The sequence below is a fragment of the Lacerta agilis genome, chromosome 7, assembly GCF_009819535.1.
Source record: "Lacerta agilis isolate rLacAgi1 chromosome 7, rLacAgi1.pri, whole genome shotgun sequence".
In the NCBI taxonomy this organism is placed as follows: Eukaryota; Metazoa; Chordata; class Lepidosauria; order Squamata; family Lacertidae; genus Lacerta; species Lacerta agilis.
In genome coordinates, this window is record NC_046318.1 from 2772810 (window position 1) to 2827576 (window position 54767).

Genomic DNA, 54767 nt, shown 5'->3' on the forward strand with positions numbered 1-54767 from the left:
AGGTGTTTCACATTGCCTAACTGTAGGGCTAGCCTTGCCCCTGTACCAGGTTTTTAAAGTTCCTACATTTAGGGGAATCTTTTCATATTGATTTGTCAGCCAACAGGTTCTATGGAGGAATCCAGGGCCCATTCTAAACAACAGAGTTTGTATGGGGTGCCAGTCAGCCAGACCTACAGGACCTAACACTCCCTAATTGTATATTTCAGGGGAAGACTGGTAGCTGTAGAAAAAATAGTTGTCAGCTGCTTTCCTTGCTATTACTAAACTTTTCAAGGAAGCCCAGAATTCATTGGAGCATAGTCAGAACACCCCTCCCCTTCAAAAAGGGAAAGCAAGCAAGTACAGATTGCTATTGGCTTTTCTAGTGGAGATATTGTAGATGGATGTGAAGCACCATTTTAAAATAGGAGGTGTGGATTCCATTTCGGTAATGAACAGGCAACTGCATACTTGGATCACAAAACTACATATTCATATTCATATGCATATGCATATTCATCTTCTTGTTTGTGTTCTGTCCTGCATTACATATTTGACCCAAAATATAGCAAGAAAAGCTCAATGGCATTTTTTTCTTCTATCCTGTGAAAACAGACCAATAGCAAAGTCAGATGCTGCCTGTACATTTACTGCTATTTTTGGCACGTAATACATTCTTTATCTTCCCGTTCATACAACTAAGCTTTCTTAGCTCCCCATGGAAAACTCTGTGCCCTATTATAGTTGATTCAGATATATCATGTTGTAACTAAATACCCTGAAGACACATAAAAATGACACCTTTCAGAAAGAACTAAGCAATTTATCAGAGATTCAATAGATTTAGTATTATTACTGTGGTTCACAATAGAAAAAGGTTAAAAATATCAGGAGCTGTCACATTGTCTCAAGAAATACTCACACTGAAAGATCAAGAGAATAAGGTTGAACAGCTAAATGTTCATAATGAAACAACTCTTCCTCTTTTCTCCCTCACTAGCCAACAGCTAACATCAACAGCCTCTCAAGCCAGGGCTTCAGTAGCACCTCAGCCCACTCCACCAGTTAGAAAAGGTAAAGACTACATCCACAACTATAGAATGGCATCGGTGAATTCCCTTTGATTCTGGGGGCACAGCTCAGGGATTGTACACAGGATTCAATGCCTGACATCCTTCATGGCACGACCACAAGGCTTGAGGGCTGTTGCCAGTTCTAGTAGACAGTTTCAAACTGGATGGATTAATGATTTCTCAAGTATAAAGCAGCTCCAGGTAGCCCTTCCTTCCCCTTATAGCCCCTAATTCACTGTGCCTACTTAATTGTAGGCAATACTCTTGTGGGTAAGAGATATTTTCAAAGGTAAAGTAATAACAGGGGCTTTTCCCCAGAAGCTATTGGCCTCTTATACAGTATCCAGAGTATGTGCCCAGATTTGAAATTTACAGCTACACTAAACAGCTCATAGAAGCAGAAAAAAAATCTAATACCGATTTGGAAATGTTGGGTGTTTCTTTAGAACTTCAGTTCAGTTCCTTTTAACATGCAAATGCCAAAGTTTAACTGCATTTATGCAAACCAGGCAATTAAGAAGTTAGCTAGTTACAGCACCAAGCATCAATACCTTCCTCAGTTATTGTTATTACTATTTTTAAGTACAAGTAAAAAAGGTGAGTTATAGGAGACAACAGGTGAGATAGTTTATCATTTTGTAATAATGACATGAAGGAAAAGGTGGAATTGGCAGAACACAAACAAAAGGAATACAAATAAGTTAACTCTAAAATAAAAACTCCCTCACATCTTTGTTATATAGAATCAATAAGAAAAATCGATTGGAGAGAGGGGTAGGAATGTTATCAGTTTCTTGGCAGGTTGTAATCAGTAGCATGATTCACTTAGTTCAACGATTTTTTTGGGATTTCTTCAGCAGGTCAAAATTATGATGCACTTGAAACAGCCAGTTTCTTCAGATGATCCATGAATACCTGCAGACTAACATCATCTGTTAGGATTGGAGCACCAGATTCCTGGAAGAAGAAGTTACATTTTAACACCAAAACCAAAGCTAATGTAACCAGGGGGGCAGGGGTAGTGGTAACTGGACAGATTAAGTGCAATTAACCATAGATTACAAAACTATCTAATTTAGCTCTACTAATCTATGTTACAATTTTTATTCTAATTTCTCACAGGCCTTATACTAGACAGACTTAACTAAACTTTTCTGGAAGGTTAGCTATGTTTGCTGTTTTGCTACAACACAGACTAAATTTTGCAGCAACTTAAAATACTACATTAATTACGGCATAAGGTTTTGTTAACTAGAATCCACTGCAGATGGATTCAATGTAATTCTTTTGCAGGTATGTACACACAGATGGCAAGCAGAATGGATGGTATGAATGCACCAGGATGGATAAAAATCAATGATTTAAAAAAAAAATCTGATTTTTAAAATTTAAATTGGATTTTTTAAAAATTTAAATTGGATTTTTAAAAATAAAATGTTTTTGGAGGAAAAATCTTTCTAAAGATAGTTTTCTATTTAAGTTACATTATAGTCCAAAGGCTATTCATCAGGAAATAAGGATTTGTTTTTAATTATGTAGCATGAGGCATTACTGTATATGCAATATTTAATTTTTTTTGTAAATGAATTCCATTAATCCATTCACAATGTCATGCTCTTCCAGAGGTTTCTGTAAGATTATTTGGGGCAGTTTTTCTAACAAGAAGATATTATCACAGATGCTTGTTTTTTGCAGTTTCCTAAAGTGTGAATTTGTGTCTTCACAGGAAAAATGTTATAAAATAAACATACAGAGTTGAGGAAGAAACTTTAATCCATTGTTCCTTTTCAAATTTATATACACAGAATCAACCCCTTACCTCTTAAATGCTAAGTTCTAAGATGTTCAATGACTAGATTGCTTGGAGTGAAATAGATCTGCACAAGTAGCTACAGTGAGGGGGGGAAGTATTTGATCCCCTGCTAAATTTGCCCATTTGCCCTCTGACGAAGAAATGACCAGTCCAAATACTTTCCCCCCTCACTGTATATTGTGATATTGAAAACCAGATATCACCCAGCCCTATCCCTCAGACGCTACTCGACTCCAACCCCACTAGCCCCAATAGTATGTCCAATAGCCAATGATGTTTTAAGATGGAGTCAGTTATCATCTAGAGCAGTGTTCCCCAACCTTGGGCCTCCAGCTGTTTTTGGCCTACAACTCCCATCTTCCCTGACCTGGCCTTGCTAGCTAGGGATGATGGGAGCTGTAGTCCAAAAACAGCAGGAGGCCCAAGGTTGGGGAACACTGATCTAGAGGACCACATGTTCCTCATGACTGATGTACACCATCTTTGATTCCTGCCCCCTCAAAACACTGCAGAATATCCTAGTTCCAATTTGTGCATTTTTATGTCACACTTCTTACAGCATATTGGCTGTCCCACACCCACTGGGAGACTGGATGAAAGTGGATGAAAACCAAGCCTCCTTAATACCAAAAGCAATGCCCACATCCCTACTCCATAATTTTGATGTAGTAAATTAAACTGTGAATACATATACAGGATAAAAATATACACTTTAAACACAGGAGTAGGTATTTCATTACTTACTTGTCCCCATGCATAGAGATTATTATGAGTCTGTGAAGGATTCACTTTAGACAATAGAAACCGTGCCTATAAAAGCCAAAATGAGAAAGTAGGTTAGACATAATACAAAATGAAATCTCAAGCTTATCACTATATCCTAAATGTCCACGTGAATTTGTCAAGTGATTGTATGTATACTGCCCTTCTTAGCTCAAGATAAATAAAAAGCAGGGAACTTTCACAGAAGAGGAACTTGGAAGGAAGGAAGAATTCTGCCACTACAAAAAAGTAGTCTGCTGATTTTATAGTTCAAATAGTTACTGGCATATTTCAAAAGGATAGGCATGCCTGGTGTGCTCTGGTCCATAGGGTCACGAAGACTCAGACACAACTGAACGACTGAACAACAACAATATTTCAAATAAGTTATTAGAAAGTAGTAATACACATTTGTTTGGGGCATGACATCTCTCAAGTATGAAGTCAGAGCTAAAGTGATACAACTGTAGATGACTGTAACGTTTGGGAGTTTCTCTTAGCTCAAAAGGCAGCCGTCTGCTTACTGAAAAAGCAAGTTAATGGCTGCCTTTCAAGCTAAGAGAAACTCCCAAACATCTTGAACACATTACAAAGCAGCACACCAAGCCAGCCCAGCTGTTTACTCTGAGATTCCCTGTTGCAGTGGGCAGGATACAACTTACTGATGATACTAACCTACACTACAGGATAGCTGTGTAGAATCAGTGTTCTAAGGTTCCTGGAGGAATCTTAAAATAATCAACAGAACAGCCTGAGAGAATCAACAGATGAGCAAGAGGTACAAACTGTATCAAAACAGGTAACTCCCAGGAGTTGACATCCTAAGCAATGACCAGCACAGTAACCTTTGGCGCAAGAAAGAAACATACAATACATTTTATAGCATGGCTGTGATACACACTTATTAATATAGCTGGTAAAGATAAAACGAAACGTTTCGGACTAGGCATCAAGATCTGTTCAAAATCCACTTCTACATATATTTCTGTTAAGCTTCACCACACCTTTGCAACGCTGTGCCTTACCTGACTGCTTCCATGCTCCGTGTTAATGTAACGTGGCATTGGGAATCTTGTCTGCAGAATTTCTTGAGCATCATCCAGTGGAGCTTGCAGTAAGTGCTTGAAGTTTTCATATTCAGGCATATCTTGGTAGCCAGCTTTACGCCACTGGGCAATAGTCTGAAAGGAAAGAGAATGAGGGATTAATCAAAGTGTTTTGACTTTTATTATTAGGTACCGACAAACAAGCCTGTGTTTTTGCTTCATAATCTATGATTTGTGTTAGTGCAGAATCTTCATCTCACCTTGTTCAGACATAAAGGAGAAGCAAGATGTTTGGAATGGGGCCCTGTGCAGTTCCAGGCCCACATGATTCACATGGGAGCACGGCCCAGAAGCTGCACATCCCAGTTTTGCGATGGGACATGTTGGAGAGTATGGTGGCACCATTCACGTAACAAAAACTACCACAAAGATATCAACGTTTTCAAAAGTAGGGGGTCCATGGCTTGGCTTTTGAAAAACAGGAGGTCCACTTCCAGTGCAGCCGCCATGGCAAACAGCAGATCCCACAATAGCGGATGCCAGCCGTGCAGTTAATTAAGGATAATCTGGGAGTAATTACCCTTGCAAGCTTCCCACCAGGGTCGGGGGGGGGGGGAGAGAGCTTTCACTCGCGGATCATCCAATAACTGCCTCTTGCTCCGATGGAATGCAGGGGCAGGGATCAGTGTGCATAGCACTGCACATATTGGAGGTACTTCTGTTTCTTTTAAGATGGATCTGAATTTGGACTTAAGAAACAGACATGTTCTGGATGAAGGAGAAAGATAACCTGCTAAATGAATCAGCCACTGAGTGCAAAGGTTTTGATCTGGGGAGGACTCTCATCATAATTGGAATGCTATGTAAGTGAAGGGGAGCCTTTGTTCTCTTTTTACATTATATTTACATTATATTTGCTGTGCTATGATTCGACAAGCCTTCACTGAAGAAGAATAAATAAATTACTAATGGAATGAAATTATTAATAGATTACAACTATATATGGAATGCAAGAGGGATTCAACAAGAACTTGGAATTTTCTTTACTGAGTTCTTGAAAGAATAGACTGTGTGAAATACTGTGATGACTTGTGACATTGCCTACTAAAGGGGGCTCTAATTCTGATTTATTATGGTTTTGGTAAGACATCAGCTTGTTAGAAGGTTGGAAAGGTTCAAAGGAGACAAATGCTGGAAGTAGGCCAGGAGTCACAGCTCGACGCTGGAGTGCTTTCGGTTTTGGAGAGGCAAAATGGAGAAACTGTGGCGTAATAAGAAATAAGTCCTCAAAGGAGGGGCAATGTTGAAGAGGATTGATTACAACATGAAGGAAAAGAAGAATGTAAACAAGTATTTCACACACAGAATTACAAGATATAAATTCCCTCTGCAAGTTAATGGAAATGGATTTGTTAAATACAAACAAAAATCACCACACCAGTGGCTGCTAAAACAAAGGATTAAGATCGGAATGGTGGTATTTGGACTAATTAAGAGAAATGGAGCAGGACCAAGGAATAACATCAACTCCTGAAAGCTGGAACACGGGAAGTCATCCAAAAACATTGAATTCGGAACTGATTAATTGGTTCTTTTGATTGTATAATGATTTGTTATGATTTGGTATTGTATTAATGTGGCCTCCATTGGTCTGTTATTAATGGAAAATTAATAAAAAATATTTAAGAAGAAAACGAAAAACAGGAGGTCCACAGTACTTGGCTAATTGGGAACCACTGCTATAGAATATATTTCCTTTTCATAAAGGCTTGCTTTAACTGTGGTTTGGCATTATTCCTAAGCCAAGAACATTGGTTAAACACACACCCCACTCACCAAATTATAAAGGCACAAGGCAATAGCATCTGGGAAAACAAACAAGAATATGGATCCCAGAATAATTATCCAATAAAGTCGTACCTTAGAAATCAAACAGAATCCATTCCAGGAGTCCATTTGATTTCCAAAACATTCAGAAACCAAAGTGTGGCTTCTGATTGGCTGCAGGAAACTCCTGCAGCCAACTGGAAGCTGCAGAAGCCCTGTCGGATGTTCGACTTCCAAAAATAGTTCGCAAACCAGAACAGTCACTTCTGGGTTTGCAGCATTCAGGAGCCAAAACTTCTGAGAACTAAGCTGTTCAAAAACCAAGGTACAACTGTACATAAAAGATTATAAAATAGACAATATATTTCCAGGAGCTTGTTGCACTTTTTAGCACCTCACAGGAAGCATTCAGTTTCAACAAAAGGTTATTAGCACATTACCTCACCAAGGTAGATAACGATCTGGAAAAAAGAATCCATCAGGAGGATCCTATCGGCAAGAATGCTGCTGCTATCCAAAAGTACAGGCTAGAAGCAGCAAAAAAGGAAAAAATTAATCACATTAATCACTAGTCATAGAAGTACCGGTATCTTATTGAAAAAGTGATGTGGAATATAGCTTTTGTAAAACCTCAACTTTCAAACAACAAAACTAAACAGAAAATAGGCAGATTCTCAAACAACTCCCCTCCACCCAAAGAGCAAATCAAATACATATTTTTAACATAGCATCTTTTACTCTTCCCAAATATTAATAGCTACTTCTCCATATTATGTTGGTATCTTTGAATCAAGATATTTAACTTCAGCACACTTATCAATGGTTAGTAGGTAGCAAAACTTCTGGACCCCACTATTTGAGGGGAGCAAATTCCTCACCCTGCCTTTTAAATACTATAACACAGATTTCATTTCATTAGGGTTTTTTATTCTTCAATAACTAAGAACAGAGAACAAATATTTTAGATCTTCTAACAATTTGGGATGCACATTTTCACCAACATATACACACAGTAAGACTCTAAAAACAAACATTTTGATATTTCAAAATGTGGGGTCTTTACTCCTAGCTTAACATCTTTCCCAAAATATACAGAAATATCTACTATAACTTTGGTCTGAATGAAAGCAAATCACCTCAGGTGGTCCATAGAATGAATAAGAATAGAGTATAGGCTGGATCATGATGAGAGACTGAGTCAGATCCTGTCTGGCAAAGTTATGGCGGTAATAGGAAGATTCATCTGGGCTGTTATTGAACACTTGAAGAAACGGAGATCGCCGCAAATGGAACATGAACTACATGGGACACAGAAAATGGTAGAGATTTTCAGTAGAATACCAATCAAAACTACTACCATAACATTTCCTCCTCTTTGATTGCATTCAACTCTCTAAATTAAGTCAGTGAATGTCACACAAACACAGAACACATCATTGTTTAAATAATTTGTTTAATCATAAGAGTCTTGGAACCCCACTGTTATCTCCTATCAATTGTTCCAATTTTTTTAAAGTTCCCAAAAAAAATATCCTCTTACCTGGGGATACAAAGAGAATGAATCAGACAATCTGAAAGAAGTTGGATCATCTTTGTTGTATTGGCCAAACTTCTGACACTGTTGGAGATATATAGTAATAAAACCTTAAATGTTTTAAACAGTATAATGTAACATAACATAACATAACATAACAAGAAAAGGAACAGATCACATCATATTACCAAGAAATTTGAAAAAGCCTGTTTATTTCATCACATAATAGAATAAAATTTGTCACAGATGGATTTAATAAAGCAGTTTAGTTTAAAATTACTAATGGAGAAACTGATCCTTAGATAATCAAGTGCTTATATCACATCAACTGCATAACATCAGGAGTGGGACACCTGTGGCCCTCCAGATGTTGCTGGATTATACTTCTCATCACCCCAACCATTGACCAGGATGGCTGGGGCTGATGATAGCTGGAATCCAATAACATCTGGAGGGCCACAGGTTCCCCATCCATGCTTTTCTGCTCACTGCTGGAAACTGTCACTCATTCTGCAATAACAAAACACACAAGCTCAATTTAGACCAGTGTTTTTCAACCTTTCTTGGGCAAAGGCACACTTGTTTAATGAAAAAAATCACGAGGCACACCACCATTAGAAAATGTTAAAAAAATTAACTCTGTGCCTATATTGACTATATATAAAGTAATTTTTCAATTTTTCCCACGGCACACCAGGCAACATCTCGCGGCACAAACACTGATTTAGACATCTGAGAGCTTTACTTAGTGGCTGGGCTTTGGACTACCATCTCAGCTAGCAAGGCAAGATATGAACAAGCATTCTGCCTGTACTCAGTGCCCCTTTGCTCTTCCCTTTGTGAGAGCCACAATTAAGTCAAGAAATCTCCAGTTAATCACACTTTCTTGTTTCCTTTGAATCAGAAAACTATGGTTACTAGTTTTGCAGAAGTCATGATGTTAAACAATGGTTTGAAGCTGGTTAAGATCAGAAGTTGGGGGAACTTGGGTTAGTTTAAATTATGATTAGTTCATATAAGCCAAGACCATACCATGGTTTAAAATCCTGGCTTGTTCATTGATCAAAGTTTACTTTTTACACTTACCGATTTATCACTGAGTTCAGATGCAATAGGAAATGCTGAATAGTTTAAAGGGGAAGGCCATTTCTTTTTATCTCTTTGTGGCCATGCCAGAAGAAAAGAGGTGAAGGGAGTATGCAAGCCTGAGAGGTGTGTAGGCTTGTTCTTGTAATGTTAAACTAGAGTTCAGAATTGTTTGAACTAGCCCAATGTTTCTGATTTAGCCAATGGATTTGGAATGGATTATTCAAATTTTGTTTCATACCAGCTGGTCTTAAAAAAACCCACAATCTGAAACATTTTCACCAGAATGTAGTCCAATCAGCTTAAACAATAACTGAGTCCTAAGATTACACAGGCTTACAATTAATTATACTCACAAGTCTGATTAGCTGCCTATCCAGCCATCGTAGGACATCAGGCCCTTCCTCTGATTCAGCTCTATAGACACCGAGTCGAGCCATCAGGACAGCAGCTGCTTCTTGGTCAAATGCAGCTTCTATGTGCTGCAGCTGACTCTGCGCATCTGCCCAACTAATAACAGCAACAATTGGTAAACTTAGATTTTGATTTTTTTGCAGGGGAAAGCGCAAACGCAGTCCCCTCAAACCACCAATTATGCAGTCGAGTTTCCTGCATTTGGGGAAATCGCAGGGGTCAGCACACCCACAGTGCAATGGATGAGCCCCACCCTGGGAAAACCTCCTTCATGATCAAGGTGTCTCCCCTTCCAGGTAAGTTTTTTGAAGATTAAAGGACACACCGAACTCCCTCCCAAATTCCTGAAAAAATATGTACACTCTATATGAAGCAGCAACACAATCTAAACAGTATAGACATAAAGCCAATACACAGCGAAATATCACCAAGTTGTTCTCACTTTCTAGCAACTGTAGTCACACGAATGCGCCTCTGTGTGCTGGAATGCTGATAATGTGTAACAAATTGGACAGCCCCTCTGCCACCCTGAGGTATTGGTGCATTGTGCTGAAAACCAGACAAACAGAAGTTTCCTTTAGGATACGAGTTATATTTTAAGGGCAGGTTGAAAACATCATGCAGTTACAGAATGAAAACAAAATAAAAGCAGTATGGCATACTCAAAATCAACAGTTTGTTGGAGCCACCAAAAAATACAAACACTGTTGTGCAGTGCCAAACTAATGAGAACTAGACTGCCAGTGTAATCTTATGAATGTTTATTCAGAAGTAAAACTCACTGATCTTAATGGAACTTACTTCTGATAAGTGCTTAGGATTGCAGCTTGAATTATGAGAAATAGTTAGAACAGGGTGGCGGCAACCCCCATGCCAAGAAAATAAGGATGCAGCTTGGAATCATACTTTCTTAAGCTTGAAGCATTGCTCAAAAAAGAGCAGCTATAATCTTTGGATGGATAATTTGCTTGACTTGAGTAGCGCAGTAAAGAAATGTTTCATAATGTACGTACAACGTTCAAGGCAAATAAATATGCAGGCTCACCTGGTTTACTACTTCAAAATAAATGGCAAGAGTTGTGGTGGGGTCAAGGCTACAAATTTTCCACTGGCATGTGCCACCAATCCCAAGTTCCTATAAGAGAATCCAAAATATTCAGATCTTACATTATGGCTACAAATATGAACCATAGCTCATCTTTGTTCTTGCAGATTCATATGCCAGTTTAACCCCAATGAATTCAGCAGGGCTTGCTTATGAGTAGACAGGCATTTGCTTGGACTGCTTACCGACAAACACCCTCCCCATTATTCTCACACAGTACCCAACTTCCTATTTCAGCACAAATCTTTTCCCCTCCATTCCCCCCACTTACAGAAGGCTCCCCCCAAAGCCCCCCAGCTTGAGGGAGCCCCAATGCTTCTCTGGCATGTGTGTTTGCCTCCTTGCAAGCAAGCGGGGTGGCCAATCTCTTTCCTCCCTGTGGATCATCCAGGAGGAAAGAGACCTGCTGCCCATCCCACTTGCTTGCGTGGAGGCAAACAAGCAGCCAGCCAGCCAGATGTAAGAGGCTCCCTCTGCCTGTGCTGAGCAAGCCCCACAGCCCTCCTGTCCACACATGACCCAGAGGGACGCGGTGATTCTGTGTGCTTCTCAGCCAGTGGGCAAGCCACCCTATCTGTGCCTTGCGGAGCTGGGCTGCCTGAGGCTGTTGATGAGCGCTGGGCCCAGCAGCAGCATTAAGGGGAGACTGCACCACCGCCTAGCTGACTTCACTGGGAGGGAGGGCTCTGTCTTTCCTCCTGGGCACACAGAGCCTGCCAGGCTCCCTCTGAGAGGCTGCCCGACCTGTGCCAAGGTGGCAGCGGATGAGGCAAGCACACTCAACCACTGCTGCCCTGGCAAGGCAGCGGTGGCGTGTCTAACAGAACCCCCACCCTATCTCTGGCTTGCAATGGGGGTGAGTTGGGGGCACCTTTAAACTTCTCTATTGAGGGGCGCACACCCACACTTCTCCACAGAGAAGTCGAAAGGAGCCCCAGCCCCATCTCCACCTTGTGCAAGCCAGAGGCAAGGGGACGGGTGTCCCTTAGAATGAATGAATGAATGAATCTTTATTTGTGTCAGCCATTGGCCATAGCAATATAACAACAATACAATATACAAAGAATAGAAATAAAAAGTCAATTATATAAAATACATTTTAGGGTTTTGAATAAATAGTCAAATAGTGGATCTTATTCTAATTGCCCCAGTTAGAAACCTTGCAACCTTTGCTGTCACCTGCTCATCTTGAGAAGGACAGTGTGGCAGTGGCTGGGCGACCCGGAATGGACAATAAAAGTGGGGTGATAACATTACTCCTCAAGTCTTTATAAAGAGTGCAACCCAGGACATGCATCACCGATTTGGTACTGTCATCTCCACAGGGACATAAGTGTTTTTCGTGTGGAATCTGTTGAAATCGTCCCTCAAGTACAGCCGAGGGCAATGCATTCAATCTTGTGAGGGTAAAAGCATGTCTATGTTTTAGGATTGCTAGGTTATGCAAATAGGGTTCCAGAGAGTTGAAATGGGAAGGTGGAAAATAGTCATACCACGGGCAAAATTTCCTTATTGTGGCCAAGTTGTTCTGGCGCTCAATATCATTTAGGCGCTGACAAATTAGACTGTTTTCTTTACTGAAACTCAAAGTGTGGTGATAAACAATTTTAGTCCAGGAGCTCTTGTGACAATCTTGCAGCACTAGGGATATTAGACCAGGGGGATTTGAGTTTAGGCAAAGCAAATAGTTAAGTGTCCTATGCCAGATCCATCTTTCTACCAAGGGAAGGTTAGCCTCTAGGCGCAATGATGTGTTTGGGACACAGGGTGGTACAGAGAAAATTTGCCTTAAGAACTTTGATTGGACAGCTTCCGTAGATCCAAAGTGAGTGCCTGTCCAAATCTGAGCCCCATATAATAACTGTGCTAGGGGTTTAGCTTGGAACACTGTTGGTATATTTTTACCACCTTTGATGTAGAAAAAGTGTGTCAGAATTTTGGTGCTTTGGGTTTTCTTGTAATTCATGGCCAGCTGTTCTCTCTGGCAATATCCTGAAAATGCTCTCATCAGTCTTTGACCCTTAGACTTCTTCAGCTGCGGGGCACAGAGTCTCCTGCTCCCCAGCTGAGCAGCCAAGATCCTGCTCGTGTGTAAGCAGAAGCGGAATCAGGGCTATCTCAGCTGGGGCATGGGAGCACTTTAGCAGAGCCCACACCCTGCCACCGGCTCACAAGAGCCAGTGGTGGGCCCCATGAGGACTCTATTAGCTGCTTGGCTGAGGGGAGCAGCAACCACATGATGGGCAGACCATGATGGCGGTTTCACTCAGCGGTATATCACTGGTGAAACTGCCGCTGCTCCTGAGTTCCTCTGCTTCCCGTACCCGGCTGCAGTTTGCTTTTCCCTCAGTCCACTGGGCGCTGGTAGCAGAGAGACTCAGGACCAGCGGCAGTTTCACCAGTGATATACCACTGAGTGAAACCGCCTTCACGATCTGCCCCTCATACCAGTCCTGGGCGATACAGGTCACCCTCCAACTGGCTCACTCTATCCTCATCACCAAACCTGACAAATTGTGGCACTGCATTCAACAGTCTCCATTTCCTGCCTGACCTCCCAAAGCAGCAGTGTGAAACTGGATAAGATCAGCGGGTCCCGTCTAACAGGTAGGTGGAGCATGATGTCAGGTGACTTGCCCAGTACTTTGAAAAGGGCTTCTCAAGAACCACTGACTGTAATCAACTGACTGTAAGTGCCTGAATGTCCTCTTTTGGCTGAGACACGTGAGACAGGCCTTCTACCTGCTCCACACCTGACTTCATATATGATGTCAGATGTAGGACTGGTGGGTATGGCTTGGCTGAAATGAACTTGTGGGTCAAATGGGAAAACCTGCAGGCTGGAGGCTCTCCATCCCTGTCCTAAAGAATAAGATATATCATACTGGGTGACAAATGTAGAGTATTGGCAACAAACACACAATATAGTATTAAAATACCACATGAAGGAAAGTGCAAAAAAAAAACACTGTGATAACAAAATCAGCCAACTCTTTTCAATGAACTTGTGCAAAAAAAAAACCAGTCAAAACACCTAATTTTATAAGGGAACTCCTCAACTCTCAAATCTGAGGCAACATAAATATACTTTTTCCTTCTGGAAAAGAGGACCAACACACACACAGCGCATTCCTGGAAAAAAGCAAAATTAGGTATCACCCACATGTTTCTCCTCCTTGAAGCAAAAATCCAAGTTGTAATGTGGCAGGCTGCAGTTTGGGGGGGGGGGTCTCCCACCCCCAGAATTGGATGCCAAGAACCTGCTTAGCAGCTGAACATCCTATATCCTTTCAATGAAAGCCTTCTTCATATGGGACAAGATCAAACCTCATGGCAGACCTGATTTCAACTCTGCTACTCACAGCAATAAAAAGGCGGACACCTCCCCAGCTTTCTACATTGACTCCATCATTTTCTGTTGTACCTATAAGATAACCACTCACTAGAAACTGAGCCGTTAAACTCCACAAGACTATTTCAGCAATATTTTATTTATGATAGCATTTGTGTCATTGACATACCACCTAAATAACTTAAACAAACAGCAACCATACACATACAGTACTTACATTTTCAGAAACGCATGGCCCTTTTGCATTTAGGGATACACACGGTCCAATTGCTCCACCAATCTTCAGCTCCCTAGAGGTCTAAAGTGAAAAGAAGGTTGAAGTAATCTTAAAGTAATAACAATTGTCCACTGGGTCCCTTGAAGTCCCCTTAGCAGCCACCCTAACCAAAGCCTGATAAATCCTCCCCACAACACTCCTTGTTTTCAAATTGTGAATTCTGCAAAGTACAGAAAGAGAAAGTGGAATTTTGAGGGGGGAAATGAATAAAACAAGACAATGTCAAGTTATGGGGAACCTCTGTTGAGTAGGGCCATTACCCACTATTATGTGAAAATGTTGTACACCACCCCACTGTGAATAAGGAAGGGGTTTAGACTGAAGTTGGCAACTATATTATCAATTCCTCCAAAGTTAGGAGAGTGTAGCAGTAATACCTAACAAACTGCCCTGCAACTTCAAAATACAGCCTGTGTCTGCCACACTCACCTTCACTTCTAAAGAGGCCCCAAAAGCCATTTGGAATGCTCCACTGGGATCTTTGTTAAACACTCTCTGGAAAGTCTGCTTGAAAAGAGAGGTGTTGAAGGAGTCACCCATCGCCATATGACCCCTGAGAAAAGAATGTGTTACAGTGAAATATTGCTGCTGGGTTACAAAACATAAACCAACCATCCTTCTCACTCTCCTACTGAATTCAAACTCTTAAGTATACAGGTTTGAGGCCTTAGTTACAATTGAGTGTAACACTGTAGTATGCAAAAGAAGAGGAGCCCAGAAATTGGATTTATATACATGATAATGACTGAAGTAAATAACTGCAATTATTTCTGTTCTCCCACTCAAAAAACCCTAGACTGAAAACTTGCCCCTCCTAGTCATGGAAAGAGACTGTGGACCAATCCAGAAATTTATCCCTTCTCTACGATGTGAAAACAGAGAAAGGCACACCCTCCTGTTGAGGACTGAGAACATACCCAGTAAGATTTGCACAACATTTCATCTCCAGAAGTCCAGTCTGATCAAGAGCACAGGCATAAATATCAATGCAGTGTCCATTGGCAGCTGCGCGATTAGCCAACGTCTCATAATGCTAGGAAAACATAACAAACATTTTGAAGATATATTTTATTACCAATATGATTAAATATTATAATCCTAGAGCAACATGGTGTCCTCCAGCTGTTGTTGGACCACAACTCCCATCACCCTGACCTAGCATGGCCAACGGTCGGGGAATTTGATGTAATATGTAGTCCAACAAAAAGTTGTCCAAATTAAACAGGTAAACAATAGCATGGGCAGCTATGGGATTCAGAGTGCCAAACCCATTAAACCATGGGTGTCAAACTGAAATGTAACAACTACTGAGTTCCAAAGCTCTACATGAATATGAGCAGGCATATGTTAGTACTGTACATAGATTCATTGAGTTGGAAGGTACCCTGAGTACCACTAGTCCAACCCCTGCAATGCAGGACTATTATGGAGATCAAACCTGCAACACCACACTCTAACCAAGTGAGCTGCATGTGGCATAGCAAATGTGGAGGTCACTTATCCCTAATCACTTTTGTTTGGGCAGAACTGATTACCCCCAAATACTAAAATTTGTGAAAAAATCATTGAGGCAGGACTGAAAACTACAGTCTTAGCAGAAACAACTAGGGGGAAGAGAAAGCAGCATAAATCATGGTCTACAGAGGAGCAGCTAGTACAACAGACATATGAAAAGTTTACATCCAGGATGTTTATTAGAGATTTTAGCCACTTCAGCTTGCATTAAAAAACGATTTAGAAGATTATTCAAGAAGAAGCATGCATTTGACTTAAACTGTTTGAACCCAAGGTGAACATTTCCACTCTGTATGAAATTCAGAACAGCTCCTGAAACTATATATTTTGCTGGAAAGCCAGAATCCAGCAGAATCCTTACACAGAGAGAGTTTACAGCAGAGACAAACCCTTACCTTCATAGCTTTTTTCATAAACCGGGCATTGTCTTTCTCTATATCATGCCAGGAACGGATGGGAGTTTTCAGCTCATCTCCTACCACCATGCCTGGCCCTTGAGTTGGTGGACCTCCTGTAAACAACATTATTCTGGCCCCAGTATTTGGAAATGTTCCCTTGGAGATGGGAAGAGAAGAAAACACACATGAAATATCAGCAGGCAATGTAGTCCGCAAAGGCAGTATACATCAACCACACTGGGGATTTTAGTTATTTTATTAAGAAAAAAAGAAATCCATCGAGTCTGATGTTTTCATTAGGAAGAATAAGGACTGCTCATGCTCTTTAATCACTTTTCCAGCCTTATATTAAAATGGTGGAGAAGGTATCGCATACAGAAAGGATGCACTTTCAACACATCATTGTCAGATAGCAATCACAAGTTATTACTTTTCATATATCACTATAAGCAATTCTAAAATATCTCATTTCCAAAGCAGTATTGAAAGAACACCATACGGCGTTTTTTTTTAAAAAATTAGGCACGTTCAACAATGTAAGTTTCAGATACTGAATGCAGTAAATAATTTTCACTTCCTTCCTCCACCAGCATAACAAAGATACCTCCAGTAATCCAACAGCAATCGACAAAGCTACTCCAGTGGATCGCAGGGGTCGCTTTCCCTGAGTTACTGGCCATGGGTCCCTTTGCAGTTGCCCTAGGAGATCTGTCAGGTTCATGTCAATTTTGTGAACGGGCTGCAAAAATCTACAGAAGTTCAGAATAAAAGTACACTGTGTTTTATTTTACAGAGAACAAACTTGATGTGTAAAGTTCTCAGGTTACTTGCATTCCTATCTTACTACTGAAATATCAGTAAATACAAGCAGAAGCAAGCTGGGCACTACAGGATACAAACTGTGCCTATCAACCCAGACAGAACATACAAGATCACTTTTACACCCACACTTGCTCTAGCCTAGAAAAGCTCATGCAGCAATAAATCTGTTTGCTGGAGGACCCCAAGGGTATCAGCATGAGAACACAGCAGCATATAAAATTCCACATAATGGGGGGGGGGGAGAGACACCCAATTGCATCACAATATATGAACCAGGTATCATTTTTGAATGAATCCATATGCCCTCAAAGTGTTAAATTATTGATCCTACTTTAATAATAGCATTTCATGTGGTGATTTTCCATCTTTTCAAAATGAAGATGCAAATTGGATAAAATTGCTAAAAGCTATTTTGATCATAGCTTTGCCCATCATAGCTCAGTCAGTAAGGCTCTCAATCTCAGGGTTGTGGGTTTGAGCCCCACATTGGGCATTGCAGGGGACTGGACTAGTACCTCCCAACTCTACAATTCTAATATTCTGTAAATGCCACTTCTCTCCTAAATATATAAAAGCAGCTGCTTCAAAATAGTCAAAAATCTACAAATTTGATCCATGCAAAGGAATCTATAGAGACAAGGATCTTTAGAAGTTTCATGCAAGCCAGTCAACTACATCCTTTTAAATACAGTTTGCTTTGCAAAACTATATACCTGCTTGAAATAAGAGGTTGTTCCTGAGGCTGATGAGGTCTTCCTTGTTGAACAGGTGCTGCAGGCCTTGTAAGACCCAACATATCCTGACAATCAAAATACATATCAGAATTGGAGGAACCCAGAAGACTGCACTTTAAAATAATTTTTGGGTGGCAGACCAGGTTGGGTTAGGGGTTTTTTATATAAAAGTTAAAGCAAAGCATACCTGTATTTGTTTTGAAGTTAGATCCTTAGTGCCTCTGAAAACATAACTTTTGGAAATGCCTTCACAGCTCAGTTCATGAACCTGTACCATTCTGCCGAAAGTTATCAACCCTACAAGAGCATCAGGAGGCAGCAAACTCAGAGACATCTGTAGCGATTCCTTCAAAGCTTGCAAGTCCTCCTCTTCCAAACATGTGTCCACCACATAAAGAAAGATCAGGGGTGTCTGAGGACCACGCTTGTGTGGGAGAAAAAACATTTATTTACTACATAGAATACTCCCTTTTTTCCTTACAGAAAACCATGGTCTAAACACTTTAAGATTACTGTCAGAAAGATACTAAAATAAACACAGTGGAGTTTCAAACACAACATACAAAGGATTACCTGGACTATATATTCAATTGTGGAAAACTGTGGCATAAGCTCTGCTGGTTGATTCACTTCAGATATCCCTGCATATGCTGGAGGAAACTGGAGAAACACACCAAAGATTAGGACATCAAAATATGTCAAAGCTCACTTGTAATGCAACTTATATACAAGCAATTATATTTCAATAAAACACGAGAATTTAATTACACATTCTACTAAAAAATGACAGCTGCCCATTTGGGATGAATTTCTGATTAAACTGGAAATCAGGCTACAGGATTTGCAAACCAGCTCAAGTGGTTGGTCAAGATAACTTACAAACTCAAGTCCGACACCACACCAAATCATTATTAACACCCAACTTATGTATGGTTTAACAGGACATCTGAATGACATGATTTGGAATGTGTTTGCAAATTATGGTTTGTGCAAACTCTTGGTCTGGCATGATGTATGAATTGACTATCAGAGATCAACGCTGAGCAGCTGGAAAATGAAAGCAGTCAAGCACCTCTAAAACAGAGTTTTCCTATTGTAGGTTTAGAAGCTCAAGCTTCAGCTAAGGTTCTAAACTATGATTAGCATGAACCAGAATTTGGTGCTATGTCTGAATTGAGCCACTGTCATTTGACTAATAAAGGCAACACATAATGATGTACCCGGTTCATAAAGGCAACCAAATGCATGGCAAATACTGATGACAGTTCAATAACAATAACTAAAAAAATAACTAAAAAAAATTATGCAGCATTTTTGTCAATGTCACTGGTCAAAGTTGTACATTCGCAGTACACATTAAAAAGGTGTACTGATCTGGGCAAATGGGAGAGGGACAATACAATCACTTCAGCACCAATAAAGCTTTTTTTTAAGTTAGTGAATATGTAACCTATATTTTTGCACCCACCTGGTTTCGCTGAAAGCAGAAGTTACAAGCCCAAAGCTTGGCTCGGTAATCAACTTGACTGTGGGGGAAAAAAAGTTGTTAAAATCCTTGTGATATATCAAACTTGCGCTTTAAGGGAGTATATGTCAGGGTGCTCCATTTCTCTCTCAAATAATTGGTATTAGGTCTTTGATATACAGCCTCAAGGCAAACATATGACATTAACAAAACTAATGATATTAAGAGAAAATTCCTATTACTGGCATTGCCTCATAAAAGCCAACTTTAATTTCTTCATTTCAGTTGCTAGTAGCCGTACTTTCAATTAGTGCCAATTAGGCAAACATACATTTTTTCAGCAAGTGGCTCCTCAACAAGGAGAGCTATTTTGACTGGCAAGTATCAAGGCATCTGTGAGTCCCTTCCTGGAGTGGGACACTTTTTCAGGCTTGCTATTTGCCCTTTCATTTAACCTGTTAGCCTTTGGACAAGAGTAAGTACTGCCAGACCTGTTTCCTTACATTTGCATTGCCTTAGGAAATAAATAGTATCATTGTGACTCCAATGTCATACATACAATCAGTCATTGTTTAGGTTTTGTGTGTGTGACAGGATTGTGCTTCTTCTCTTGCCTACAATGCATGGATTCTTTCCCAATCCTCTCTAGGTAGGTTCAGTGTTACTTGTGATCAGGGTTCTTCAATTACATTTAAAGAGCATATCCAGGTTTACTTCACACATAATGCAAAAGCCAGACTTTTTGTGGGGAGGCAATTTGCAAACAAGAATAAAAGGACGACAAAAACCAGACTCAGTCCTATAATCCAATTTCGAAACCACAGCTACCTGTGTATCTGTATTAGGTTATTAAATTTATATAAAAAATACGGAGGTTCCAAGCATACTTTTCAATCTAGAGCTCTAACTACAACACAATGGCCCAAATATCTACCTAGTGCAATTGTGCTGCCCAGGATGGAATGCCTGGTTTCTAAGTTTTGACACTTCTCATGCATACTGCAGGGCTTACTTAGAATCATAGAATCATAGAGTTGGAAGAGACCACAAGGGCCATCCAGTCCAACCCCCTGCCAAGCAGGAAACACCATCAAAGCATTCCTGACGGACGGCTGTCAAGCCTCTGCTTAAAGACCTCCAAAGAAGGAGACTCCGCCACACTCCTTGGCAGCAAATTCCACTGTCAAACAGCTCTTACTGTCAGGAAGTTCTTCCTAATGTTTAGGTGGAATCTTCTTTCTTGTAGTTTGAATCCATTGTTCTGTGTCCGCTTCTCTGGAGCAGCAGAAAACAACCTTTCACCCTCCTCTATAGGACATCCTTTTATATATACTTGCTTGAATGATTAAGGTTTACATCGGAAACATAGGCACCAACTCCTAGGCACAGTGTTGTCTTCGGCCCCCTCAATATTTGTTGGCAGGGGTCTGAGCTGAGCATGGAGCAGAATAAACTGCTCAGGAGGAGCCACCAACCACTGAAGCCACAAGGCTCTGGGCTTCATGCCTGACATCCTCCTGACTGTGCACACGCACTGTGTGTGTGATATCACATGCATGCAATGTGCACCACACATGTGACTTCACAGGTACGCGACACTGGGCCCCCTCAATATTGGGAGCAATGCGGTGCCTCTGACCCAAAATAATATTCTCCTTCTCTTAATGTACTTTGGGTATGCCATCCCAGTTTTAACATGAATGGATCATGATACAATCTTAATGTATCACACAGGCTTGCCGTTAGGACATGGAAGAACCTGCTACTGTATGTTTAAATTACAAAACTCCAATTTAGGGCTTCCTTTACTCTAAGAAAAATGTGCAGTCTTGAGCTTTGCAGAATAAGGTCACAAACAAAATATGGCTCCACTGAAACAATAGACATTAAAGAAAGTCATACCAAAGTGGGTTAAGTACAGTTTTGCAAGTTGGTCTGCTGCATAATACTGGCTCATACTGGACAGGCGGCAGGTCTAATCTTTCTTTCAAAGGAGTCAGTAGACAGGCCAGTGGGACAACCATTCTTGTGGCCTCCAGTCTGCTGGAGGGCCATATGTTCCAGCTGAAACGCACCCCATCACGCTCTTCATTTTGCTGAATAAACTCCAGGTAAGTCGCCATAGAATAGAAATGTTTCTGCAAAGACAGACAACAAATTTGTTCACAACTATTTGAAGCCACAGTAGCAATTTGACGGGCACTTAAGATTGCAATCTTAACCAGACTAACCTGGAAATTGATCCCATTGAAATCAGTGAGTCTTACTTTTGAGTAATACTTGGTCTATCAGCTAGTGTCCAAACCTCTCTGAACAAGGTATCACACATCTTTTCTATGCCTGATTAACGCACGGCAAGACTCAAGTTTATCACCAGAGCAACTCCCTTCCCCATTCGTACCATAGAACCCTCTGGTCGAACACCCATTGCAGGCTTACAAGCAGAGCAAACAGTGCTCCTCACAGCGGCCTGTCCAAAGTATTTAAGATACACAGCATCTAAACACAGAAGCTCCATTGTGCCTCCCTGCCCGAGTAGCCACATCCTCCCTGAGGCATAGCTCTCGCCAAAGGAGGGCCCACCACAGGAACAGTTATGAAAGGACTCTCAAAGGAAGACCCCATTAGATGAAACATTGTTTTCACTTATATCACATAAAAATGCAGGCAGAAAGGCCCCTTATTCCACCCAATGGAACAGGAACGTTCACAGGGAAGACATGTGAATCTCTGGCATGTCTGTGCTACGCAAAAAAGATGTGCTAATTCAAGTTGTACCATGGTCATTATTAACACCTCAGGCGGAGCTTCAGTTGTTTTCCTGTTCATGTTATTGAAAATAAAAATGTATCCCCCCCCCCAAAAAAAAGGAAGAAAGAAAAAGAAAAAGCCTCATCTTGATCTGGGCTGTACTAGTAGGGCATGACATGGGAGGGGGGGTTGAAACTTAATTTTGGCAAATTTCTTCACTGGGGGGTCTTTAAAATATGCTTTTCATAGAACTGTTGAATCTTAAGAGTTGGAAGGGAACCCAAAGGTCATCTAGTCCCATCACCTGCAATGCAGGAATCTCAGCTAAAGCATCCATAACAGATGGATCCAACCTCTGCTTAAAAACCTCCAAGGCAGGAGAGTCCACCACCTCTTGTGGGAGTCTGTTCCACTGCTGAACAGTTCTTACTGTCAGAAAGTTTTCCCTGAATGTTTAGTTGGAATCTCCTTTCTTGCAACTTGAAGCCAATGGTTTGTGTCCTACCCTCCAGAGCAGAAGAAAACAAACATGCTCCCTCCTCCATATGATAGCCCTTAGGATACAGTATTTGAAGATAGCTACCATATCTCCTCTCAGTTTCCTCTTTTCCAGGCTAAACATACCCAACTCCTTCAAGGGCTCCTCATAAGGCTTAGTTTCCAGACCCTGGATCATCTTGGCTGCCCTCCTCTGCACACGTTCCAGCTTGTCAACATCCTGCTTAAATTGTGGTGCCCAGAATTGGACACAGTATTCCAAGTGTGGTCTGATCAAGGCAGAATAGAGGGGTTCTATTACTTCCCTTGATCTGGACACTAAACCTCTGTTGATGCAGCCTAGAACAGCATTTGCTTTTTTTTTTTTTTTTTTTTTTGCTGTTGCATCAGACTGTTGACTTATGTTAAGCTTGTGGTCCACCAAGACCCCTATATCCATTTCACATGTACTGCTAATAAGCCAGGCGTCCCCCATCCTATAATGTGCATCTGCTTCTTCCTACCTAAGTGCAGAACCTTACATTTGTCCCTAATGAAATTCCTTTTGTTAGCTTGCACCCTGTTCTCCAATCTGTTTGTGTCATTTTGAATTTTGATTCTGTCTTCTGCGCCATAAGCTACCCCTCCTAGTTTGGTGTCATCTGCAAATTTGATGAGCATCCCCTCAATTCCTTCATCCAAATCATTTATAAAGACGTTGAACAACAATGGGCCTAGGACAGAATTTTTGGGTGTGATGAATTCAAATCTGCTGTTATTTTTGTGACTGGACAGCATTTAACTTGGTAAGTCTATGTTTGATTAAAAAAACACATAAAGTGCTCCGAGAAAACCACAGAAATTTAATATTACTTTCTGAAAATGTCTAGAGAATGTGGAATATATAACTGCAAGTACTTCAGTGTCATTTTTAATGATTTTTATGCAATCTTACACACAGGGGTATTTTTTCAGTTGGAACTCACCGAAATTCAGTTCCGGCACCTCTCAGGTGGGTGCTGTTGCCATTCTAAGTAAACACGGGAGGCATTCACAGAGGGTTCTGGCCTCTTTTTTTCAAAAAAAATACTACTGCTTATACACATTTCGCTTACCAAGCAAAACCAAATCATATTAATTTAACCAAAATAGCTTTTGAATTCCCAAGTCCCGCTACAACTTTCTGGCACCCCTCATTTTTAGAATTTGAAAGCTGAAATATTCAACACACCCTAAACGTACTAGTTCTTTTACCTTTACTAGTTCAGAGAGCAGGTATGCGTTTTACAAGAGTAAATAATCTTTCTTCCACACGCAATCCCCTCTGCACGTAGAAAGCTAGCATGTAAAGGAGAAAACGGCAATGGCGTGCTAGTTTTCTACGAGTAGGGAGAAGGGAGCCGCGGAGGGGCATCCAGTCGCGTGGCTGCCTACCTGAAGGCTCACAGGCTGCCCGCGTCGGAGAGAAAAGGTAGGCCCCAAATGTCCGGCGCTGCTCAGTTCCTCCCCACCCCAAGAGCACAGGGACCCCGCAATTATGAACGCCCGCCGCGCCCCCCCCCACCACGCAGCCCCTGAAGGGCCACACTCTCAACACGGCGGCCAGAAAGAAATAACTCGAGCTTAGCAGCCCCACCTGACAACGCCAGCCTCGCTTCTGCCGCTTCCGCCGGTTTCAGCCCGTTTTGCGGAACCGCTCGCTGAAAGGACACCTCAGCGGCAGGCTGCCCGGAATTAAGATGGCGGAGGCGGAGGCGGCGCACACCATAGACGTTGTAAGCTCGGCGCCGACTTTTGAGAGCCATGTTTTAAGTCGCGAAAGTTAAAAAACAAACAAACAGCAACACGAACCCTACCTATAAAAGACACTGGACTTAGGTGTACATGCGAATAGGCAGAAGGATGTCTTTCTTCAGAAACAAAGCAAAGCTGAGAGTTTGTTCTAAGGTCATGCTCTTCGACTATTTCTTTAAGGATTCCTCCCCTCCTATATCTAGGGTCTCAATTCCTATGTCTATAGTCTTAATTGCCGTTTAGCCATTGGCGGATGCGTCACCCACGGCGCTCGCGTCATCCTCTCCTGCGACTCCGCCCCTGGGGAATTGCCCGTTTTCAGAATGGCAGGCGAGCCTTCCCCCTGAGTCGCTAGTTGGGCCATAGACGTCGGAGGGGTGGGGAAAGCAGAGTGACCATTCCTTCGATGTGGAATCTGCTACATCTGACTACATTTACCCGCCCCCCGCATCCTCCGCCTGCTCATAGTCGGGGAAATAGTTGCTCATAGAACGAAGAAAAAGTGAAAGCCGTGATTTTTGGCGGTGAACCGGCGGCAGATTCTCTCTCTCTCTCACACACACACACCCCGCAAACAAAATCGGACGAGGGACTTCGTGCTGAGATTCCTGCATTACAGGGGTTGGACTACATGACCCTTGGCATCCCTTCCAACTCTAGATTTCTTTGATTCTATGAATTTGAGGACAATGAGCTACATTTGCTTTCGAATGTGCATTAGCATGGTTGTTTTTTTTAAATATTCACACTAAATAAGTGCTGTTAGACGTAGCAGGAAATTTGTGTTTTGAGGAAGGTACATACCGCTGCCCAGTCACAACTCCATGGAAAGAAATTAATTTCTCCATTGATTCCTTTGGGCAGTTCTCACTTGCATCCCCGGGGACACTTAGGAATTGTTTCTCAGAGTGAAACCAGAAGTGGCATAGCCAGACAAGGTTCTTTCCCTTTATGTATCTATGTGCTATCTGTCCCGTTCCAGCCGTTCCGTTTCATCCACTGCTCACCTTCACCTTCCAGCCACATGATATCCCCTGCTGTTGCCATTTTCAAACTTCAGGGCTACCCTAAGTCTTCTGATACATACCACTCACTTGTGGCTGCGTTGTGCAGCTTGGCTACACAAGCACAAGTCCTGCGGAGTCTCAAATCAAAATCCGATGATGAGGATTCCCATGTTAGAAGTGGGATAGGGAAGTGGAGAGGGTGTGGATCACACAACAGCCCTATACCCTGATCACATACCAGAGTCTGATAGTCCCTTACTAGTTACAGGTAGGTAGCCGTGTTGGTCTGCCATAGTCAAAATAAAAAATTCCTTCCAGTAACACCTTAGAGACCAACTAAGTTTGTTCTTGGTATGAGCTTTCGTGTGCATGCATGTGTATGTGTATCTGAAGAAGTGTGCATGCACACGAAAGCTCATACCAAGAACAAACTTAGTTGGTCTCTAAGGTGCTACTGGAAGGAATTTTTTATTTTATTTAGTCCCTTACTACAGCGCTCCAATCATGACACTAACAAAGCCCACCTTTTCAGTCCTTACTGGCAAAAATGTAACTTCACTGATCAAGATCACAGTACAAATACTTTAAGCCAACATATCCCAAAGGTTCAAAATAATAGGACGAGCAATTAACTACTCAATTAATAAGTAGGGCCTAATATTGATTGGTTTAGCACTATTGCAGCATTTTAGGAATACACTTCCTGGCAGCCTAGGTGGTGACACCCTTAGAATAGGCATGCATGAAACTGACTTCATGCAAGAGGAAGAAATACCAATTGTCTTGCAATTTTATTTTTTTTAATTTTTTACATTCCATGGACAAAGAAGTATTTGACATGGCTCCTAGTTTGTCTCTGCGTGAACAAATATGTCCTGCAGCGGCACTGTAGCAACTGGATGTTTTAAAACAGAAAACATGAGAGGAGGTTGAAATAAATAAATAAAAATTGTCCAGTAGCACCTTAGAGACCAACTCTCTAAGGTGCTACTGGACATTTTTAATATTTATTTCAAGTGTGTCAGACCAACACAGCTACCTACCTGAATGAGAGGAGGTTATTCGCTGTAAATAGCCGCTCAGAAACATTGCTGCTTTCACAAAAAGCTTGTTTATCTGAGTCCCTCGTTTAACTGACCTCTCCAATTGGAAGTAATTGTATTCATTACGCTTTTTAAAACCTCCCTCTCCTCTCCTAGTCTTTTGGGACCTTCCTGCTCATGAGGCCAGCTTCAAAAATAGTAGCACAGGGAAGGAGGAATTTCATAAGAATACCAGTACACATTTTTTTCTGTCAACCACTGATTCTCCAGTCTAGATAATAACGATTCCATTGCCACAATCCCTCTAATGAGATCAATACCGTGATGAATAAGGCAACAGAACCAAACAGAGACCTCTGTCTCTTCTTCAGATCAACCACGTGTTTATAAAGGGAAGGAAATAAATAATCTGAAATCACCAGTGCTTTTTTTTTCTTTATAAATGTTTAGGAATTATTGTTTATTATTATTTTTCTACCTGTGTTGCACATTATCACCCAGTTGTCCAAGTTTATATTCCCAAACAGGTTTACATACCCTAACTGGTTAATGACAAATGGTGGTTGGGTACTGCATTGTGTGCTGGTGGAATTCAACATCATGCTCTTCCAATCTGTGCAAGTATTCCAGCTTGCCTTTGTTCCCCACTTGTAAGAACTCAACAGTTTAGTGTGGCAGCACCTGCACTTGGGAGCTCTCTGCCTATCAACAGGCGCCTTCACTGTATTCTTTTCGGCTCCTACTAAAAACAGTCTTGTCTCGTCAAGCCTATCTAGATGCTTAGAAAAGCTGGTGTGAATTTTAAACTGTTTTATCATTTTAACTTCTTGTATGCTTTAATGTTTTTGTACATTTTCCCTGATTTTATGTTTTTTTTCATTTTGTAAATCACTTTTAGGTTTTTTACAATCCAGCTCCCCCAAGCAAATTTCAGAGGGTTTTTGGTTGGGATGAGAGTGGGAAGAAGCCCCGTTGTACAAGTCCTTGTGCAGGGCTTCTGCTGATGGTGCTGGTGAGGTGAATGAATCCTGCCCTGAATTTTTAAATTTATTTTATTTTATTAATTTCTATACCACTTTATATTTTTAATAAAAATCTCAAAGTGGTTTACAGCATATTAAATCAATAAAACATAAATAAAACAATCTAGAAAGATTTAGGTAAGCTGAGACTTCTTTAATGGAATGGTAAGGGTTTGGGCTCCACTTGTATCGTAGCGGCACTCAGAACAGAAACTCTGGGTATGATTTGCTTATAGGAGACCAGCTGACAGAGGTCAATAAATGTAACTACCATTGTTCACCATGGTTGGGTGATCAATCCTATTCATTTGGGTCTTCCAAAGCAGGGCCAACACACCCATGAGGCAAGGTGAGGCAGCGACTGCCTCAGGTGGCAGGATCTGCAGGAGCAGCATATCCATCTTCCTTCCAAGGAACACATTGCCCACTGTGCACATTCCTTGGAAGCCAGATCCTGCCACCTCCTTGGGAACCCCCAAACCCAATGCTACCTCTACGGTAGACTCTTGGTGAATAGGAGGTGCTGCTGGTCTCCTCTTACCCTTGTTCCCACCCCTTCTATCCTGTTGGGACAGAGGGGGCATCATTTTGTGGCTCTTCACTCTTGGTGTTCTCTCTCTGTCGTCCAAATGTGCAAATGTGGGACACGTGAAATTTTTGGAGGAAGCTTTGAATGCTCTAGAAAGTTTCAAACAGGGCATGATTATTTAGGCTAGTGATTTAAATACTTTTATGGACAAAGTCCTGGACAAAAGTAGCCCCTTTTTTGTAAGAGGAGAGGATTTAAAATCCCGCCCCCCAATTTATTCAGGATTGTGATTTAATGGATGCCTGATGCTGGAGTCATCAATGTAATAGAGACAATCAATTTTTTTCATTGAACCAAAAAATAATAATATTTGAAACCTAGTTACTTACTAGTGCCCCAGGATGCTCGAGATTAGAAAGGTGTGTGCAAATGTCAGAGTGATCTCTGCCTTGGTTCATGCCCTGGTTGTAGGGTGCTTTCTGCTAGATAAGCTGGTAAGAAACTGCTATTCTTGATGATCCAGGCCCAAAATGAGGGGGGGGGTCATATGGGCCACTTGGCTCGGGCCTCCGATTCCCAAGGGGGCCTCGGTCAGCATATTCACAATCGCTAACCATTATTTAAATGTAAATACTTAAAATAATCCTTTTCCCTATGTATTTTTAAAAAGCACTATTATTTATATACTTACTTATTTATAAGACTTAAGAGATCCCCAGGGTAAAAAATTATCTACCTGGCCCGGGCCTCTGCCTGGCTCTGCAAGGACCGGATCCATAGTAGACATAGATAGATACATAGCTAGATAGATAATTTTAACAGTTTCTTAGCATTTTCTTAAAGCGATAGGCTATCCATTTTGGGGCCCTGGGGCCCCTCCCACAAGGAATACCTCCAAAAAAGCACACTGTGGAGGAGGAGAGTTTCCTGGCTCCCTCTCAAAGAAGAATTCAAACTCAGGCTGCGGTGTCTACCAAAATCTTTAATGCTCAGATCAGTGCGATACATGGGCAAAATGACATTAAAGGGCACAGCAAGGGCTACACCTAGCCAAGCAAGCAAAGACATGGATCCAGGAATGACACACACCCCAGCTTAGGAGCAAACTCCTCTTAAGCCCCCGCCCCACCAAAAATGAAAATATTTGAGGGGGCCGGGAAATTCGCCCCCAACGTTGATGGGCATTGCCATTTAACGGTGTGTGCCATGTCATGTGACTATGTAGGGCAGGGCTTACTGCCCCCCCCCCCGCCCCCAATATTTTATTCCAGTTGGCACCGCAGCAACCCTGTTATTAGGGAGTGGTGCCGGTACTAATTTCTCACCCATGCGCAATGATCCTATGTTGAAAACAAACACATTTGTATCCACTGTATCAATGCGCCGAGGGACTTTTTATGTGTCATTATGACCAACAGGTGGTGGAAGGAGCGAGGCAGAGTCTAGTGAGTGAGACTGTCCCTGGCTGTAATACTGGTTTTAGTCCTCTCACTGGTCAGAGCTGAAGTTGTTATTTACAACTTTAAAAAGAGATACAAATTTTCACTTGTGATCTCCACAATTGGCAATTGTAAATGTAATTGTAAATGTTGCTTGTATAGAAATAGAGAGATAGACAGATAGAGACATAGACAGATAGAGAGATAAAGAGATGGATAGATAGCTTAATTCAGTAACTGCCTAAAAAGTGTTAGGAGAGGCAATACATTTTAAATTAAAAGGAAACTGAAAGAAAATAGAAGTCCAACAAAGAATTAATCATAATAAAACAGGGACTGTAGATTGTGGACACAGGATGGACTTTGAGAAAGCCCCCAAAAGAAAGCTTAGCCAAATTTAAACTGAAAACTCATAAAAATACCAAGATGAAGATTTTAAAGAAAATCAAGAAAAGCAGATACACCTGATGACTAGAAAAGCCAAGGGAAAACTAAGACACATGAAAGAACGTGAGGGGCGAAATCAAGTTTATTTACCTTTCAACCAACAAGTTTTTGGATGTACGAAGGAGCAGAGGAAAAGGTAGGTGGATATGAAGTCTGCTTCAAGCAGAGTGAAGAATAATTGCAGAAAATAGAAGGCTTTTCTTTTAAAAGGTAACTAGAGAAGCCATTTCATAAAAAGAAGGCTGCCATTTCTGTTGCTAAAGTTATTATTATCATTATTACTGTTATTATTTATTTAATTTCTATAGCGCCCTATACCAGAAGGTCTAAGGGCGGTTCACATATAATATGAAATACACAAAATAAAAGCAAAAGAACAACCCAATAACGGGTCACCAGAGCATAGACAACAGTAGTCAGGCTATCCCTGTCCAGAGAGGGGCGTATCCAGACAGGGGCACCAGCCGAAGCTGATGGAAGGCACTCCGGGTCGCTGAGCGGCTTCCCTTGTCTCTCAACAGAGGTCACCGTACAGGGCGACCAAGGCAGTTTCCGTGCCAAAAGCAGGCCTAAACCCTGATTGAAATGGATCCAGAAAAGAGCACCTGGATCTGGACTGCGACCACTCGCTCCAGAACCTCGCTCCAGAAGTTGGAAAAACCAAGACTGGTAAGATTTTAACACAGGTAAGACTTAGAAGTGAGAAGGGTAGGAGGATCCGGGGGGAAAGAAAGCTGTGCATGTGATAAAGAGCAAAGCAGAGGGGCAGAAGACAACATAGTTCCATTTAATTCCATGTTAGCTCCGGTTGCCTTGTTGACAAAAATGCTTTGCAGACATTTTGTGATAGCTTCTTGGGGACTAGAGATAAGCTCCTTCACTAGAAGAGGGTCACCAAAATATTGTTGAGTTTTTGTTCCTTCCGATGTGTATAAATCCAGAAGGTTCAAAACATGCCAGCATTTTGGATCATCGCCAGTAATTCTGTTCCTAAGGGTTATTTAGGTATTTAGAATACCCATTTTAAAAGCTGATGCATCAAACTGCTTCCTTTGTCTGCAACAGCTGCCTTGCTGATTTCAGTGTGAAAAAGCAAATAAGGCATTTTGAGGGTGAGTCTACTGATGGCAATGGTTAGAGGCGGCCTGGTAGAGGCCCTTGGAATGAGTAGAGGTTTTCACCATTTTGCTGGCCATTTTTAAGGGGGAAAAGTCCAGCAAACGTTTAAGCACAAACATATTCAGAATTAGCAAGGATGAGCCTTGACCCTTTTTTCCTGTACATAAAGGGCAGAAAATTTTGTCTGCTAATGGTAAGGCTGAAATGACTGACAAATATTTGAAATCTTATGAATCCTGACTCTCTGGCCATTTTGACTCATACATAAGGGGGTGGCTGATTGTTCCACTAAAGACCAGAGCGGGTCCACACAAAATCATAATAAGCCACATTTGTGAAACATTTGGAACAGAGGTCTGTACCCTTAAATCCTGTAGATAAAGGAGGCATGTCGCTCCCAATTTTCTTTGCCTGGGTACACACAGGTATGTCTGTTTAATGCAGGGAACATGATCCATAAATGCTGAGACTTTATTAGAAATTTCATTTGACCCAAATTGGTGAAAACTTTCATGATAGGGTTGAGAGTTGCTGGGTTCCAACAAATACTAAAATTTGGATCCTCGCCAGTACTTCTGTTCCTAAGGCAGTATATTTAAAAACCTGGTGTAGCAAACTGCTTCCTCTCATTGGGTTACCTTCAACTGCAATTGTAGCTTTTATTAAAAAAAACTTTTGAATTATCAGAGGTGGCGATAGGCACTAATAACTAACAAGTAATCTCTAAATGCTCTATCGTAATTATAGCAGCAATACAGTTGTGTGTCTTCTGGCTGAAGGTCCACTAGGTGAGTATCTTGTGCTTGGCTGAGGAGAAATCTCTGTTGTGTTCTGCCTGCAACTCTTTGTACAAAGATTCTTTCAGGTCGCAGTGAGGGGGACCATTCAAGCACCCGGAGCCTGTTGGAGAAAAGGTAGGCTCTAAATGGAATAATACATCAAATGTGCAAACTAAATATTCCAAAGAGCTTGTATTGAGCCAAGTTGGTTCTTCAATCACTTTTTCAGAAGAGCTGCGAACTCAAAAGCCTAATGCAGTCGCTCTCCGTGCTTCTACCTGGAGGCACTTCTCTTGTCGGGACACCACTGCAGGGAGGCCCTTTCCTGTGCCGCCACCACACAATAAGGTACATCTTTTGGTGGGACAGCCATCCTTGTTTTGTTGCAGCTCTTTTTTTTACAGACCTCACAGATCTGCTCCATTGCCAAGTGAGAGGCAGTGTCAGAGCTCCTGATACATCAAGTGAACATCTGCAGTGTAGGATTGAGAGACACCTGCGTCTTGACTGCGCTGCTTTAGGTAACCGGCTGTTTTTGCTCCTGTGTCTGGAGGGGAGGGCTGCTGAAGACCCTAGTCTCTTCCAGGTGCACCTCAGGGACACGAGAAATTTAATTTTGCAAGCCTTCAGGAAACTTAATGGCAAGTGAACTTCACACTCCAATTTCAGTGATCTTTTTCAGTACAATCCTTTTGTGCTGGCCTCTCCATTTCCCCCCGCTTGATCTCTTCACAGTTCTGCCGAAGAGCCCACCACCCTCAGGTGAAGCCAGCTCTTTCAAATCAAAAAGTGACAGGAGAATGGAAATATGTAGAAGAATATATGAAAAAAGAAGGAGTTGAAACAAGATGCTGATCTGTTTGGAATGATTCACTCACATGAGTTAAGAAAATGTAGATATAAATAATAGTACTTGGATATACGCTTGATTGGGAAAAACAAAAACAAACAGCATTGAATGGAAGATCTGTTAGGAACATGAAGTAGAACTTTAGGAAGTGTTTTATTTTATATCTTTAACTTTTATCTCTAATTTCTATTATTTGTAATTCCTTTCTTTTTGTACTGGATGTGAGCTGTGTGTGTAACGTATCTTTTTCTTTTGTTTTTTCCCTTATTTTCATCTTTTTGTAATTCTTTAAGTTCAATGTAACACTGTATGATTTGTGTATGTAACTCACCTCTTTTTTGGCTTTGTTCTTTTTGTAACTTTCTGAGTTTGAATGCAATATTGTGTGAATATTGGATTTTATTTTTAAGCATATTTTTAAGCATATTTCAATAAAATTGTTTTTAAAACTTAAAAAAGAAGAAGAAAGAAATGCAACATTAAAAGCAAACTACTAGAGGCTTTCACCCTTTTCTTTGAGAATGCCACTCCAGGTGTTACCCCAGCTACAGTGTGGGAAGTACTGAAAGTGTTGGCAAGGGACCATTGTGTTCAGGAGGTGGCATTATCAAGAGAAATGCCAAGGGCATGAGAAATAAATTGATGGCTGAAGTGGTAGAATTAGAACAGCACCATAAGAGAAAGGGGCAGTCATAGAGTCTGTAGAGGCTTGGATGCACTTGAAATAGATAATGTCGCCACATCTATGATTAATCTTAATAGAACTTGTACTCTCCATTGTTGGCTACAGCGTTACCAAAAAAAAAAAAGCGGTAAAGTGTGGCAGCAGTATTCATGTACAATAGTTAATAAGAGCGGGTTTTTCTGCTAACAGTTCTACAGGTGTCAGTACAGCTTTAAGGACTTTTGCACAACAGCATGAGTCCAAGCAGCAAGATTCAAGAGTGATCAATAACATGGCTAAATCCCTTTGGGGCAGATTTGGAAGCAATTTTTATAAAATATTTGGAGAAAAAACAACCTCTTATATCACTGTCTTGTTTAACAACATAATTGGGGTGGGGGCTTACCAGACTCTTGGAGAGAGTCTCATCCAACTGTGATTGCCAAACCAGACAGAGATCCCACTCAGCTAGGACTATATTGTCCCATTGCCCTGATTAACCAAGGCAAAAACCTTCTGCCCAGGTTGAACAGGGTGGTGGGATACTGTGTTCATAGCAATCAGGCTTTGTTCCTTAGAGGCACATATTGGATTCTGTGCTCAGAGCTCTAAATATGATGCACAACAGTTAAGTATTTAAGGATACCAACCACTTGGATCTCATTAGATTTGTTCAAGGAGTTCCAACTGTCTTGAATGGTAGTCTCTCTAGAAAGTTTTGTGAAGTTATGCAGTTTGGAGGTAAATTTATGAAAGTTACCTGAGCAATTGACTCTGAAGCAAACGAGTGAGTTTGAACTTTCCTGGACTTGACGCTTTATACAGGAACACAGCAGGGGTGTCCACCATCACATCTGTTATTTATCCTAGCTATCCTGCCCCCAGTTTAGGCAACCTGATTTTATGAAGATCCATGCAATCTCAAACAATTGATTCTGATCATACAGAGTAATTATAGGGTGGGTTGGGTATCTGTCGAGTTTGATGGAGGCTGGCTTGGCTATTAGAGCACTCCTGTTCCTGTTGAAGAAAACTCTGCAGATGGTGCTAAATCTTTTTCTTAGGACAACTATTAACAAAACATGGAATACCATGCAGTGGTGGATTCATAGGTATGTGCAGTACAGTATGCAATTTTAGGGGGCCACTTAAGCTGAGGGCCCCACAAGTTATTGTTAACTGAGAGAATAAATCTGAAGCATAATTAAAATGCATTGCCATTCCTGGATTACCGGTATAGTATTTGAATCTGTTGTGTTGTTTGCACTCTTCATTTTCCTGCTTCCCAATTAAAGTCAGTGGAGGTTGGTTGACCGGTTTCAGAGGTGCTGTTATTATAAACACTGCAGCAGGGAATTGTTCCCAAGTTTGGGGGCAGGGGGAGGTACATGCATTGGAGAGAGAGTGATGATGGAGGATGGAGGAGAGCCCAAAACCTGTGTCACGTTACCACACTGAACACGTGACCAGTTTCTGAAATACGTGCTATGTGGTTAGCTGGTGTGATGGCCTGGGAGTCAGACTCTGATGCTGAACCTGAGGGATCCCAGCCTGCACAGGATTCCCCGCCTCCAGAACCAGCTGAGCCGGGGCCAGGGCTTGAGCCTGAAGGATCCCCACCTGTGCTGGATCCCTCAGGTGCAGGCATCAGCAGAGTCTGCTCTGGCTCCTGATGGGAGGGAGGACTCATTGCCTGCAGGTGCTCCACTCCCAGCCTCTTCAGAAGAAGCGGAGGCATCCCCTGGGTCTAGTAACCCACCAGCCTCTCCTGAGCTACAGAGGCTCAGGGCAAGAGAGGCGAAGGGAGTTAAGTGTCTGCAGGAGGAGTGCTCGCCCTCCAGGCCCGGAGGAGAGGCGAGTCTCCGGAGGATCGGGACCGCCCTAAGCATAGGGCCAGATAAAAGCCAGCCAGACCCAGCCCAAGTTGCGTGAGCAACTTAGTTGCAAGCGTGTGCTCAACCTGCAACCTTGTGCCTGAACCCGCCTTGGACCTTGACCTGCTCCCTGCCTTGCTCCCCGCCGGATTGACCTCCTTTGGACCCCTAGACCCAGGACTGGGACTTGGACCTCGCTTCATGGACAAACCCTTGGGGCCAGCACAGTTTGCTCACGCCACACCCGCACTCCCCCTTCGCTGGGGTGCGTTCGGGAGGAACTAGTAGCCATGGCAGACCAGGCGGCTGCGCTAGTGGCATTGGCCCAGGAGAACCAGGCCTTGACCCACACCGTGCAGCAGCTAAGCAATGCGGTTACAGCGCTTCAGCAGCGTTTGGATGCCCTACCGGCTCCGGGGGCCGCCGCCCCAGCTCCTGGCAAGTACCCAGTGGCCCTGCCAGAGAAATTTGATGGGTGCCCAGCCAGCTTTCCCATGTTTCTCGCCCCAGGCCAGCTGTATATTCAGGGGCGAGCTCGGGATTTCCCTGACGACCGCACCAAGGTGCACTTCCTGATCAGCTTGCTGAAGGACCAGGCGGCCAAGTGGGCGTTGCCGCTGCTCCGGCAAGACTCCCCCTTGCTGACAGACTATACGGGGTTTTGCAATCATCTGGAAACCACGTTCGCCAACCCTCAGAAGGGGAGTCAAGCCAATCGGGCAATTCGGCGGTTGAAACAGGGCAAGTCCACAGTGGCCACCTACGCCACGGAATTTCGGCTGCTGGCGCAGGACTTGACCTGGAACGACACTGCCCTGCGGGACCAGTATCTCGAGGGACTTTCAGACGAGATACTGGATCAGCTGGCCACATTGGATCGCCCTGCCACACTGGATGCCCTCATCCAACGGAGTCTGCAGATAGACGATCGGTTGGAGGACCGTCGCCAGGCCCGGGGCCGCCGGCACTCCGGGCTCCCGGCGCCGGTGCTTCCCTGCAGTTCCGTGGCCAGAGCTGAGTCATTGGAGGAGCCGATGCAGCTCGGGGCAGCGCGGCCTCGCCTCTCCCCCTCGGAAAAGACTCGGCGTCGGGAGGGGAACCTGTGTCTCTACTGCGGTGGGAGTGGACACTACGTCCGAACCTGCCCTGAGAAACGCCAGCCGCAGGGAAAACTGCCAACCCCAGTAGCCGATGGCCCAGGCTACCTGGGGACCCAAGCATCACATGATGGGCCCTCACCAGTGGAATTGCAACACCTCATGATACCGGTGCGTCTATACCCCCCCGGTGGGCCCTGGATTCTCACCCATGCTCTGGTGGATTCGGGGGCAACCCGCTCCTATATGGACTCTGCCTTCGCCACTCAGCATCAGGTGCCGCTTCAGAACAAGCCGGAACCAGTACAGGTGGAGGCAATTGACGGACGGCTCCTACGCTCGGGCGCTGTTACTCGGGAGACCCAGCCCTTGGTCCTGTGCTACCAGCAGCACCGGGAGGTGCGAACCCTGGACATTGCCACCATGCCCCGGTTTCCCCTGGTGCTTGGGATGGACTGGCTGGAGTCACACAATGTTCAGATCGACTGGGTCAATCGGACTGTACGCTTCCCAGACCCGGGTTCCCGTGCTCAGTCCGAGTTAGTAGCAGCTGCCCCCATGGGGCAGGCTGTGTCAACGCTCCCTGCCGTGTACCAGGACTATTTAGACGTGTTCGAGGAACAGGGAGCAGACAAGCTGCCGCCTCATCGGTCCTTCGACTGCGGCATAGACCTACAGCCTGGGGCGCCCCTGCCTGTGAGCCGCCTATATTCTCTTTCGGAGCCAGAGCGTGAAGCTTTGCAGGACTTCCTTCGCAAGAACCTGAACGTGGGTTCATTAGACCCTCTACCTCACCCACCTGCCGCTCCTGTACTCTTCGTTAAGAAGAGTGTGGGAGCTTCGCCTCTGCCATGACTACCGGCCCTGATAAGATCACCATCCCAGACCGGTACCCCCTTGCCCCTTATTGCAGAATTGCTGGAGCGGGTGCAGGGGGCGCAGATGTTCACCAAACTGGACCTCCGAGGGGCTACAACTTGATTCGGATCCGTGCCGGGGACGAGTGGAAGACTGCATTCGGGACCCGGTATGGCAGTTTGAATACCTGGTTATGCCGTTTCGGATTATGCAACGCGCCCGCCGTGTGTTCAACGGTACATCAACCACGTGTTCCAGGACTTGCTAGACAAATACGTGGTGGTGTACCTAGATGATATTCTGATTTATTCCCGTGACCCAGCCCATCACGAGAGTCATGTTCGGTCCGTGTTGCAGCGCTTGCGGGAGCACCGCCTGTACGCCAAGCTCAGCAAGTGCGAGTTCCACCAGCGGTCAGTGGACTTCCTTGGACACCGACTCTCCCCTGACGGGGTGCAGATGACCCTGGGAAGGTGGCTGCGGTTCGAGAGTGGGCAGCGCCCCGGAACCGCAGGACTTACAGCGGTTCTAGGGTTCGCCAACTATTACCGAACCTTCATTGCAGATTATGCTCGTACGCACCACCCCATTAACCCGACTGCTGCGCCCCAAGACGCCCTTCTCCTGGATGAGAGCTGAAGTGGCATTTCAGGGGTTGAAAGCCTGTTTCCAGAGGGCGCCGAGTTTGTACAGCATCCTGATCCCTCTCGTCCCTTGTCGTGGTGGAGACTGATGCCTCCAGTACGGCTCTCGGTGCCATCCGGTCTCAGCAACACGGACCCGATGCGCCACTGTTACCCTGCGCTTACTACTCCCGGCAGCTCCTTCCGGCGGAGCGTAACTACACCGTGTGGGAGCGGGAACTACTGGCCATCAAGGTGGCCTTTGAGGTCTGGCGCCATCATCTTGAGGGGGCACGACACCCGTGGAAGTGAGAACGTACCACCGGAATCTGGAGTACCTCCAGACCACCCGCAAGTTGAACCAAAGGCAGATCCGGTGGGCGCTGTTTTTCCTCCCGGTTCCAGTTCCGGATCCGCTACATCCCTAGCTCCCAAAACCGGAAAGCGGATGCCCTGTCCCCGGAAACCTGAGGATGTCGCAGACACTGTACAGCAGGCAGTAACCGACGACTATCTTACCACCAGCCGCATTCCTGGCCACTCAGGAGGCCAAGCCGCTGCAGGCTCGGGTGCGAGAACAGCAACGGGTCGACGCTTGGGCACAGGAACGGCTCCGGGAACTGTCTGACGGGTCATGCCTCGATATCCGGGGCTGGCCCTGCACCAGGGCCTACTGCTGCACCAGGGTCGTCTATACATCCCACCAGGACCATTGCGGGCTGAGGTTCTCCAGATGTCCCACGATACCCCAGCAAGCCTGGTCCGGCCCCTCGGTTTGAGGGAGGCCTGGGAGGGGGGATGGTGTGATGGCCTGGGATGTCAGACTCCTGATGCTGAACCTGAGGGATCCCAGCCTGCACGGATTCCCCGCCTCCAGAACCAGCTGAGCCGGGGCCAGGGCTTGAGCCGAAGGAATCCCCACCTGTGCTGGATCCCCAGTGCAGGCATCAGCAGAGTCTGCTCTGGCTCCTGATGGGAGGGAGGGACTCATTGCCTGCAGGTGCTCCACTCCCAGCCTCTTCAGAAGAAGCGGAGGCATCCCCTGGGTCTAGTAACCCACCAGCCTCTCCTGAGCTACAGAGGCTCAGGCAGAGAGGCGAAGGGAGTTAAGTGTCTGCAGGAGGAGTGCTCGCCTCCGGCCCGGAGGAGAGGCGAGTCTCCGGAGGATCGGGACCGCCCTAAGCATAGGGCCAGATAAAAGCCAGCCAGACCCAGCCCAAGTTGCGTGAGCAACTTAGTTGCAAGCGTGTGCTCAACCTGCAACCTTGTGCCTGAACCCGCCTTGGACCTTGACCTGCTCCCTGCCTTGCTCCCCGCCGGATTGACCTCCTTTGGACCCCTAGACCCAGGACTGGACTTGGACCTCGCTTCATGGACAAACCCTTGGGCCAGCACAGCTTGTCAGTGATTGCCCCATTGCTCCTTGGGGTCTGTGGGAGGAGTACCTGATGTGGCTCCCTCCCAGACGTTGGCGAGTTATAACTTCCATCAGCTCCCAGCCCAGCCAGCATGGCCAATGGTCAGGGATTATGAGTGCTGGCATCCAGGAACACCTGGAGGGGACCACATTGGCTACACCTTGCTCCGAAGTGACAGCATTGGCAGAGAAGGGTCTCCTTTCTGTTGGATGTTCCAAGGATAGAGTATCAGTATGGCACATACATCACCTTGGAGACTCGTCCCCAGAAACCTGTAGTAAGGGATAATTGCCCAACTCTTGCTGTTGTGCTTTGTCAGGGATCTTTTGAAGCAGAAGTTATGATTAATGAGCAAGCAGCGATACACAAAACAAGCGGCAGCTGCCAGGTATTCAGAATCCCAGAGTGTTTTTCATCTCCCCCCTCAACAACTGAATGTTTTCAAGTGCGTCTGTGGCAAGTCAGAGCACCCTGCGGATAATTTGCTGTTCTCTCAAAGAAGCAGGGCAAGGAGTGTGAAATGCTTTAAAGCAGATCCCATTCAATCAGTTGTGTGGATTCATGTTCAGCAAGGAAGGGCACAAACTGAAAATAGAGCTAGCAGCACTGCAGGAAGAAAGTTACCCTTTTCCAGCCATTCACAGATTCTTCCTTCAGTTGATTTCATTTTAGATGCTAAGAAAATGATTCATACTGCAAGGTCTTGTAGGTGTCAGAAGGAAGAAAGCATGTGGGAGAGGAGTCATTGGTTGCATGCATCTTGTACAGCACTTGCTAGTTAAAAATATTAAGTTGAATAGTCCAAGTATTGCTCTTCCCTGGAAAGTAGAAACCTGCAGTCAAATATTCTGGGATAGCTCAGTCAGTAGAGTATGAGACTTAATCTCAGCATCATGGGTTTGAGCCCCACATTGGGCAAAAAATTCTTGCATTGCAGGGGGTTGAACTCGAAGACCCTCTTGGTCCCTTCCAACTCTACAATTCTATGAAATGATAGGTTGTTTAGTTCAAATCTACCGTATATGACGTTCAGTACCATAACCCATTACTACTTTGCTCTTATTGCCCCCTAAGCATTATCAGATCAAACACCCTTCCGTCTAAGGATTTTATCAGATTTAAAACCTTTGAGATTTTAACCTAGCCAAACTGAGAAGTAACCCTTTTGGCAGACAGGTTTGTTCCCTGAATGATTGGGATGTTCGTGAACATACAATGCCATCGTAACAGCACAGTCAATCTACATCAGAGCTTTACTCCCAAAGTACAAGGAGATGAAATAGAGAAGCAAATTACTTGGATATATATATATATATATATATATATATATATATATATATATGCTTAGTACCACAGTTCTTGTCATAGAACGGGTATCAGGGCTGGCCCAAGACATGTTGGCACCTGAGGCAAACCACAAAATGCTCCCACCCCTGTCTGGAAAGAAGGGCTGAGTGATGATTTACCTCAGGAACGGGGGGGGGAATCAAATCAACCTCACCTGATGGTTGAAGTGGGAATTAAAGCCTGCTTGGGGGGGGGGAGCTGCTCTGTGTCACACTTCCCTGGTGAGAAATGTTAATCTGCTAATCTCAAAGATATAGATATTGTTGCATGCCCAGTCTCCAAGTGACCAGATACTCCAGGGGTTCCGGCACTTTCCCAGGGTTTGGTTTCCTTGCATTTGCCTCTCATGGCTGCTTCTAACTTTTAAAAAAAGATTATGAAGAGACTGTTAAACATACCTACTGTGACGGATTGCCCTAGGGTGGAGGAGTATTACTCCCGGCTCAGAAGGAGTTAATCACCTTCAATTTAACTGACAGCTCATCCTTTGCAGTCCCTGGTTTAAAAGGAGGGAACAGCCGTTTTGACAGTTGAGAAGGGGAGGGTGTGTGGAGACAGGGAAGAAAGGGTGTGGGGCCAGGATAGTGGTGGTTTAGGTTAGGATTAGTTTAACATGAAACTATAGATGAAAGATGTTTCTGTATTACTACAACTAAGATTGTGAATGCATGAATCTTTACATCAACTATGTTCTCCAGAAAATAAAGTTCAGTTCTTTTTGGTGCCAAGGAGGAATCGTCATTATTGGTCCAACAGGGTATCAAATCTCACAGAGGTGTGGACTCAAGAAAGCGCAAAATTTACCTGAGGAAAGGGAGGTGATAGTTTGTGTCCTAGAGTCACACAGAAAAGCGTTAGATGGTGAAATCTAGAGTGCCACAAGGTTGCCAGAGTGTTGAGGCAAATCGATACTGTGGGGATCCGAGCTGAGGGAGGCCCTTTACTGTAGGCAAGAGGTTGTTCATTTAAGTAACCCAGAGTAGTGAGGATACCAGGCCACGAAAGCTGGAATTAGGCTGTCATTAGTAATAAGTCCTTGAAGTAAGAGGGGTTTGTTTTGAGGCGAACCGAGTTGGAGGGGGGGTTGGTTCCACCCCTGTACCCTTTTGGACACCATTTTAGTAATTGAGGGGTGGGGTTTGTCGCACCTACCACATCTGGCTCTTACCTCCATCCTTGGGAAAACTTCACCAGCTACTTTTCTGTGTGTTTGGGCCACTATTAAAGGTTCATGAGTTGAGGGGGAAAGGTGCAACCATATAATGTGGGCCAAGACCATAGAAATATTGCTTCGATTCTTTTAAGTTAATATGCTTATTTCCCCAGATGACACAAAATTTAAACGTCAGCCAGTGAACATAGCAGGAGCCTTTGTTTCTTTGTGAGTCAAGATGATTGCAGTTTGGAAACTTTTTTTAAAAAACAGAACAGCACTTTTGATCTTAGTGCTCTTTATGTAGAACATAAGCTCATTGTTAAATTATATTCTAGTAACATTTCAGGTTATTTTTTACAATGAAGATTTGCGGTATTAAGAGTAATCTTTACCAATGAATAGTTTCTACATTGGTGCAGGAGTGTACAATGCTGTTTTAAATAGCTTAAACTCTTTATGTGGGATTGAAGGGGGGATTTCAACTCATATCTGAATATTTGCCACCCACCACTGAACCACCTACTGATTCAAGTATGCAAAATTTGCTTAACTGTGCTACCAGCTGCGCTAGAAGAACTCCAGCCCAGGAAACATTGCACACTGTGAAAGTTAAAGATAATATGGACTGCTTGAATATTGGCATGTGAGAGGTCAAGGACAGAGAAGGGTCTCCATGAGGCAATTGTGCTTGTTTACAGAAGTTCATGTACTGCTTCACTCAGAATCAATAATCCTGCAGCTGCATCTGTCTGCAGACGCAAAATGCCCTCTACCCTGGAAGGAAGCCACATGTCAATCCTAAAGCATTTCACCTGCAGTGCTGTCCTCCAACCCAGAGGGTTGGTTTTTCAACCTCTTGAGCTGTGCGCCTGTCTAGAAATATGCTTGCACTGGCAGGGGCGTAGCAAGGGCCGGGGGGGTGTTCCATAATGGAGGGGGTGACAAATTATCAAGGAACAATTTTTTTGAAATTTTTTATTTTTTTATTAAAATTTGAATTTTTTTTAATGCCTGCTCCGAAGGTCTTATCTTACTATACTAGGATTATATAGCTATATATGAAATTTCATCCATATTGTTAATATCTTGCCCCTCCACCAAAATAGCTGTTCACTTGCTGTTTTCCTATGTCATGAAGGCTGAAATTTCAGTTCAGTGGAGCACTTACTGTTCCCAACCTAACCCTGTGGAAAGCCATCTAATTAGACTTTAGTTTGATATTGAGATGTTTTTAGGAGGTAATTTAATTATTGTTTGATTTATATCAATGTTATGTATCTGATGTTAGCCACCCTGAGTCCGACTTGGACGGGGAGGGTGGGATATAAGTAAAAGTTTTTTATTATATTACTTGGTATTATTCCTTTGTAAGAAATATTGAAATAACATAAACCATTTTTGCGGGGGGGGGGGATCAATGGGAGGGGTTGGCAAGAAATTTTCCGCACCGGGTACCACCTGACCTTCCTATTGCCGGGGGGGGGGGGGTTGACCAAAAAAAATTGCCCCTGGGTACCAATTTACCTTGCTACGCCCCTGTGCACTGGTGATGGGACTTCTAATAGTTTGATTTTTTATTACTAATCATCCTTCTCATTTTCTGTTTATGAGCAAAAATTATTTACATTGCCTGTAGGTTAGTTCACCAGCAAGAATTTACCAGACCAGATTCTCCCTGCACCCCACCTCTTGGAGTGGGGAGAATCCTGTAGAGTTGTCTTGCAAGTTTATTCTGGGCATGAAGAAATTATAGGTAAAGGTAAAGGGACCCCTGAGAAATCTCTATGTGGGACAAGAAGTTACAGTTAGAACTGGATATGGAACAACTGATTGATTCAAAATTGGGAAAGGAGTATGACAAAGCTGTATATTGTCTCCCTGCTTATTTAACTTATATGCAGAATTCATCATGCGAAAGGCTGGACTGGAAAATCCAAGATGGAATTAAGATTGCTGGAAAAAATATCAATAACCTCAGATATGGTGATGACACAATCTTGATGGCAGAAAGTGAGGAGGAATTAAAAACCCTTTAATGAGGGTGAAAGAGGAGACCGCAAATATGGTCTGAAGCTCAACATCAAAAAAACAAAGATCATGGCCACTGGTCCCATCACCTCCTGGCAAATAGAAGGGGAAGAAATGGAGGCAGTGAGAGATTTTACTTTCTTGGGCTCCATGATCACTGCAGATGGTGGACAGCAGTCACAAAATTAAAAGACGCCTGCTTCTTGGGAGGAAAGCAATGACAAACCTAGACAGCATCTTAAAAAGCAGAGACATCACCTTGCCAACAAAGGTCCGTATAGTTAAACTTCTGTTTTCCCAGTAGTAATGTATGGAAGTGAGAGCTTGACCATAAAGAAGACTGATCGCCGAAGAATTGATGCCTTTGAATTATGGTGCTGGAGGAGACTCTTGAGAGTCCCATGGACTGCAAAAGGCCAAACTTATCCATCCTTAAGAAATCAGCCCTGAGTGCTCATTGGAAGGCAGATCCTGAAGTTGAGGCTCCAGGATGGCCACCTCATGAGAAGAGAAGACTCCCTAGAAAAGACCCTGATGTTGGGAAAGATGGAGGGCACAAGGAAAAGGGGATGACAGAGGATGAGATGTTTGGACAGTGTTCTCGAAGAGACTAGCATGAGTTTGGCCAAACTGTGGGAGGCAGTGGGAGGATAGGCGTGCCTGGCATGCTCTGGTCCATGGGGTCACGAAGGGTCGGACATGACTGAATGACTGAACAACAACAACAACAACAACAACAACAACAACAACAACAAAAAGGGACCCTTGACCATTAGGTCCAGTCGTGTCTGACTCTGGGGTTGCGGCGCTCATCTCTTGTTAGTGGCCGAGGGAGCCAGCGGGCAGCTTCCGGGTGATGTAGCCAGCATGACAAAGCCCCTTCTGGCGAACCAGAGCAGCACATGGAAACGCCATTTATCTTCCCACTGGAGCGGTACCTATTTATCTACTTGCACTTGACGTGCTTTTGAACTGCTAGGTGGGCAGGAGCTGGGACCGAGCAATGGGAGCTCACCCCGTCACGGGGGTTCAAACTGCCAACCTTCTGACCAGCAAGCCCTAGGTTCTGTGGTATAACCCACAGCGCCACCCGCGTCCCATGAAGAAATTATACTTGAGTACTAAAACAAGATGTCCTACAAGGGGGGGGCTCTCTGCAGGTTTTTGCAAAACACTAATAATAGTCAAGCCCTGTCCCCCCACCCCCCAAATTGCTCATGTGGGGCAAGCAGTGGCTTGGGAAAGGATTTGTCTCAGGATGATGGCAGGAGGAGAACAGGTTAACCACTCTTCCTCCAGAAATACAACCCAAATCCAAATGGAGCCTTTGTACTGCTATTACTTTTTAAACTTGTGATACCTTATTTTCATATCTCCACATTGTGTCTGGTTTGGCAAGAACATAGGAAGTGCCTTGCTCAGTTAGACCCAGGCCTATTCTACAGCCAAACTCCATGATGCAACTGCTTATATTCTGACTTATTCTTAGACTTGCAACCTAAGGTTTTATGTTCATTAATTTCTCAGACTACTACACTACCCATCCAATGATGTGAAAAAGCTTTCCTTCCTCGCAATAACAAGATATTCTGCTTCTGATCTTAATCTTGTTTTTCCCCTCTACAACTGCCCCGCCCACCATGTGCACACTAATTTCGGGAAAGGCCAGCTGGGTTCTCCCATGTGGAGAGTGTCAGTTCAGCCCTGCAGAGCAGTGACATTGCTTGGGTTCCCACATGCATCCCCAATTAAACACGTGCCAAAAATGGCACCGAAAAGTGGTGGGGCGGAATGGGAAAATCCCCACTTATGCTTGTCCTGTAACAGAACCTCAGTGTAAGTGGCTTCCACAGGGGAGCTGCAGGAAAATGTGGGTGGTCAAGAGAGCCATGGACTCAAAAATGTTGAAAACCACTGATTTAGGCAACAGGATAAAGGGATAGGACTCCAATATTGGAAAAAGCAGTTTTCAGAAACCAGTGGGAGAACCTTTCAACCCACCACTATGCAACTGTCCTTAAAGTGACATTTCTAAGAAAAAAGGAACATGAAACAGCTCCCCTTCACATGTTATTTGTGTGAATAGGCAATTCAGGTAGAAATTGCCTGGCATTAGTGGATGCTTGAGGTGTAAAAGTCTCCTTCTGTGGACTTCCGTGGTTGTGCTAGGTTCCAGGACTTGGGTAAAAATACACACAGGCTTCCCCAATTAACATGTTCACACTAATTTGTGAATAGCAGCATCAGGGCCAGCTACACATCACTGGGGACAGGGATGCAGCCCTTTGTACCTGTTATGCCTTCACCCGAATAATGTATAATGAGGGCTAAGAAGTTCAATCCTACCACCAGTGGCCTAAATTTAGATAATGGGTTCTTATCCCACTTACCAATGTTAAAATGTCTGTGTTATCATAAAAAAATAAGGTTGCCATGTTTTGAAGAGCAAAAAAGAAGACACATTTGCCAACTTCTACTTTTAACTGTGGATCTCTATGGCAACTCTCCTCATGAAAAAGAGGACTTGTCCTGGAAAAAGAGGACATATGGCAACCATTTGCATAAGAAAATAGTAACTCTTCATATAGCTTATGAAGTGGACTCTAATCCACAAAAGCTTTTGCCATAATAAATCTGTTTGTCTTTAAGATATGACAAGACCTAGACATGTCTTTAAGTTAAGGTTACCAGATTTTTTTTCAATGAATCTGGGGACACTTTTCAACTTCCTACTAAATAAGATGGATTTTGTCAGGGCACTGATTTGTAAATCCGGGGACTGTCCCGGGAAACGGAGATGTCTGCTAACCTTACTTTAAGTTACACTATAAATAAAGTCCAGCCAAAGATGCACAAGGTTTGAATAAGGGTCACTTACAATCTAAGTCTGGGGAAACTCAGTCTGACTGAGAGCGCAAGAGAACATCAATGTTGAGAACACTGTACTTTCAACTGTGTATATCGCAGGGCTCCTCTTTTTCACAAGGACAGTGCCAGTCTGGTCACTGCATATATCAGAAGTATGCAATTAAGAAAACTCATATTCTGTTCCTGTGGATCAAAGGGACATAACAAGCCCCTAAAATACATCCTATTTAGCTGCAGCACTTATTGGTACAGTATATGCCATGGGTAGGCAACTAAGGACCGGGGGCCAGATCCGGCCCAATCGCCTTCTAATTCCGGCCTGCAGACGGTCCGGGAATCAGCTTTTACATGAGCAGAATGTGTCATTTTATTTAAAATGCATCTCTGGGTTATTTGTGGGGCATAGGAATTCATTCATCCCCCCCAAAAAAATATAGTCTGAGGAACAGTGGACCGGCCGCCTGCTGAAAAGATTTGCTGATCCCTGGTATATGCTATCATATGCCCTTGTAGGACATCATACCTTGGTCAAATTACAAGAGCTTTTGAGAAATGTACAAAGGAAAAAATTATAATATAATATAATATAATATCTATCTATCTATCTATATATAAATGTTCCCATTGCATGTGCGTCTGGCCGCACCTTGCTCTGTAACCGCTGGACCAATCACATCAAATTTAGGACAAAGCGTAATATGACCATGGAGGAAGGATATAGCATAATTTTTTTATTTTTTTTTAAAAACACACCTGTCATGCCTAAAATATAGAATAAAGGCCAAAAAAATGGCGCGCCTATTATACCTCACCAGCAAAAGGAATGAAGACTCCAACAACATCCAATAGAAAGGCGGATTGCCTGCTGACGTCATCAGACCTGGCCAGAGCAACAATGCCTTTGCCCTCACCTAAAAATGGCCGCCGCAGCTTCGCATGTGCCGAGGAAAAAAAACGGATCAGGAGGCATGCCTGGAGGGTCGCACTGAGTAAGACCAGCTCTGAGGGGATTGTGTCGCTGGGGTGCGTGATTTTGGGACTGGTAATTTTGGGACTGGGCAGGGGAGAATGCTCTTTAAGGCTCCAGTGCCCTAACCTAAAATGGCCGCCGCAGCTTCGCATGTAAAATGCATCTCGGTTATTTGTGGGGCATAGGAATTAGTTCATTCCCCCCCCCAAAAAAAAAATAGTCCGGCCCACCACATGGTCTGAGGGAAAGTGGACCGGCCCACGGCTGAAAAAGGTTGCTGACTCCTGCTGTAAAGGGACAGGGAAGAATGAAAACAGGAGCTTCCAGAATACTCTTGGGGTCAGGAGAATTTTAAAAGCAAAACAAAACAAAACAAAAAAAACCACAGCAACGCGAAAGTTGGGGGGAGGGAGACAGAGAGGTGCCAGGCGGAAGTTCAACGGGAGAAGCTGTGGGGAGGAAGGCAAAAAAGGGAAAATATGGAGAGGAGGCAGGCGGGAGTTCAACAGGATAAGCTGTGGGGGAGGCATGCGCTTCTCTTTTACATCTTCCTTGCCATTTCACAAAATGAGCCACAGCAACGCGTGGCCGGGTCAGCTAGTAATATAATATAAAGCTGGAGCCTCTCAGAGAATGTTTTTGGACCATCATTAATTTCTTCTTTGGTAATAGACAAGCTGAACAAACACAACACTGAGCTGTTATTAAAGAGGGAAATGTGTTGTAGTTTGAGTTTGCACAATTATAACACCCACAGATTTACTGAACAGCATGATTTTATTTCCCTACTTTAGGAGGTTGCTTTGCTTCATCTTTTCTACAACAATTTTGGCATTTCAGGACAAGTATAATGCTTGTGGGCTAGCACCTGCACTGGGCTACCTCAACCTTCCTCAACCTAGTGTCCTCCAGATGTTTTGGACTACAGCTCTATCACTCCTAGAAAGCATGGCCAATATCGGTAATTATGGGAGCTGTAGTCCAAAATATCAGGAGGGCACCAGGTTGGAAAAGTTTGGGCTACATCATCTGTTTATTTCTGAGATCTCTTCATTTTTATTTTATTTTTGCAGCTAGTATCCTCCCATTTTTCCTTCTCCAATTAGCCCTGGCTGTTAAGGAATTGGTCACAGTTGGTTAGAGAGGGGAGTTTAGTGAGGTGGAATGAGTATGGCCTGGTGGAGGACAAAGGGTCGTGCACTTCCCTTGAAGACACTGAGGAAAGTGGGAAAAATATTGAAAACTCCAGGTCATATTCAGACTGGGCAACCCTGTCTGATACTGCTAGTTATTTCTTTAGCAATGAGCGTTCCCCCACATCAAACGGGGTGCGCATGTTGCGAGGTTGCAAGGAGGCCTGTTGAATCACGGTGGCAGCTCCTGGCAGTTGGTCTGCTTCACCTTCCCAGGTTGGGATACCTGTGGATTCCACCTACTCTAGCAGCCGCCCAATCCCCCAGCCGCCCAATCCCGGCTGGAGAGGTGTTGCCAGGGGGATTGGCCAGGTAGAGGGAGGGATTATGCAGTACACACAATAGAACTTGAGTCATACCTGGGAAGCGGCCGTTGGAATTCAGAGCTTCCCCACCCTCCACTCCCTCAATTGATGCTTACTTTGCAGGTCTAACCACCTTTTTTTTCCACAGCCACACAGACACGCAGGCGCTGCTATGACAAGGTCGCTGTTGAAGGGCTGGAAAGGAATTTCCCTGCATTGGCAGGTTTCGCCTTTCCCATAGCAATTCGTCACAACTTTGGCAGTTGCAGGCCTTGGGCGGAATCCTTTAGTCATTTACAGGATTGGGGGGGCGTGGGGCGGTGACCCCCGCCCCCATTGCGGCGGCGATAACAGGGTTCCCGTTAAAGGGGTCTCGGGGAGGCATTGACCAAACGCCCAGGGTCGTCACTGCCTCCCCTTCCAGCGGCAGCGAACATAGGGGGGTGGGCTATCTGCTTGAACATATGTTCTCCAGACTAGCCCACTTCCCAATCATGCTGGATAACCCTGAAGGTACCCAGAACCCCGGCTGGGGGGCTGGGAAGGATAAACGCCCAATGCCTGAGCCAAGGTCTTCCTACATCTGAAAAATTAATAAAGTTGTGGCCAATTTAATCCCATAGAACGTTGTCATGAGTCTTTATTTCCCTCAGGGGCTGCCCCGGGGTACGGGGGGACTTCGCCTGGCCGCGCAACGTTTCTTTAGGCAGCACCAGTCCAACAAAAGTCGTCACTTTGAGCACTGCAGAACATTCATTTAGTATGTAGTCATAGCAACACTTGAGGTGATTATTATATTTTTGAACAATGTCAGGTAACAATCAGGTAATTGTAAAATGACAAAGGAGGTGATAATGTATCTCTGGCTCAGATCTATTGGAAGTGAAAGACAAGTGCTGATCTAAATGCCACTCATGGTGTGTGAGGTTTTTTGGGGGTGATTGCCATCACCCTAAGCAGACCTCAGTAAAGATGTGGAAGGAATGAACAGGTTGAGGGAGAGCTCAAACACAAAATAATATTTCCTGTATGTGGATCTCTATCAATTATCCTGTATAGGCTCTAGTATAGAAATTAGGTTTAGTAAAACACTTCCCACTAAAAAGTCCCAAAGCGATTCGCAACGTAGAAAATAATAATAATACAGTGATAAAATTTGCATAGACATATTAAAAACAGATTTAACAATACAATACCGTGTTCTAGTTATAGGAAGCAGAGCCTGGTGAGATGGGGGAACCACAAAAGGGTGGCACCTGGTGGGTCAGCAGGTTTTGCTGTGGTTGGTGGAGCATATGAACATGAGTGTTGAAGTGTAGGTGGGTTCAAGCATGACCCAAGGCCAAGGTTCAGCTGTGTGCAGCCAATGGGCTTGCTGGCGCAGTGCTGCAGCAAGTAGTCATAGGTGGCCACAAAGATGAACCACCAGAGCATGTGGCGGGACAAGATCTGTGGGGTCTGGTGCAAAGAGGACCAGCAGTGGCTTGCGATCTGTGATTATTGTGAAGTGGTGGCCCCAGAGGTAATTGTGAAACTTCTTTACCTCCAGCCACGACCTCCTTGTCGATTTAGGCACAGTTCACTCAGCTGCCGACAAGGTCCGCAAGCAGTTGCTAAGCACAGCGCTGATGCCGTATGAGGAAGCATCACAGGTGAGTACCACGAGCAGGGACTCTGAAGTGGGCGAGCACACTGAGGAAAGGAGGCCCTTTGCAGCAGAGAAGTGTCACCGTTCGTGTGGCCCCAGGCCCAAGGGGACCATGAGCTGGTGCAGGGGCTCCACCACAGGTTGTGTGGCAGGATGGAATGAAAAAAGTTCAAGGGTCCCCAAAATGCCTGCAGCTCCTGCTTAGAATGCGATGGTGGAGCGTTCCAGATGCCGGCAACTTTGGATGGAGATGGGCGGATGCCGTCAGTATCAGTGAGGAAGCCCAGAAACTCGACCTTGAGGACACCCATCTGGCACTGATCCCAAACCAGAGGTGCTTGACTCAGAAGGCTCCCCAATGTGTCACAATTGTTTGCAATTGGATGAAATGATAGACATATGTTTGCAACAGGAGCGGGAAACCTGATTTTTTAAAGAAATTGTATTAAATTAAAGTACTTTGGTTTTATTTGTAATAATTTGGAAAAATAATAAAAATAATTTGGGAAAAAATAAATTCTCAGCATACACTTTTCAGATTCCTGTGCAATATCTGGTAGATAATTTTTTAAGCCGGTTTGCTTCTGCAGTTTACTGGCTTTATGCAAATCTGAGGAATCTACTCTCTCTCTCTCTCTTTCTCTCTTTCTCTCTCCTCTGTTCAGGAGCATGCAGGGAAGAAAATATACATGCACTGAGGGAAGCACTGAGGAAGGAGTGGGCATGGAAAGGGGAATAGAAGAAAGTGACTGTTTTTTTTTTTTTTAAATAAGAATTTATTGGTTTTACAACAAACAACATACAAATATAACACCCACATTAACCCACCCCCAACTAGAAGTAAACAAATACACAAATACCAATAATTCTTCTTCTTATGCTGTAAAAAAAAAATTCTTGGTCGAATCTTGGTACAGACTTCCCCTGCCTTTTCACCTTCGGTTCCAATCCCAAATATTACTTTAATAACATCTTATACCATCATAATCTTAAAAAATCCAAATATCTAAAAATTAAAATTCAAAAGCTTCTTTTTAACAAATCCTGTTTCGTAATAAACAATATTTTCCCATTCTTAACTTAACATAAATCAAAACATGTTATAACTTCATATTAATTCCACACAAGATTCTAGTTCTTATCCCCTTATTTTCAATATGCATCATAACAAATATCTTCATTCACTATAACTGCTGTTAATAACAAAATTTAAAATACCTCTTTTCTTTCTCTAAAAGCTTAAAGTCTTGACACACCGGTTTCAGGTTACCATAATACATTCTTTGCCTTTATACCTTAATATCGTTCACCATATCCCCCTTCTGTCCATTTTCTTTGGTCGTCTTGCTCCAGAGCTGCTCCTCGAAGTATCCTTTTTCTTTACATAACCACAGATCCAGACTAAATCCAAAATAGTCCTTGCATAGAACATCAGGGGTGCGCACCTTTTCTCCCAGCCTCTCCGGTTCATCATCACATTCTTCTTTTATTTGTAGACATAAACATAAAGTTCTCACCTTCGCTCCCAAGCTCTCACCTTGGGAGTTAGATATAACAATTTTCTCCGTCCTGGGTCTGCCACCCCCAAAAGACGATCCATTACTCCGGAGTAGCCATACCTTTTCATCCTGTTGTTCAATCAGCCCCTTCAGTTCTGTGCCAAGGCTCTCCTCCAATACAGCCATTTCCTGTACAGTCTCCTCTGTGGGATATAGCTTTTTTGACATATGACAGTTCAATATTTCCAATTTTCGGTTGAGCAGTTCCAGTCTCAATAAAATAATCCTTTCTTCATGGGTCCTTTCACAGTTCATAACCAAGTCAAAAACAAAGCCGAGCATGGCAGAAGCGGGCATAGGTGTCAAATTGCAGTTTCGGTTCTCAGACTTCTCCATCTTGCCAGTAACTTTCCATTCAGTCCAAGTCTTTCACGGCCATTTTCCCTGAATCCAGGGCGCAAGAATCGAAAATTTTAAAAGAGATACTGTCCTCCTGTTTAATCCCCAAAGGGAAATCCAAAAGTCTCACTTGTCAAAATTTAAATACTTTGTAGCCATCGCTGTAACAGCAGTCTCTTAAGCTGGTTATTTTCTATCTCCCGAGGGGAAAAAGGCAGGCTCCCTTTCCAAATGTCCCCCAGGTCGTCAACAAAGCACAAAAACAGATCCAATCCAATACTCACGACACCGGGATTCTTAAACTCCAACTTTGACAGGTAGAACGTTAACGCTCATCGCGGGGGCAACCGCCGCTTCGCGTCCCGGTTGGGGCATGTCCCCTGAAGCCCGGCTCCGTTTTCCCTTCACCCCCACTCCCCCTTTACAGGGGGAGCGAGGGAAGGGTTCGGAGCCATAGTGGGCATAGCCGGGGAGCCCAGGGTGCGGGACGCTCTTCCCGCACCCCATCGGAGCCCCGCTTTGCGGTAGCGGGGCTCCAACCCCCGGGACGGACTGGGTCGCCTCGCAGCCGAGGCAACCCACGACCGCTCCGCGATGTCGTCGCCGCCGGAAGTGAAGAAGAAAGTGACTGTTGATCCACCCACCCCAAAACACTGGACTAATTTGGAGTCCATTTCTACCCAACTTAGTGGATTAGCCCCATATCAGGCAAACCCAAATTTACAGGGGGGAAACATAGATACTAGTGGGTTTTGTTGGTGTGGCATCATGTGGACTACAAAAATTAAATGGGAACACAATCATCTTGAAACACACAGTAAACTCTGGTGTGGATAAGCCCTACATAAAAAAACTCGGTTCCAGATTTCTTCTTATTTAAAACACCTCACCATCTTTTAACATAATAACTGACATCCTAAAGGAAAGATGAGCAATGCTCCAATCTTATTGTTCAGAACATTGCTTTGGTAGGTGGCCCTATAATTAGCATCCACCAGATGCATCGCAGGAGCATTTTGCAAAGGTTTGAGCTAGTGCTGCTGTGTAAGTGCCAGAGTAGGAAAGAATTCAGAATTCCTTGACATAAAGTGATATAGGCAAGGCAAGGGATAGTATATCTGGGGCAGATAGCATAACCCTAGTCCACCAAGAAATCTAAGAGGCATTTAAATAAAGTTTTGGAGTGGGGATGGGGATGTCCCACTGTTTCATTTGTAAGAAAAGAACATTTTTTCCCCAAAGAGGTTGAGTGGTAGATATTCCACACTTGAATATTATCTCTCTTCTTGGGTTTTCGTTTACCATCCCTCACTTCTGGGAAACCATTACAGCAGTGTGGGTTTCAAATTTGTATACAGAGGCTTCTGAGGAATTCTGAAGTTGTCCATCTCAACCCTGTGACACTATGGTTGTACTATGACACCAACATTGACAGTGCAGCGTCTTAACATGCTTTCATTTGCCTTCAGCCATAAAATGGGGCAGGAACCCACAGTGCCTCTTTTGAGGTTTACATGTACCAGTTCTCTAGCAATGCTTGATTCCAGAGGGTAGGGTTGATTCAAGGGCTGTAGGATAGTTTTTGCCGTCACTGATTTGGGTCACTTGCTCTCCAAAAAGATAAAAGAAAACTAATTTTGTAAACAAGTTTCCAGCTTAAGGTCTGTTTTAATTTAATATTTTTTTCCTGTACAGGATTACTGTCTGTGCTGTGTTCATGTGTGCACTAAGCCTATTGCTCCTAAGAGTGACTGATTTCACTATTTTAGAAAACAAAATCACACTTGTAAACATGCAGTTTAAAAATTTGCATGGTGCAGCACAACAGCCGGCTTCCCAAAAGCTCAGTGCAGAATTTATCTCCCACTGCCACATTTCTTTGGGAATAAATGACTTCCCATATGCTGAGGAACAAGAGTCTGTAGAGTGTTAACAAACAGACTGTGAAAGAGCATCCTTTTTGGCAGACTTCTTCTTAATTGGTGCTTGATTAAACAATGTGCAGAAATGTGCTGAGGCACTAACTTTCACTGTGAAGTTCAATACACTGTGTGCTCAGGCATAATGAACACGGGGAATATTGGATTTGCAGTTAGGGAGGGCTCCACAGATCCAGGCAGATCTGCTGTAGCAGCCCTTGCAAATCTGCCAGCCTTGCGAAGGGCTTTGTTGCAAGCGGCTAAAGCTGAGTGGTGGAATTCTTACACCCCACTCAACACTCCCAGGACAGCAGATTCTAATGCGGGGAGGAGCCTTTCAGCCAGCAGAGTTATTTGTGATAAGCAAGCCGCCAGGCTATTTATTAATAGATATTATGCCTTACATAAAGTCTATGAAGCAACAATAGAACAGCTCTTT

General features: G+C 43.7%; 1 protein-coding gene and 1 non-coding gene across 3 annotated transcripts; both read right to left on the reverse strand.

The window, feature by feature from the left end:
* Positions 1-789: 789 nt before the first annotated feature.
* SEC23B (SEC23 homolog B, COPII coat complex component) lies at positions 790-24156 on the reverse strand. 2 transcript variants are annotated; one of them, XM_033154135.1, is made up of 20 exons: positions 24070-24156; positions 21108-21343; positions 19209-19266; positions 18314-18400; positions 17928-18164; positions 17720-17805; positions 16789-16933; positions 16182-16340; positions 15189-15304; positions 14701-14824; positions 14212-14292; positions 10583-10672; positions 9980-10086; positions 9480-9633; positions 8044-8121; positions 7640-7801; positions 6944-7030; positions 4656-4811; positions 3613-3678; positions 790-2012 (listed from the first exon to the last, which is right to left on the reverse strand). In XM_033154135.1, exons 2-20 carry the CDS (start codon positions 21326-21328, stop codon positions 1923-1925), a joined length of 2304 nt encoding a protein of 767 aa, XP_033010026.1. In that variant the 5' UTR covers positions 21329-21343; positions 24070-24156; the 3' UTR covers positions 790-1922. The 2 variants fall into 2 exon arrangements, with proteins under 2 accessions (XP_033010026.1, XP_033010027.1); XM_033154136.1 differs by lacking the exon at positions 24070-24156 and adding an exon at positions 23688-23766.
* On the reverse strand, positions 9678-9841 carry LOC117050510. Its single transcript, XR_004427089.1, has one exon. It is a non-coding gene; the product is annotated as a U1 spliceosomal RNA (small nuclear RNA).
* Positions 24157-54767: the final 30611 nt, after the last annotated feature.

Bases quoted from the DNA above. Each gene is read 5' to 3' on its own strand.
- SEC23B (XM_033154135.1), bottom strand. From the start codon at position 21,328: ATGGCGACTTACCTGGAGTTTATTCAGCAAAATGAAGAGCGTGATGGG. The intron at 14,293-14,700 runs GTGAGTGTGGCA...TTTTCACTTTAG, and splicing joins GGGCCTCTTTAGAAGTGAAG to ACCTCTAGGGAGCTGAAGAT. The intron at 10,673-14,211 runs GTAAGTACTGTA...ATTCTCTTATAG, and splicing joins GGCCATGCGTTTCTGAAAAT to GAACTTGGGATTGGTGGCAC.